This window comes from Humulus lupulus, chromosome 5, assembly GCF_963169125.1.
Source record: "Humulus lupulus chromosome 5, drHumLupu1.1, whole genome shotgun sequence".
NCBI classification, from domain to species: Eukaryota; Viridiplantae; Streptophyta; class Magnoliopsida; order Rosales; family Cannabaceae; genus Humulus; species Humulus lupulus.
The window spans coordinates 120,669,042-120,741,130 of record NC_084797.1 but is presented as its reverse complement, the minus strand read 5'-3'; the positions used below and the strand labels follow the sequence as shown (position 1 = coordinate 120,741,130).

Here is a 72,089-nt window from a genome sequence, read left to right as displayed (position 1 = left end):
GCCACTTGTTGCAAACTCCCACAACTTGGCTCATTACCCGAGCCCTAGGGTGGCTGGTTGTTTCCCTGAATTTGTGGGCTTAGCCCAAATTGTTAATTAGGATCTTAAAATTCTAATTAAATTTTGAATTTAGTGGCCCTAGTTCAAAATGGGTCTAAATGACCAATTGGTCTTTAATTAGCCAAGTTCAATGTTTTCAAAAGATTGTTTAAAAATTATTGAAGTCATTAATAATTCAAAATCTGGCTAGATGGCATAAAAATAATAGAAGGCCCGAATGATGGAGATGGAGATTCTACATGATGCCTTGGTTTTATTTTTATTTTAATTTGTAATTTATCCCAAGTGTTGTAATTTTTCTAGAAATACCCAAAACACCCGGCTCACATTTATTTATTTAATGTATTTATTCATATGTTTGAATGTATTAAATATGTTTAATAGTGTCGCGTCCCAAATTTGCTAATAAGGCTTAGGGCCTTGATTAGCGTGCCTGGAGGGCAATAAGTTATTGTGTGAATTATGTTATTGTGTGAATTTGAGGAGTATGTGATTAGAAATGCATGTTTAGGTGAATTAAATATGCATGTGGGCCCCGTTTGGTTATTAGGGGCATGTTTGTAACTTTAGCCCGTTTGGGGCATAAATGTAATAATTGTGAATATTGTAATATTTGTGATATATCTGTGTTGCACGATTCAGGACAGTCCTAGGGAGCTGTTTAGCAAGAAAATCACAACGGAGTCGACTACCCGACTCGAGGCAAGTCGAGGGGTATTTCGAGCATTAGACCTTTAATGGGGTTATCGAGTTATGAAAATAAATATTTGGAGACATATTTGAAGTTAGAGTGTTTAAGAGGGAATATCGGGGAAATTTACCATTTTTCCCTCGGGGACGTTTTTGGTACCCCGAGCTTTTGAGGTAACCTTAGAGACTTAAGTTAGGAAAAACAAACTAAGGAAGTATTCAGAAGCTAAGGGAAACCGACCCAAACATCTTCTCTCTCTCTCTGTCTCTCTCTTTCTCTAAGCCATACCAAGGGGAACTTTAAAGATCAAGCTAGGAATTGGAGCTCTAAACTTGGGGATTAGCTCAATTTCAATTTGTGGATTCAAGCAGAGCCTAAGGTAAGCTTTAAACTGTGATTTTAGCAAATTAATTCTGTGATTATTGGCTGGGTTTCTAGTTATCTTGAGGTTTTAAAGTTGGAGATTGGAATTGGGGTATGAAGAGTTTTAAAGATAGATTTTGTTAGGTTTTGTTGCTGAGACTGTTCTAGGACTTCTGTGATAAATGAATTTTATTGTGAGGTTGATTTCAGGTTAAATTGTCTTGGTTTTGGTGGTAAAAATGGAGGATTTTTCTGGGTTCGAAGGGTCGGGCCGCAGCATTGTTCCTGCTGAGCCGCGCCATAGGAACATGGGGCCACTGCGCTTAGTGTGTTTTTGGACTCCAATGAGGTTTTAGGCTCAGGAATCCAAAAGTTTAGGCTCAGGATGGATTTTATCACCCGGATTGATAGAATTCAAGGTCTCGGAGACTAGAATTATGACCTTAGGACTTGATGAATGGATGTTGTTGATGCGTTGTTACTAGGTTTTCAGTGAGGCTCGGACTAGGGGACAGTGCTCGGTATATCGGTGCTCGAAAAGCTCGGGACACAGGTAAGAAAATTGTTGTACCCATAGAGCAGGGCGAGGCCCTATAGTTTGTGTTGCAGGGCACAACCCTATATGATTGTGTTGCAGAGCGTAGCCCCCTGTTGATTATGTTTATACATGTTGAAGTATTTGTTTAATTATGCTATGTGTGCATATATGCGAATGAACGTCACGAGCCGGGAACAGCGATGGCCAAGAACGACAAGGTTGAGTACGGCATGGGGCCAAGAGCAGCATTAAGCACGCGAAGTGTGAGTTGCAAGGGTGTTTTTTGTCAAGAAGAAGGATGGATCTCTTAGGATGTGTATTGACTACAGGGAGATGAACAAGTTGACCATTAAGAATAAGTACTCACTGCCTAGGATTGACGAATTATTTGACCAGCTACAAGGAAAGACAGTTTTTTCCAAGATTGATCTCCGGTAAGGTTACCATCAGTTAAGGATCAAAGAAGAGGACATACCAAAGACCGCTTTCTGTACGAGGTATGGACACTATGAATTTCTAGTTATGTCCTTTGGATTAACCAATGCCCCAGCAGCTTTTATGGACATGATGAATAGGATTTTCAAGGACTATCTGGACAAGTTTGTGATTGTGTTTATCGATGACATTCTGGTGTACTCTCAGTCAGAGACAAAGCATGAGCAGCATCTACGTTTGGTGTTGCAGCGGTTGAGGGAGCATAGGTTTTATGCTAAGTTTAGCAAGTGCAAGTTTTGGCTACCGCAAGTCACATTTCTAGGCCATATCATTAGTAATGAGGGGATTCTGGTTGATCCAAGTAAGATTGAGGCAATGAGAGATTGGCCTAGACCGAGTAGCGTTCCTGAAGCCATGAGTTTCTTGGGGTTGGCAGGGTATTATCGGCGGTTTGTTGAGGGGTTCTCTAGAATAGCTACACTGTTGACTGAGTTGATGAGGAAGAAGACTAAGTATGTGTGGAAAGACAGGTGTGATAATAGTTTCAAGGAACTAAAGCGGCGACTGATCACCACACTAGTGTTGAGTTTGCCGACGGACAATGAGAAGTTTGTGGTTTACTGTGATGCTTCCAGACTGGGTTTAGGGTGTGTGCTGATGTAAGCTGGAAAGGTGATGGCCTATGCATTTTGATAGTTAAAGGAGTATGAGCAGAGATATCCCACGCATGATCTAAAGTTGGCAGCGGTGGTATTTGCACTTAAGGTTTGGAGACATTATCTGTATGGTGAGAAGTGCCAGATATAGACCGACCATAAGAGTTTGAAGTACTTCTTTACTCAGAAGGATCTGAATATGCGCCAGAGACAGTGGCTGGAACTGGTAAAGGATTATGATTGTGATATCCTATACCATCCTGCGATGGCTAATGTAGTGGCTGATGCATTGAGTCGGAAGGGCCCAAGACAGTTGTTCAATTTGAGACAAATATCTGATAAGCTAGCTGAGGAGATGACCAGAGCGGGTATAGAGTTGGTGGTTGGTCGATTAGCCAACATCACTCTTCAGTCTACACTCCTTGAGAGAATCAAGGAGGCACAGGGGGAAGATTCCCAGTAGAGAGGGCATAGAAAGAATGTCTTAGTTGGAACGACTAAGGACTTCTCTATCTCAGAGATGGAGTTACTAAAGTACAAGGGTCAGATCTGTGTTCCAATAGATTCTAATATCCGGGAAGAGATCTTGGATGAATCGCATACCACTCCCTATTCTTTACATCTAGGTACGACGAAGATGTACCAAGATTTGAGAGCCTTGTATTGGTGGTTGGGAATGAAGAGGGACGTGGTGGATTATGTGGCCAAGTGTTTAACTTGTCAGCAGGTAAAGGCTGAACATCAGAGGTCGGTGGGGTTATTGCAGCCTCTAGGGATTCTAGAGTGGAAGTGGGAAGATATCACCATGGACTTTGTGGTTTGTTTGCCGAGGATCGTGGGACAGCATGACTCGGTGTGGGTGATTGTGGATAGGTATACCAAATCCGCCCACTTTTTACCCGTCAGGATGACTTATACTGTGGAGCAGTATGCCGAGTTATATGTGAAGGAAATTGTGCGACTTCATGGGGCTCCGAGGTCGATAGTATCCGAAAAGGGCCCCACCTTCACCTCCAAGTTTTGGGAGAGTCTGCAGAAGGCTATGGGCACACAGTTGCGGTTTAGTACTGCTTATCATCCTCAGACAGATGGACCGTCTGAGTGGATGATTCAGATACTGGAAGATATGCTACGAGCCTGTGTACTAGATTTTAGGGGATCTTGGAGTAAGTATCTCCCTTTGATTGAGTTTTCGTACAACAACAGTTATCAAGCGACTATGGGAGTGGCTCCGTATGAGATGCTATATGGGAGGAAGTGTAGATCACTTATCCATTGGGATTAGATGGGTGAGAGGAGATACCTGGGTCCTGAGATGGTTCAGAGGACAAATGAAGCGATTGAAAAGATTAGGGCTCGAATGCTCGCCTCTAGGAGTCGCCGGAAGAGTTACTCAGACTTGAAACGCAGAAGCGTAGAGTTTCAAGTCGGTGACCATGTGTTCCTTAGGGTTTCACCTTTGAGAGGAGTGAAACGATTTGGTGTTCGGGGCAAGCTGAGCCCTAGGTTTTTTGGCCCCTTTGAGGTTCTGGAATAGGTTGGAGAGGTAGCTTATAGATTGGCTATGCCTCCAGCCTTATCAGGGGTTCGTAATGTTTTTCACGTGTTCATGCTTCGGAAGTATGTATCAGAGTCAACGCATGTTCTGAGTTATGAGAACTTGAAGCTAGACCAGGATTTATCTTATGAGGAAAATCCGGTTCAGATTCTCGACCAGAAGGATAAAGTCTTGCGCAACAAGACCATCGCCTTGGTGAAAGTGATGCGGAGGAACAACGAGGTTGAGGAGGCGATGTGGGAACTTTAATCAGATATGCGTGAGCAGTATCCCGAGTTGTTCAGGTAATTTCGAGGATGAAACTTCTGTAAGGAGGGGATAGTTGTAGCGTCCCAAATTTGCTAATAAGATTTAGGGCCTTGATTAGTGTGCCTGGAGGGCAATAAATGGTTTATTATGTTAATGTGTGAATTTGATGAGTATGTGATTAGAAATGCTTGTTTAGGTGAATTAAATATGCATGTGGGCCCTGTTTGGTTATTAGGGTCATGTTTGTAACTTTACCCCGTTGGGGGCATAAATGTAATAATTGTGAATATTGTGATATATCTGTGTTTCACGATCCGAGACAGTCCTAGGGAGTTGTTTAGCAAGAAAGTCACAACGGGGTTGAATACTCGACTAGGGGTGAGTCGAGGGGTATCTCGAGCATTAGACGTTTTATGGGGCTATCGAGTTATGAAAATAAATATTTGGAGATGTATTTGAAGTTAGAGTGTTTAGGAGGGAATATCGAAGAAATTTACCATTTTTCCCTCGGGGACGTTTTTGGTACCCCGAGCCTTTGAGGTAACCTTAGAGACTTAAGTTAGGAAAAACAAACTAAGGAAGTATTCAGAAGCTAAGGGAAACCGACCCAAACATCTTCTCTCTCTCTCTGTCTCTCTCTTTCTCTAAGCCATACCAAGGGGAACTTTAAAGATCAAGCTAGGAATTGGAGCTCTAAACTTGGGGATTAGCTCAATTTCAATTTGTGGATTCAAGCAGAGCCTAAGGTAAGCTTTAAACTGTGATTTTAGCAAATTAATTCTGTGATTATTGGCTGGGTTTCTAGTTATCTTGAGGTTTTAAAGTTGGAGATTGGAATTGGGGTATGAAGAGTTTTAAAGCTAGATTTTGTTAGGTTTTGTTGCTGAGACTGTTCTACGACTTCTGTGGTAAATGAATTGGATTGTTAGGTTGATTTTGGGGTAAATTGGCTTGGTTTTGGTGGTAAAAATGGAGGATTTTTCTGGGTTCGAAGGGTCAACTCGTGGCATTGTTCTTGCTGAGTCGCGACCCTCTAGAACATTAGGGAGGCCAGGAAGAAGGGCGGGCCGCAACACACCCTAGCTTGGGTCGCGGCGCGCATGGGGTGTTTTTGGGGGTTGGATTCTGGTTGAGGCAGATCGCGGCATAGGATCATGGGGTCGCGACACTTAGTGTGTTTTTGGACTCCAAGGAGGTTTTAGGCACGGGAATCCAAAAGTTAAGGCTTGGGATGGATTTTATCACCCAGATTGATAGAATTCATGGTCCCGGAGACTAGAATAATGACCCAAAGTTAGTTAATGGATTAGGACTTTATGGATGGATTTTGTTGATGCGTTGTGACTAGGTTTTCAGTGAGGCTCGAACTAGGGGACTGTGCTGGGGATATCGGTGCTCGGAAATCTCGAGACACAGTAAGAAAACGGTTGTACCCGTAGAGCAGGGCGAGGCCCTATAGTTTGTGTGGTAGAGCACGACCCTATATGATTGTGCTGCAGGGCGTGGCACCCCATTGATTATGTTTATACGTGTTTAAGTATTTGTTTAATTATGCTATGTGTACATATATGCGAACGAATGGCAAGAGTCGGGAATGGCGAAGGCCGAGAACAGCGAGGGCCAAGAACGGCGAAGGCCAAGTACGACATGGGGCCGGGAGCAGCGTTAAGCACGCAAAGTGTGAGTTGCCAGGGTGAGACCCTATAGGATATCTGGGATATCCTCACGGTGTAGACCGCGAACCCAGGGCCTAGTAAAGCGCCTGGGATGGCATCGTCGTATGTGTTTAGCTTGTTGGCTGTTTTGTTATGTGTTAATTGATGGTTATGCATATGTTATTTGCTTGTGTGGAGTTTTCTAGCTGGGCTTCGGTTCACAGGTTTTCTATGGTGCAGGTAATGGCAAGGGAAAAGTCGACCAACCATGAGTACGGAGAGCGTGAAGCAACATGTACATGTTTGGCCTGGCTGGCTGCCATGGCCAGGGGTATTTTTGGGAGATGTTTGTACTAAACTTGATTTGTCATTTAGTTGACTCTAATTACATTTTTGAGTTGTAAATATTTCTAAACAGTACTTTGGGATCCCAAATGTATATCGCTTTATAATTTTCAATGGATGAATATATTTTCAAATTGTATGACTTTTATTACGGTTTAGCTACACTTTTAACTTAAAATCTTGATTACTGAGTTAATTGCTCATTTTAAACTCACTTAGTAACGACTCTAAGGAAGTAGGGCATTACAATTAAAGCATATTACCCACACAATATTTAATTAAAGCATGCATCTCATACGAGTAGCAACATGTTTTGATTAGGAACGTCCTTTTTTATTATATGCTTTTATTTGATGAGTCATACAATTAATCTAGTTTAATATAAATACAAGGTAGAGAATTGATTTTAAGTGTTAACTTCAAACCAATGTGATAGTTAATTTTATTAGTTTGACAAACGATAGTCTTAATAATTATATAATTTATAGACTAGATAGTTTATGGACCTATTTAGTAGAATGATTAAATCTTGTTTATGTTTAAATAATTAATGAGATTAGTAATTATTATAATATCATTTGGAAAATTAAATGGATTAAATTATTTAATTAAAAAGTATAGGATGTTTAGAGAAAACACATATTCTAAAATAGTGAATGGGAGAAGGAGATGTAACAATAACTCCTATGGTCTCCATTGATAGTTAACACTAATGTTTCATGGAATGGTCCTTGAGGTGCCTTTGTTTGCATCCCCCTAAGGAAGGTTTCTGACTGTGTTATTATTGAAGGTTAACTTCTTTAGAGAATAGGATTGAATGATATATTTCAAGTTTGACTGACCCTAAGGCACACTCTTTAGTTAAGTTATTGATCTAAAATAATGGGTTACACTCACAAAGGTTGACTAGGCTTTCGAGCAAACTAGTCATTCTTGAGCAAATAAAATGTTGTTTGTAAGTCAAAAGAGAAAATAGTTTATTTTAAGATTTCACTTATGAATTTAAAAAGTGTCTCAAAATTAATTTGAAATTAGTCTGACCTATCCTAAGGCTGGTCCATTAATTGTCAAATTAATTTATTGTGAAATTAGTAATAATTTTTTTATGGGTTATTTAAATTTATTGCATTCATGCATCATATTTACTATTTCAAAATTATTGATATAAATTATATGTACTAAATTCATTTTTTTTATTTATTTATTTCAGCAATAATGTCTAACTCAAAGCCTATTCTTGTTTTACTTGCAAATGAGAAACTTACTAGTGATTCAAAATTGGTTTCAATTCATTTGAAATGTATATATTTATTAATTTGATAAGATTATTTATCAAGTTTAGATATTTTTGAATAAATGATTATTCAATAATAATGAAATAAAAATGGTTAAGACACACTCCTTGAAAAAAGGATGTGTTATTGGTGTGTAACAAGGTCCAAGACCAGGTATTGGATATTTATTTTATTTAATTAATTAATTAATAATTGGTTTATAATTTTAATTTTCAATTTTTTTTTTTTTTATAAATCTATCTGATAGAAAATTAGTTTCAAGGAGCCGAAACAAGATTCTTGAGAATTCAAAAGCTTTTCACAGTGAGAAAAATTAATCATATTATTTTTCACTTTCCCTAAAAAAATTCTCATACCGAAAATTCCAAGATCTCATTTGTCGATAATATCTTGTGAATCACAAAACTCCCATCATAACTCTATGTGCACAGACTCGTTCTGAGGTGTAGAGATACATCTTGGAAGATATTGGTCTTACTATTTTGGAGACTACTTTGGATTGTATGTTTGTAAGAGTCACAAAAAGATAAGAATGATTCTAGATAGTTCTACAACTCGTAATACATTATGTTGTTCTATCTCATTGATTAATATTTGCATATTAATGGATCAGGATATTTAAAGTTTGTTTAAATAAATTTTTTGGAAATCCATGGGCCCACCACGCTGTGCATTCCACTACGCACATAAAAGACCAGTTACCAACAATTGGTACTAGAGTAGTCATTAATCTCTTCATACATTAATTGATGTGTGGGTAAAAGATGCATTCTTATATTATTGTAATATTTGATTAATGCATGATATGATGTATGTTAGTTCTTAAGAGTAGTTAATTATATGGTGTGTTGGGTTTAGGAGTTGTTCTTATTTTTCTACATCTACAAAATTGTAAGCCATATGTGGCATATGATATTTTGTAATTTATTTTTCTGCAATTACAAAATTATTTTGTGAAGTTGTAATCATGAGCCCCAAACTCAAGAGACCTCAAGCCCCATAGGCGCAACATGCCATCCCCTCAGCAAGCTAGCCTGTGCCACCTGCGCCTCCAGGGTGTTCTGCCAAGCACTCTATAGTCGCGCACCCCAACTACCTTATCTCCCAACTGTGCGCCCAACTGTCCCAGCGCCCCAGCTACGCACCACCTAGTAGCCCAGTGCCCCTGGTGCACCCTTGCCAAGCCACTTATTGTAAACTCCCACCACCTGGCTCCTTACCTGAGCCATAGGGTGGCTGGTTTTTTCCTTGATTTTGTGGGCTTGGCTCAAATTCTTAATTAGGATTTTAAAATTCTAATTAAATTTTGAATTTAGTTGCCTTAGTTCAAAATGGCCTAAATGACCAAATGGCCTTTAATTAGCCAGGTTCAATATTTTTAAAAGATTATTTAAAAATTATTGAAGTCGTTAATAATTAATAATTGGGCTAGATTGCATAACAATAATAGAAGACCCAAATCATGGAGATGGAAATTCTACATGATGTCTTGCTTTTATTTTGTAATTTATTCCAATTGTTGTAATTTTTCTAGAAATACCCAAAACACCCAACTCACATTTATTTATTTATTAAAATGTTTGAATGTATTAAATTTATTTAATAGCATTATCATGCATTGTAACATGCCATACATATTACTCACACAATATTTAATTAAAGCATGCATCTAATACAAGTATCAACAAGTTTTTATTAATAACGTCCTTTTTTATTTTTTATTGTATGCTTTTATTTGATGAATCATATAATTAATCAAGTTTAATCTAAATATAAGGTGGGAAATTGATTTTAAGTGTTAATTTCTAACTTATTTGATCATTAATATTATTAGATAGACAAATTATAGTCTTAATAATTAGGGCATACATAGACTACATAGTTTAAATGCATATTTAATAGATTGATTAAATCTTGTTTGATGTTTAAATGCTTAATGAGATTAGTAATTATTTCAATATCATTTGGTAAATTAATTCGATAACAAAAACACATATTCAAAAATAGTTAGTGGGAGAAGAAGAAGTAACAATAACTCAAGTCGGCTCAATCCGCAGTCGTCTTTCTTCCGCTTTCCAGGCGTTCACCACCTACTATGTAACGCCCTGGATAGCCAAGACCGTTACACTGTGTACTTATAAAGGTGCAGGACTTGCTAATCAAGTCATTAATTTAAAAACGTGTCACTAAACATGTAGGATCTAAGGTTAAAAAGGTTTTGGTCATAAAAGACTCATTTCATATATTTACACTGTAGAAAACATGGGATCCCATACAAAACGAAGTTAGAATAAGTTTACAGATTCCCAAAAGTACAAGTGTATCCACTAGTCATACTAAGGCAAAACAGACAATCTCCAGGTTCCATGTCCTTGCCTAGACCTCAACCGTGGCGGCCGAGCACCTGGCTATGTACATTCTGCTCGCTGAGCTCTCCAGTCAGGGCTGATCTAACTTGCCCTTGCCTTTACCTGCACCACGTAGCACCCGTGAGCCAAGGCCCAGCAAGAAAACATCATAGATAACTCAAACAATAACAACAGACAAATAGCTCAGTAAGCATGTATACTCATCAGATAATCCACAACAGATATTCAGCATATACAATCCAATACAAGATACATTCTATCACATATAATATTCATATCACATAATATTCAGGGCCGATGACTTAGGCCGCACACGCTGTTTAACCCACTGACTCTGGCCCACTTAAACCAAGCTCAGTGCATAATAAGTTGTCCTCGGCTACCAGTGGCCGAGCCGCGCCCTGTGCGCTAGTGAGACCCTTGGCACCCTTAGGCCGTTGGTTCACTAAATGGCTTGCATGGCATAATACCATCTTTTCAAGCTTCTACAATAGGGAGCCCTTAGTCCCGTCACATATATTCAACCAGGTGCAGTTTTCTTACCTTTAGTCTGTACGGTTATCGAATTACGAGCAACGCCCCTCAAGCACGATCCATTCTCGAGCCTAAGCTTTTATCACGTAGCCACAACCAAAGTATAGGGTTTCATAAATACTCAAATATAGGTTTCTAGTTACAAAACTAACTCCCGAGACTCCAAATTCCACCAAGCATGGTGGTGAAACCAAACTCGAGCACACAAGACCACTCTCCCGTGCTTAAAACCCTCAAAAATTCATGTGTGCAACCAAGGGCTGCGGCCCCCAAAGCCTAGCCGCGGCCCTTCCCCAAAACAGAACCTACTCTCACACTGAACCACACACGCGCCGCGGCCCTTGCCTTGGGCGCCGCGGCGCGCCCCCTTGGCCGAGCCTCCTTGGCTTCTTTGCATGCTAGGGCCGCAACGCTCTAGAACAGAGCCGTGGCCCTTCCCTTCGAACCCAGATTTTACACCATTTCAAAGCTCAATACCTTAGCCCCAACCACTCTTAAGCTCCCTACTCCAACACCCAACAAATCCAACACCTTTAACATGATTAAAACAACATAATTCCCAAGAAAACACAGCCTATCACACTCTAATATCCTCCTCTCAATTTCTGAAACACAAGTGCTACAAACACTCAAACCAGCCACTCAAACTCAGTTTAAGACCTCTAAACTTGGAGTTGAAACTTACCTTTGCTGTGGAATCACTTCACCAAGCTATGGCCAAGCTAAGCTCCCAAGTTTTCCCTCTTAATTCTGCCTTAGAAAATCAAAACTATACTTGTTTCAGCACTTAACTAAAACCCAGCTCGAACTCAGAATTCAACCACAGAAAATAGAGTTAGATGCTTACCTTAATCCCTATTTTAGTGCTTGATAAATCCCTGAGCTAGACCTTCAAATCCTCACTACAAATCCAAGAGATTCCAACTAGTTTCCCTTTTAGTTTTTTATGTTCTTTTTCCTTTCCTTTGTTTTCCCTTAAGCGTGAGAGAGAGAGAGAGCTGAGTCTAAATTTAAGTCAGTTTGTGTTTTCTTCTAAAGGCTTCCTTAAGTCTATTTCACATATTAAGTTAATCCCCGAGGCTCGGGGTGCCAGAACCGTCCCCGAGGCCAAAATTGTAAAATCCCTCATTATCCCCGCCTAGACATTCTAACCTCAAATATATCTCCATATATTTATTTTCATGACCCGATAACCCATATTGCTACCCGCTATCTGAAAGTACCCCCGACTTCTCCAAAGTCATAACTTAAGCCCCGTTGTGACTTTCCCCACTATCTAATACTAGAATCGTCTTGAGTCGTGCTCAGCGAACCTGTCCACATAATAATGTGGTTCTCACATATATCACATATCATATTACCACATAATATAATCAATTATCATATAAACATTATTAAACATATAATTACTCATTAAATCACAATTATTCCATTAATTCCCTCCTGACACACTAATCAAGGCTCTTAAGCCTTATTAGCGAATTTGGGTCGTTACATACTATGTGATGAATAAACTCAACTATGGCCTGACACAGCTCATGAATGAGCTTTGGACTTTTGAGTCTATCATTTAGTGGACCTAGTGAGGGAGGAGAAAATAAGACTACTGATGTTGTTGCTACAGATCCAACTAAGGCTGAAGCTAACCTAGCTTCATCTTTCAAAAACTGGAAACAAGAAGAAAGGTGGACAAAACACCAACCCCAGGCCTGCAAAGGCTGCAAAGAGAAGGGGCATTGGAAATAGGATTGCCCCAAGTTTCTAGCAGCGAAAAACAAAAGTAATGATTATAGTTCATTCATCTTAGAAATATGTGTTTTAGAGAATGATAAATCTATTTGGATTATTGAATATAGATCTACTAAACATGTTTGTAACTCTTTACAACTTCTTGAATATTGGGAGAAAGTGGACAAAGGTGGCTTAAAGCTTAGAGTTGGGAATAGAGCATTCGTTGCTGTGACGACCCAAAAATGCTAATTGGGTTTAGAGCCTTGATTAGCGTGTCGGGATGGCATAATTGGGTATGTATGTGATTATGTGATTTAAATGCATTACTATGTGGTATGCATGATATATACGATGAGGTGAATATATTATATGCATGTTTATGAGTATTAGATATGCATATGGGCCCTTTATTGTTTATAAGGGAATATCTGTAATTTTGACCTGTTAGGGCATAAATGCAATTATATGTGATAAATGGTTGAGACAACATTATTATGTGGATATATTTGAAGTGCACGGCTCAAGGCAATCCTAGTGAGCGAATTAGCGAAATAGTCACAGTGGGGTTTAATGCCCGGCGCGGAGTCAGCTTAAGGGCATTTTGGGAAGTTTAATATATATTAGGGATTTATTTAGTAACGGATAAGTATTTGGTAATTATTTGGACGTGACAAGTTTAATGGGGAATTGGTGGGATGACTTGAGGAATTGGGGGGAATCGAGAAATGACTATGTTACCCCTAGAGGCAATTAGGGGGCTAGGAAAGCTTAAAGGCAATTTGGTCTTTTAAAGTTAAAGATAAACTTAGTGGATATCCTAGACAAAACCATAATACTCTCAAACATTTCCTCAGCTCTCACTCTCTCTCGTTATACACGTTCTTTCCTTCCTCTCTCAAGAACTAAGGGAAGGCTTGGAAGCATGAAGAAAAGCCAAGGAATTGAGCTAAGTTTGGGCTGGGAAAACTTGAGGAATTAAGGCTAGAAGTAGACAGAGTTAGCTGGGGAATTCAAGCCACTAACTGAGGTACGTTTCCAATTGTAATTGTTGAATTATGTTGAAATAATATTATAGTTTAGAGTTTGCATGAAATTGTAGGTGGTGATTGGTTATGGGTGTTTGATGGGTGTAAGGGAATTGTTATAAACTCAATATGATGTTTAAGTTATAAGGATAGGAATTTTGGGCTTAAATCTGAGTTTGGTTGATGATTGGGGTTGAATTTTAAGGTTTAGGCTCGATGAAAATGCAGGAAAAAGGCTAGTTTTCTAGGTTTGGGGGCTTGGGCTGCGACCCTGTTCTTCAGGCACCGCGGACCATATGCTCGAGGAGGCTGGAGGGCCTCTATTTTGTCTAGGTGCATTGTGGTGCAAGGTATAGCGCATCACGGCCTGTGTCTTTCAGCAGAAAGTCATTTAGCCTCTGACTTGAGTGCGCTGCGACCCTTAAGGGGTTGGGCCGCCACTCAAATGCAAATTACGGTTGTTTTAGTGTTTTAAGATCAAGGAGGGTTGGGGATTCAAACTAAGCACTTGGGATAAATTCTACTACATGGTTTAGTAGAATTCGAGGTCCCGAAGGCTAGTACTTGTTTCTTAAACATTTATTTGGATTAGAGAATTATAGTCACCCATTGTTATTGTAACTAGGATTATCGTTAAGGCTCGGGACTGAGGATCGTGCTCAGGACCGCTCTTTATTTATTGCTCAGGATTCGAGGTAAGAAAAATCCACCCATGTGGTTATGAACGGGGCTGAGTTTCCCAGTAATTGAACGTATTTATTCTGTAATTATATGGTTGTTATGCGTTATATGAAAGTACATCCTAAGCGAGCTGGGATCAGTTAGATAAACATAGGGCTCAGCATAAGGGCGTCGAAACCTAAATGTTTGTATTATTGATTGAGATGTACGCTTGAGAATACATGTTTACTATTGTTTAGCTTGATGCTTGTACTCTGCTGAATAATTGATTTAATTGGATTAAAGTGGATTGAATGCAACTGCTGCTTTATGTGTTTGCTGTTTCTGAATTTCTTGCTGGGCCTTGGCTCACGGGTGCTACGTGGTGATGGTAAAGGCAAATAGAAACTAGACCAACCATGAGTTGGAGAGCTCTAGGGGCGGAGTGTACATCGTCAGCTGCTCGACTGCCACGGCCGGGGGAAAGTTACAGGACTAGAGCTCTAAATTTGTATTTTACCTTTAGACTAGCTTTTGTTGTATCAGCTTTTGAGAGTTGTATTTACCACATATACCCTGTTTTTGGGATCCCATGTATCAAACATTTATTTTAATGAAAATTAACCGTTTATGATCAAAATCTTTTAACCCTAACATGTTAGTTGACTTTAGAATCACATTTATGTTCAAAACGACTTGATTAGCAAGTCTTTAACTATTTTAAAATACACAGTGTAACAGTCTTCGTTATCCAGGGCATTACAACTTGGTATTAGAGTCGTCTAGGTTTAAGGGTTCCTGAAGACTGGTTGGGCATGTACACTCGCCGCTAAAGACAAGCTCGACTCAAGGTTTGGTAACCATATATGTGATTGTATGCTTAAATGCTTAAATGTACTGTAAATGTTTTATATGTATGTTTAATAAGGAGCATGAGCTACACTGATAGGGCATGGCCCTTGACTGCTATGATATTTTGATGAGGAATACTTGTTAGCATTGCTAGTATATGTGAATAAATGTTTAAATGATTGTGTGCATCTTGATTGTATATTGTTAGTTGAGTTTCAATCTTGGACCGTGGAAAGAACATTAACCTATCATCATTGCCTGACTGCCAAGTCATTGATTGTAGATAAACTTTGATAGTTATGCGTCTAAGGCGATCAATATGACTAGCTGGCATAGGGATCGATGCTAGAGAAGATGAGCAAGGCCAGAACCCTCCGTTGACCCCTGAGAACTGGCAGCAGATACTTACTGATATGCAAGCTAGGCTACAGATTCAGGAAGAGCATATTCACCTTTTGAGACAGCAGGCTCCGTCAGGGAGTGCTGCACCTATTGTGCCACCTGCTGTGGCACCAGCTATAAAGCCACCTTAAGGTTGGGAATAGGTGGGAGCTGCTTTATGAACGATTCAGGAGACAATACCCTCCAACCTTTGAGGGAGGACTAGATCCATTGAAGGATGAACAATGGATGAGTATGATCACATCCATCCTGGACTTTATGAAGGTGGAAGGTAATGACAGGGTGGATTATGCCACCTATATGCTTAGAGAGGATGCCCGTATTTGGTGGGAGGTGACATCACAGACTCGGGATGTTTCTACTCTTAGTTGGGATGGGTTCAAAGATATGTTCAACCAGAAGTATTACAATGTTGCCATCTGGGTAGCAAAGGTGAATGAGTTTATGGGGTTGGTACAAGGCAGCATGACAGTTACTGAGTATGCTCTAAAGTTTGATAGGCTGACAAAGTTTGCACTAGACTTAGTGCCTACAGATGCGGCCAGACAGGAAAGATTTGTGTGAGGGCTTAATGCTATGATAGCCCAAGATGTGAGGATCACATCAGTACCTGGGTAGACAACTTATGCCCAAGTTGTTGAGAAGGCTCTTACTATTCAAGAGGCGGAGAATAAGATATGGAAGGAGAACACTACGAGACAGGATGTTCGGAGGGTACTGCCTCAATATATACAGGGTCTAGTAAGGGTGGAGGCTCCAGCGATCAGAAGAGGAAGACCCCTGACACCTCGACCACTGCTGGTCTTGATAGGAGGGTCGGGGTGTCCCGGGTGGCCGCCAGGGAGGCGGTGAGACATAGAGGAGTTATCCAGAGTGCACGAGATGCTGGAAGCGCCGTCTGGGAGAATGTCGGGCAAAGACTTGTTACTTGTTCAGGGTGGTTGGACACCTTAAGAAAGATTACCCGACATAGAAGAAGGAGGAACCAGGGAAGGTGGATAGCTTAACTCCAGCTCGAGTGTTCACTTTGACGCAGACAGAGGATGAGGTAAGTCTCTCGGTAGTGATAGGTCAGCTTTCTAGCGCTAGCTCTTCATATACTGCATTGATTTACTCTGGTGCTTTACATTCGTTTGTTTCTAGTAAGGTAATTGATAGATTGTGTAGACCTAGTGAGTATTATACTGCGGGGTTTGGGACTATACTGCCTATAGGGGAACTGGTAGTTTCTAGGAGATGGATTAGAGCACTACCAGTGATGGTGGATAGTAGGGAACTATCAGTAGATTTAATTGAGTTTGGTATGGATGATTTTGATATGATTTTGGGGATGGATTTGCTAGTCAGGTATGGGGCCACTATAGATTGCAAGAAGAAGATGGTGACTTTTGAGTCTGAGGGTGAGGACCCCTTTCTTTTTGTGGGTGCCATGCATGGACCCTGCACTCCCATGATATCAACATTGAGGGCTAGGGACCTGTTACAAGGAGATTGTATAGGTTTTCTGGCTAGTGTGGTGGATAACACTAGAATTATGCTAGTGGAGCCAGGAGAGACCAGATTGGTATGCGAGTTCTTGGATGTGCTTCCTAAGGATCTACCAAGACTACCACCGCACAGGGAGACTCATTTTGTCATCGAGTTGGCGCCGGGTATAGAACCAGTGTCGTGGGAGCCATATCGAATGGCCTCGACAGAGCTGAAGGAGTTGAAGATATTTACAAGAGCTTCAAGATTTGGGGTTTATTAGACCTATCTTCTTGCCATGGGTGCTCCAATTTTATTTGTGAAGAAGAAGAAGAAGGATGGGACTCTAAGAATGTGTATAGACTACAGGGAGTTGAACAAGTTGGCCATCAAGAACAAGTACCCCTTACCAAGGATCGATGACTTGTTCGATCAGCTGTAGGGAAAGACAGTATTCTCGAAGATTGTTCTTTGATCTGGTTATCACCAGTTGAGGATCAAGGACAAGGATATTCCAAAGACAACCTTCCGTATGAGGTATGGGCATTATGAGTTCCTTGTCATGTCGTTTGGTTTGACCAATGCCCCAACAACATTTTATGGATCTGATGAACAGGGTATTCAAGGACTTCTTGGATCAGTTTGTGATTGTCTTCATAGACGACATCTTAGTTTACTCCAGTTCAAAGGCAGAGCATGAACAGCATCTCCGATAGGTATTACAGAGATTGAGAGAGCATCAGTTGTATGCCAAGTTTAAGAAGTGCGAGTTTTGGCTACCAGAAATGACATTCCTTGGACATATTTTAGTGGAGATGGGATTAAGGTGGATCCAGACAAGGTATAGGTAGTTAGGGATGGGCCGAGGCCAAGGAATGCCTCAGAGGTTAGGAGCTTCCTTGGGTTTGCAGGATATTATAGACGTTTCTTGGAAGGGGTTTCGAAGATTGTCACACCAATGATAGAATTGACACGGAAGAATCAGAAGTTCACCTAGTCAGACAAGTGTGAGAATAACTTCTAGGAATTGAAGCGACGACTGATTACTGCTCCTGTGTTTAGTCTTCCATCGGAGGGAGGGAAGTTTGTAGTGTACTGTGACGCATTGAGGTTGCAGAATGAGAAGGTTATTGCCTATGCATCACGACAGTTGAAGGAATATGAGCAACGATATCCTACCCATGATTTGGAACTGGTAGCAGTGGTATTTGCACTAAAAGTTTGGCGACATTACTTGTATGGAGAGAAGTGCGAGATATACACCAATCATAAGAGTTTAAAATATTTATTCACCCAGAAGGACTTGAACATGAGACAGAGACGTTGGCTGGAATTGGTGAAGGACTATGACTGTGACATCCTTTACCACCTGGGGAAAGCCAATGTAGTGGCAAATGCGTTGAGCCGGAGAGGCCCAGGACAACTACTTAGCTCTAAACAGATATAGAAGGAGTTATAAGAAGAGATGGCTAGAGCGAGGATAGAGCTTGTTGTGGGCTGGTTGGCCAATATTACTTTACATTCTACCCTCCTAGAGAAGATAAAGAGGGCCAGTTGGATGATGCGCAATTGCAAGATGTTAGAGAGAATGTCCTAGCTGCAGTGGCTAAGGATTTTTCTCTTTCTGAGACAGGTTTACTACGGTATAAGGGTCGGATTTATGTTCTGATGGATATGGGTGTTAGGCGAGAAATACTTGACGAATCCCATACTACACCATACTCACTCCATCCAGGCACCACGAAGATGTATCAGGATCTACGGACTTTATATTGGTGGCCTGGGATGAAGAAGGACGTAGTTGAATACATGGCCAAGTGTTTAACCTGTCAGCAGGAGAAGGCTGAGCATCAGCGACCAGTGGGGTTGTTGCAGTGAGGACGACCTATACTGGGATCAGTACGTATAGTTGTATGTGAGGGAGATTGTATGTCTTCATGGGGTTCCTAAATCTATGGTATCAGACCGGGATCCCATATTAACCTCCAAGTTTTGGGGTGGTTTGCAAAAGGATATGGGGACTCAATTGAAGTTCAGTACAACCTTTCATCCTTAGACAAACAGACAATCTGACAATTCAGGTATTGGAAGACATGCTTAGAGCATGTGTGTTTGACTTCGAGGAGTCTTCGAGTAAGTACCTCCCTTTGATTGAGTTTTCGTACAACAATAGTTATCAATCAACGATTGGAGTAGCTCCATACGAGATGTTGTGTGGAAGGAGATGTAGATCACCCATTCATTGGGATGTGATGGGTGAGATAAATTATTTGGGACCGGAGATGGTTCAGAAGACTAACGAAGCTATTGAGAAGATCCGAGCTCGAATGCTTGCTTCGCAGAGCAAAAAAAAAAGCTACGCTAATCCTAAGCGTAGGGACGCGCAGTTCAAGGTAGGAGACCACGTGTTTCTGCGAGTTTAACCATTATGAGGGGTAAGGAGGTTTGGGAAAAAGGGAAAATTGAGCCCTAGATTCATAGGACCTTTTGAGATCTTGGAGAGGATCGGGCAGGTAGCCTATAGATTGGCTCTACCACAATCGTTATCAGGAGTTCATGACATAATCCACATCTCTATGCTTCAGAAGTACGTCTCTGATATAACTCATGTGTTGAGATATGAGGATCTGGAGTTACAGGAAAATTTATCATATGAGGAGAGACCAGTATAGGTCCTAGATAGAAAAGACAAGGTTCTACGAAACAAGACGATTCCTATAATCAAAGTATTATGGAAGAATAGCAAGTTCGAGGAAGTAACATGGGAGCTTGATTCAGCTATGTGGGATCAGTATCCCGATTTATTCATGTAAATTTCGAGGACAAAATTCTCAGTAGGAGGGGATAGTTGTATAGTCCCAAAAATGCTAATTGGGTTTAGAGCCTTGATTAGAGTGCTGGGAGGGCATAATTTGATATGTATGTGATTATGTGATTTAAATGCATGAGTAGGTGGCATGCGTGATATATATGATGATGTTAATATATTATATGCATGTTTAGCATTAGATATGCATATGGGCCCTTTATTGTTGATAAGGGCATATCTATAATTTTGCTCTGTTAGGGCATAAGTGCAATTATATGTGATAAATGGTTGAGACCACAGTGCACGGCTCGAGGCGATCCTAGTGAGCAGATTAGCGAAATAGTCACAGCGGGGTTTAATACTCAACTCACGGTCAGCTTAGGGGTTTAAGGTATATTTGGGGTTTATTGAGTAACGGATAAGTATTTGGTAATTAGTTGGACGTGACAGGATTAATAGGGAAATTGTAGGATGACTTGAGGAATTGGCGAGAATCGAGAAATGACTATGTTACCCATAGAGGCAATTATGGGGCTAGGAAAGCTTAAGGGCAATTTGGTCTTTTAAAGTTAAAGATAAACTTAGTGGATATCCTAGACTAGACCAGAATACTCTCAAACATTTCTTCAGCTCTCACTTTCTCTCATCATACTCATTCTTTCCTTCCTCTCTCTAGAACTAAGGGAAAACATGGAAGCTTGAAGAAAAGCCAAGGAATTGAGCTGAGTTCAGGCTGGGAAAACCTGTGGAATTGAGGCTAGAAGTAGACAGAGTTAGATGGGAAATTCAAGCCACAAACTGAGGTAAGTTTCCAATTGTAATTGTTGAATTCTATTGAAATAAAGTTAGAGTTTAGAGTTTGCATGAATACTAGGTGGTGATTGGTTATGGGTGTTTGATGGGTGTAAGGGAATTGTTATAAACTTGATATGATGTTTAGGTTATAAGGATAGGAATTATGGGCTTAAATTTGAGAATGGTTGATGATTGGGGTTGAATTTTGAGGTTTAGGCTCGAGGAAAACGCACGAAAAAGGCCAAGTATTTTGGGTTTGGAGGCTCGGGCCACAACTAGTATGCTCGAGGAGGCTGGAGCGTCTCTATTCTGTCTAGGGGCGCCGCGGCGCAAGCTATAGCGTGTCGCGGCCCATGTCCTTCAGCCTCTGACTTGAGCACGTCACAGCATTTAGCCTCTGACTTGAGCGTGTCACGGCCCTTAAGGGGTTGGACCACGGCTCAAATGCAAATTAGGGCTGTTTAAGGGTTTTAAGCTCAGGGAGGCTTGGGGATTCAAACCTAAGCACTCTGGACAATTTCTACTACACAGTTTAGTAGAATTCGAGGTCCCGGAGGCTAGTACTTGTTTCCTAAACATTTATTTGGATTAGAGATTGATAGTTTCCCATTGTTATGGTGACTAGGATTATCGTTAAGGCTCATGACTGAGGATCGTGCTTGAGACCCCTCTTTATTTATTGCTCGGGATTCGAGGTAAGAAAACTGCACCCATGTGGTTGTGAATGAGACTGAGTATCCCAGTAATTTAGTGTATATATTCTGTAATTATATGGTTGTTATGAGTTATATGAAAGTACGACCTAAGGATGACGGGTTGATGATAAGCGTACTGAACGCAACTCGGCCTAAGCGAGTCAGGATCAGTTAGATAAACAGAGGGCGTGGCCTAAGGGAGTCGACACCTGAACATTTGTATTACTGGTTGAGATGTATAATTGAGAATACATGTTTATTATTGTATAGCTTAGTGCTTGTACTCTGCCGAATAATTGAATTAATTAGATTAAAGTGGATTGAATGCTACTGTTGCTTTATGTGTTTGTTGTTTATGGTTTTCTTGTTGGGCCTTGGCTCACAAGTGCTACCTTGTGCAGGTAAAGGCAAAGAGAAACTAGAGCAACCATGAGTTGGAGAGCTCTGGGGGCGGAGTGTACATCGTCAGTTGCTTGACCGCCACGGCCGAGGGAAAGTTACAGGAACAGAGCTCTAAATTTTGTATTTTGCCGTTAGACTGCCTTTTGTTGTATAAGTTTTTTGGAGTTGTATTTACCACATAAACCTTGTTTTCGGGATCCCATGTATCAAACATTTGTTTTAATGAAAATTAACCGTTTATGATCAAAATCGTTTAACCCTAACTTGTTAGTTGACTTTTGAATCACATTTATGTTCAAACGACTTGATTAGCAAGTCTTGCACTATTTTAAAATACACAGTGTAACGGTCTTGGTTATCCAAGGCATTAGAGTTGCAGTCTAAGCTAGAGGAAGAGCTCGCCTAAAGTTCGGAAATAAATATTTAATTTTGAAAGATGTATTTTTTATTCCAAATTTTAGTAGAAATTTAATTTCAGTTTCCATGTTGCAATTAGAACGATTTGTTATGAACTTTACAAGTTTTAAAAGATCTATTTATTTAAATGGATCACAATTGTGTATTGCATGTTTGGAAAACGGGCTTTATATTCTGCGACCTAACGAACCCCATGCGCTTAATAATGATTTATTTAAAGTAGCTAAACCTAGGACCAATAAACCTCAAAAGACCAATAACGATAACAAGACGTATTTATGGCATTTGAGACTAGGTTACACTGGCTATGATAGGATAGAAAGACTTACAAAGAATGGGCCTTTGAGGGAACTCACCTTAGGTGAATTAGCTGTCTGTGAATCTTGTCTAAAAGGCAAACTGACCAAGCATCCATTCTCTACAAAGGGTCATAGCGCCAAAGTACCACTTGGACTTGTTCATTCACATGTTTGTGGAACTTTGAATGTACAAGCCAGGGGTGGTTTTGAGTATTTTGTCACTTTAATTGACGATTACTCTAGATACTCATGTCTTTACCTAATGCATAAGAAACCATAAACATTTTCAAAGTTTAAGAAATTCCTAGCTATGGCTCAGAACTAACTAGGTAAAATGTTAAAGAACTTGCGATCAAATAGGGATCGAGAATAATTGGATATGCAGTTCCAAGATCATTTAACTTAACTTGGAATTTTATCACAACTTATTGCCCCGGATACTGCGCAAAAAAATGGTGTAGCGGAACACCGGAACAGAACTTTATTGGAAATGGTTAGATGCATGCATAGTTACTCAATGTTATCCAGATTTCCGGATAGCGTTTAGATTGATGACCTCGGGGAAGCAGAATTATCGATGTCTTTCACGGTAGGTGACCAGAGCTCGCGGATGAACAGAAAGGCTTCGCCTCTCCCGTTTAGTGTCCGGATTACTCTTCCAAGCAAACACAATACGGAAACTCGTCAACTCTCCCGGACTCCCGAAGGGGTATCCTTCGGGGAAGCTCCTTCCAGGAGAAGCTCTTCAAGTGGTCTCCGCGGAAGCAGTTCCGTGCCTTGCACGGAACAAAGCCAAACGGGCGAGTCCTGGAGGAGGCATATTTGGAATGATATCCGCCTGACACAGGATCCCGCCTGACACGCCCGTCAGGTCAAAGCCGCACACATCCCAGCACGCCTAAGGGTACCTTTTCGCCTACTGTTCCGCTGACAACTTGGAAAAGACGGCTGACTTTGTGTGTTCCCCATACTTTCACGTAAATATACCCACATAGAGTCTTGTAGCCATGCTACTACAGTAATTGTATCCCTATTTATGGCTGGTGTAATTAAGACTCATGGACGTAGAGAAAAACCCTAATCCAAAACCCTAGCTATAAAGACCCCTTCATTTTACAAGGAGAGGGACGAAAAAATCAGATAGCAAAAACTCTACTAAAATCTCTCTAGCTTGATCTTCTTCAAGAGAACCCGAGAGAAACACTGTGAGTGTGTGAAGTTCTTGTGCACCAGCCATCTTACTGTAACCTTTCCCAAGTATAATAACATCGACTCGTGGACTAGGGCTTGTTAACGCCTGAACCACGTAAAAACACTATTTGTTTAGTTACATTTCAGCATTTCTACAGTTCTTATCTTTTTATTATTCTGTTAGTTATTCGTTTCCGAAAAACTCGGTAAACATTTTGGTGCTTTCGTTGAGAGCTGTAGGAAGTTGTTAGTCAGCTCTTTTTCTGTGTACGTTTTTTGTATTCACTTCGTGCTAAAGAGATGGTGACTACGAGAAAATCCGCTGTTGACAAAAATGCTACGGTCAACCCCGATACCGTGATGGAAAATGTGGTGCAAAGCGAACCCTTAGACTACCAAGGTGAAGACCCGACATCCCGCCAGGATCGGGTCAGTACCGAAGATACAACATACTTAGAAGACGAAGAAGAGTATGTCCAAGACGGTTATTACAAGGACGGCTGCTACTCTGAGAAGGACCCAGAACTGGTCCAAGTAGCCGAAGAACTGGTGGCCACTAAGGCCAAGCTTGCTGAGCAGGAGCGCGTCTCCGAAAGAATGCAACGCATGATGGAACGCCTCCAAAGTAAGTTCAGAGATCTAGGCGACTCGGATGAGGATGCCTCTGTTCTAGGTGGTGCTGATGCCCCCATGCCGGATCCAGCCGCTGCTGGACCATCCAAAGCCGCCCCTAACAAAGGCAAAGGAAAAGTTGGAGAGCCTGTGTGCGCTGACGCCCCTGCACCTCCTAAAGGCGTGAATCACCAGGCCGACTGCCCCCCCCCCCCGCGCGCAGAAGGTCTCTGGCGCTCCTAAGCCCAGACGTCCTTCAGCCCCAAGGGGGCACTCTGTGCCTAAAGGGCCCGGTGCTAAGGCACCCAGGCCTAGGGGAAGGAACAACCGCCCCAGTGATTCCGTCAATCAGGACGGTCGGGCTGCGAACTCGCACTCCGAAGATAGCTGGTCCACGGTGGACCTAAGAAGAAGGTTGGAGGCCAAGTATGAAAAGGCCAAAGGAGAAAAGGCCTGGCCTCGCGGAGATGACCTCCGAAATCATATTAATGACAAGCTCCGGGGACGTGACCTCCCGGAAAGTGATACGAAGAGGCTCGAGGAACAGATTGCTGCCTTGACCAAGCTGGTCCGGAAGCAAAGTGGGGCCCTGTCAGACTCTGAGGAGGAAGACCCGGAACCATGTATTTGGAGGATCGCGGAAACGTCCCTCCCGGATAACTTCAAAATGCCTCACATAGAATTATATGATGGGAGGACAGACCCGCGTACCCACCTAGCTAAATACAATAAAATGATGCAAGTGGCGCGTGTCAGTGAGGACGCCAAATGCATGTGCTTCTCACTCACCCTTACCAAGTCCGTGGAGGACTGGTGGAAAAGATTAGCTCCCGGATCAATCCACAGTTGGAAGGAGCTACAGTCCGCGTTTAGGAGGCAGTTTATTGCTGCCCGCGACCACGACATGGAGGTTGGTTCCTTAACCAACATCAAGCAGCAACCCACTGAGAACCTCAAAGCTTTCATTCAGAGAATGATGGAAGCTGCTGCAAAAACCAAGGTCAGCGATGACATGAAGCTGATCGCCCTTCAATCGGGCCTTACTGTCGGCTCCCTGCTATGGGGGGAAATGCAAAGGAGACGGGCAGAAACGCTGTCCGAATTCATGTCAAAAGCTCAGGGAATCATCAACCTTGAGGATGCCTACCAGCAGGCCTTTGGAGTTCCCCCAGCTCCAACGCCTTCCGTGACTGCGCCGAGCTTTGCTTCGCAAGCTCCCGCACCAGCCCTCACGCTTCCAGGAGCCCGATTCACTCCAAGTGTGTATGGGCCTTCCGCGTCTGCTCAGACGCCGAGTCAAACCCATTTCTCTGGGTACGGAGCAGTACAAACCAGATGTAGTATCGCTCCTGGCATGCCGCAGCCGCAAGCGGAAGCCCCAGAACGAAATTTGAGCCAATCACGGAGCAAACGAAGCGGAAGAAACTCCAACCGTGGAGACCATTCAAAGAAACCCCGGAAGGACTATGAGCCCAAGTTCACGGAATATACCAGTTTGATAGACTCGCGAGAGAATGTCTATCGGGCGACCTGTAATATGGTCAACTACAGGAAGCCCCCGAAAGTGTCTCACGGAGGAAGGCATCCGCGAGACTCCAATAAGAGGTGTGAGTTCCACGGAGACGTGGGGCACACCACGAACGAGTGCCTTCAGCTGAAGGATGAGATCGAGTCCCTGGCAAGAGCGGGACACCTCGGTCAGTGGGTGAGGATACCCATTATCTATCCCGGACAGGGGATAGTTCACGGAGCTGCATATTCCCCGGGACAGAGGGGGGCCGCTAGCGCTCCTGGAGCCGGTCACCCCCAAACTCCCGGGTCTCAGTTCCCCGCACTTCCTGCTCCACCCGCTCCGGCACCCATTGCCTTGTTGGCTCCAGGACCAGGCAACCCATATGCGCCCGGCCTTGCTCCGCCACCCGTTGACGGACACGTCGCCACCATTTCCGGAGGACCACACCTTGCCGGAAGCACCCGCAACTCCCAGAAGAGGTACTTGAGGGAGTTAGAGCACGCCGAGGAGATGTGCGCCTTGGTTCAATCACCTGCTCAACGTCCCCGAATGATGGATCTTCCCATCACCTTCACGGAGGACAATGCTCGACATGTGCACTTCCCCCACAACGATCCCCTCGTGGTGGAAGCCCAGATTGCCAATAAGAAGGTCTCACGGATCTTGGTCGATAACGGAAGCTCCGTGAACATCCTTTTCAAAGCGGCCTTCCACGCGATCGGATAGACCGAGACAGACCTGGCCCCATGCCCCATCCAGCTTCAAGGTTTTAATGGGGACGCACTCATGCCATTAGGAAAAATTCAACTGCCAGTCACCCTCAGAGGAGAAAGCGACGCTTGTGCCTTCAAGCATAGCACATTCGTGGTGGTTGACTGCCCCACGGCGTATAATGCCATCTTAGGCCAACCGGTCCTGATCGATTGTGGGGCCATAACCTCGATACGCCACTTATGTTTGAAGTTTCCATGCGACGATGGGCGTATTGGCACCCTCCGAGGAGACCAAAGAAGTGCACGGAGCTGTTATAACGTCTCCGTCCGATCCGTCTACACGGTCCAAGAGACGTTTGCTGCCATTCCTTTGGCGGAAGAATTGCTAGAAACTGGGGGTGCTCAGGAGCCATACTTTGACGAACTCGACCCCAGAGTGGGAATCGAGAAAGCAATAGAGCCGATGGAGGAAGTCGAAGAGGTGATCCTCAACCCGGGAGAACCCACCAAGGTCATTCAGGTGGGGAAAAACCTGCCGTCGGCCGTTCGAGATAAGATCGTAGCCACTGTGAAGGATATCTTGGCATGGTGCCACGCTGATATGACGGGGATTAATCCCAATGTTGCGTGCCACGCACTCAACATAGACCCATCTGCAACTCCAATTCGCCAAAAGAGGAGGCCGCTGGACCCAGTGAGATCCGAAGCCGTCAAAGCTGAAGTGGAAAAATTGATGTCCATAGGCTTTCTCCAGGAGTCACACTATCCCGTGTGGTTGGCCAACCCAGTTCTGGTCCCGAAACCCGATGGGTCCTGGAGAATGTGCATTGACTTCACGGACCTAAACAAGGCCTGCCCGAAAGATTATTTCCCTCTCCCGCGAATCGATCAGATGGTAGACGCTACTTCCGGGTACGAACTCTTATCCTTCATGGATGCGTACTCCGGATACAACCAGATCAAGATGCATGTCGCGGACCAGGAACACACCAGCTTCCTCACGGACAAGGGTGTCTACTGTTACGTGGTCATGCCTTTCGGTTTGAAGAATGCTGGGGCGACGTACCAGCGTCTGGTAAACAGAATGTTCAAGGACCAACTGGGGAGGAACATGGAGGTGTACGTGGACGACATGTTGGTAAAGTCCAAGACCTCCGGGGACCACAGTGACGACCTTGAGGAAGCTTTCGCCGTGATCCGAAAGTACGGGATGAAACTAAATCCAAAGAAATGTACTTTCGGGGTCTCGTCTGGGAAGTTCCTCGGTTTCATTGTCAGCTCCCGCGGAGTGGAAGCCAACCCTGAGAAAATAAAGGCGTTCATAGATATGCCTTCCCCCCGGAAACATAAGGATGTCCAGAGCGTTACCGGAAGGATAGCTGCTCTCAGCCGCTTCGTATCCAAGGCCACTGACAAGTGTATCCCCTTCTTCAATGTGTTGCGAGGAAACAAGAAGTTCGAGTGGACCCCCGAATGCGAAGCAGCCTTCCAACACCTCAAAGAACATTTAACCCGAGCTCCCATTCTGTCCAAACCTGTCGTAGGAGAGGCGTTGTTCTTATACTTAGCTGTGACTGAGCACGCAGTAAGCGCCGCTCTCGTCCGGGAAGATGGCCGTATCCAGCTCCCTGTGTATTACGTAAGCAAGAGGTTATTGGACGCCGAGTCCAGATATTCGATGATCGAGAAACTCTCCCTCTGCTTGCTGATCGCTTCACGGAAGCTGGGGCCATATTTCCAGGCACACACCATCAAAGTACTCACCAACCACCCTCTCCGACAAGTCCTGCAGAAGCCCGAGTCTTCTGGCAGATTGCTTAAGTGGGCCATGGAACTGAGCCAGTTCGACGTCCACTACCAACCACGTGTTTCCATAAAAGGACAAGCTCTCGCGGACTTTATTGTGGAATGCTCAGGAATGAATGACCTCCCGGAAGATCTTGTCCCGGAACTTCCCACCTGGAAGGTCTATGTAGACGGAGCCTCAAATGAAAAAGGAGCTGGAGCGAGGGTCATCCTAATATCTCCCCAAGGGCATCAGCTCCAGAGCGCCATCCGTTTCGCGTTCCCAGCATCCAACAACGAGGCAGAACACGAAGCCATGTTAGCTGGGTTACGACTGGCCAGAGAAGTCGGAGCCCAAAAAATCGAAGTATACAGCGACTCCCTACTTGTGGTAAACCAAATATCCGGGGAATACCAGACGAAAGGCGAAAGAATGGCTGCCTACGTGTCTCTCTCCCGCGATCTACTGCAGCATTTCAAAGGCTACCAAATCCGCCAGGTCCCCCGGGACCAGAACTCACTCGCGGACACGCTGGCCAAGCTTGCGACGGACCCGGAGATTGAACAGTATGGCTTAGTCCCCATCGGGCACTTAGAAGCCCCCAGTACTGAGACACGAAGGATAAACGCCATCATCGACCATTCCCACTCCTGGATAGGACCCATCCTTAGATTTCTCACCACCGGAGAGCTCCCCACTGATAAAGCTGACGCAAGGAAGCTCCAATATCAAGCTCCCCGATACGTGGTTATGGATGGAAAGCTTTACCGCAGGGGGTTGTCCATACCCTTCCTTAGGTGTGTTGCCGGAACCGAAGTCAGCACCATCATCCATGAGATTCACGGAGGCTTCTGTGGCGATCATACCTCCGGGCTGAGCCTCTCCAAAAAGATCCTTCGACAAGGATACTTCTGGCCCACCATGAAGAAGGATTGTGTGGATTATGTCAGGAAGTGTGAGCAATGCCAGAGGTACGCCAAGGTTCCGCGAGCGCTGCCTACAGAAATTACCCTAATGACCAGCCCCTGGCTGTTCGCCGTTTGGGGCATTGACCTAGTAGGTTCCCTCCTAACTGGAAAGGGTGGAGTGAAGTACGCCATAGTCGCGGTAGACTACTTCACCAAATGGGCTGAAGCTGAACCTATGAACATGGTCACATCTAAAAAAGCACTGGATTTTGTCATCAGGAATATAGTGTGCCGTTTTGGGCTTCCACGGAAAATTGTGTCCGACAACGGAAAGCAGTTTGACAGTGAACACTTCACGAACTTCTGTGCTTCGCATGGAATTATCAAAAGCTTTTCCGCAGTCGCCAGACCCCAGGCTAATGGGCAAGTGGAAGCTGTAAACAAAATATTAAAGACCACGTTGAAGAAAAAACTCCAAGCCTGCAAGGCTCACTGGCCGGAAGAACTTCCGCGAGTACTTTGGGCCTATCGCACAACAGAGAGAACTTCGACGGGGCACACGCCTTATTCCATGACCTTCGGTTGCGAGGCCGTCATCCCAGTAGAAGCTATGATCCCCTCTCACAGGCAAGACACCTACGATCCTACCCGGAACCATGCCCTCCTCCAGGAGTCCTTGGACATGATCGAAGAGCTCCGGGAGCAGTCGCAGGTCCAACTAAAAATGTACCAAGGCAAGATAGCCCGACACTTTAACATGAGAGTCCAGAGCCGTACATTCGAAGTTGGGGATCTTGTCCTACGGAGAGTATTTCCTGCTACGCAGGATCCAGGAGTAGGAGTCCTCGGACCTAACTGGGAAGGCCCCTACGAAGTCCAAGAAAAAGTGGGCCATGGGACGTATCACTTAAAGAGACTCGACGGATCTAAAGTCCCGCGCGCCTGGAACGCGGAGCACCTCCGCCGTTACTACCAGTAGGCCCCGGACCATCAAGTCAGAAGTCCTTGGTGAAAATAGCAAAAGTGAAAAATGTGGAAATAATCCTCCCTGTTGTAAAACTCACGCCTAGCAGGCTAATTTAATGAAACACGGAGAGATTCACTCCGCTTTTACTGCACTTTTTATCCCTGTGTTCAAAGCTGCGTTTTAACAAGTGACCACGCGGTCCGGAGACGTCCGGACCCTACGCTCACTTGAGGGGTATACATGGCTAAGGCAAAGCCATACGCCCCTTGAACAAAACGTACACAGAACACCACTTATGTGCTAGCATTGTGTTTGAAATTTTTAAATTGTTTGAAATTTTTAAATTGTTTGAAATGTTTAAATTGTTAAGCTTAGGTTTATTTGTTGCCATGAACATGCTTGCATTACGTGTCATATGTGCATTATGTGCTTATGTGAAAATTGCCATGGAAATGCCTGCCATTATGTATCATGAGAATTATCTCCTGTGTAGCCCAGCGATGGACGGGAATGGGGGTTGAGGCACGTTCATAGAGCTACGCCACAACACCCCCAACTCCCTGACAAGTCCTTTGCAGAATTCTCCGCGATCGCTGTAGATCTTTGCTTCGCAAACTCCAGCTCCGGGTCTCGGAAGGCAAAAGATGGCAAGATCCGCGAGCGCTGTAGAGCTTTGCTTCGCAAGCTCCAGCTCCGGGTCCCGCAAGGCGAAAGATGGCAAGATCCGCGAGCGCTGTAGAGATTTGCTTTGCAAGCTCCAGCTCCGGATCTCGCAAGGCGAAAGATGGCAAGATCCGCGAGCGCTGTAGAGCTCTGCATCGCAAGCTCCAGCTCCGGGTCCAGCGAGGCGAAAGATGGCAAGATCCGCGACCGTTGTAAGCCTTGCTTCGCAGGCTCCAACTCCGGATCTCACAAAATAATGCATGGCAAGCTCCATGGACATTGCAAGTTTCAGCTCCAGAAGCAGACATGCTCGATCCCCCCACTCACAGCCGGCTTTGCTTCGCAAAGCCCCTGCTCCAGGATCACACCTGGTGGGCGTGGCGATTTCCCCGACAGCAATAAGCCTTGCCTCGCAGGGCTCCATGCCAGGTCCCTGAAGTCAGCCACCATGAGGTTCGCAACAACAATTAGTTTTGCTTCGCAAAGATCTAACCTTAAGACTAGCGACGCTCACCAAAAGAACTCCCGTTCCAAACAATGGAACGACTCACCTTAGCAATCCCAGCGAACAGTATAACTACGAGTCCCGGGATTGGCTATTTGCCTCAGGAAAGCTAAAGTACGGTGAAAGGAGCCTGGCCGTTGGAACCAGGAAACCTTCGTAACCTAGAAACTACAGGGGAAAAGACATCATCCGTTAAAGCTTCAAGTGGGAAGTGCATAGGTTTTGGCCGTTGGAACCAAAACCCCATACGCCCCTACAACAGTTTCTACCGTACAAATGTCTACCCTAAGCGCAAAGATAAATAAAGAACTCGGCAGAAAAGAAAGAAGAATGCTATGATTATGGTAAAAATGTCCGCAATGAAAAACTCAAAATGAAAAACAATTAAAGATACAACCCCTTTAAGCATTGGGGGTAACTACAGCTTCCACGACCGCAGCTTCGGGGGCATCGGTTTCAACTGAGGCTGGCGGAGTCGGCTCATTGGAAGGAGGAACTTGGTCATGAGAAGGTTCAGAGGTCCCCGCCTCTCTGGGATCTCCCGCCTCAGGATCTTCAGCACGTTCGTCAATGTTGTAAGTTTGGACGTACGCCTCTGGGCCCTGATCCCACACGAGTAGCTTCTCCCTCATGGCTTCGGCATCATCTCCCAGATAGCCTAATACCTCCGGGTACACTTTCCAGAGTTGATGCATGAGGACCACATGCGATATATTAATCGTCCTGTTCAGTATCACCTCAGCATCCTCCTTCTCCTTCAAGCGCTCCGCCTCGGAGGTTGCCAGCTGTGCTTCCGCGACAGTTAGTTGGGCCCTCAATTTTTCCATTTCGGCCTTGGAGGCGTCCCGCTCCCCCTTAAGAGAATCAATCTCCTTGCGCTACTCCCTATTTTGGTTCAGCACGGATTGCTTCTCGGTCACATGCCCCCTGGCAGTGAATTGCAAGGCCCCGATCTCTTTATCCTTCTCGGCGAGCCCCAACTGCAGCATAGACACGAGATCCCTGCTCCTCTTATGGAGTTGCTCCTCCTCGTGCAGCTTACTCTGAAGAGTGGAATATTCCTCTTGCCGCTTAAGGAGGAGATCGTTTTTTGATTGCAAGCGGGCTTCCAGGGTATCCTTCTCCACCTTGGCTTGGGATAGCTCTTCCCGGAGCTTGGAGTTTTCGGCCTTCATCCCATCCGACCGCTGTCTAAACTCATTCTCTGCCTTGGCCCAGTACTCTTGATATTTGGCAAGATATTTCTTCTCCGCCTCTTCTTCAGCCGTGCGCCGGGCCTGATCAATCTTCTCCGAAGCCCCCAAGGCCTGTTGGGTCAGTTTCTGTTTCTCCGCCTCCAAGGCCTGGCGAGCCAGTTGGCTCTCCTCCAGCTGAACCAGAGCTGCACCAACCTCCCGGAATGAGCGTTCCGCGATCATAGAGGCCTGCAAGGAAAGACAACAGAATGAGCTAAAGCCGGACCAAAAGACAGGTGATCCCAAAAAAAAATAATAATAATAACAACTGACGGCTTACCCCGGACAGTTGCTGCTTCACAGCGTGTGTCAGCAACAGCGGATCCTTGCTGCTACTGATGGCCCATTTCTCAGAATTGAGCTCGCATAAGCTCAGGGCCATGTCCTCCATCATCTCAGCTCCGAACGGCGCCAATGCACGTCCGAGCCTAGGCACCAGCCTCTTCTCCAAGGCTGGACCATCCAGAACCGCCCCAGCCGGGTGAAGAGATCTCACCCCCTCGGCCAGCTCAGCTCTCTTCACGGCAAACAAGTTATCTGCCCTTCCCTGAGTAACAGCCTTCTCCGCCTCTAACCGCCTCTTCAAAAAACTATCGGCCCGTCTTACACCCTCCAGGAGGGCAGCGGGGAAACTGGTTGGCTTCCGTGGGAAGTGGAACTTCAGGCCAGGCAGAGGAAGGTTGATTGTCTGAGAAGAAGGAGACCCCGGAAGGGTGGACCCCCTTTGAGCTGGGGGAGGAGGCAGACAGGGTATTAAGGCCCCGGTCTGTTGCTTTTGCTGCTGCGGCATCAGAAGTAATTGCCCTTGTTGCTGCTGCTGGTTTGGATGTTGTGGTTGCTGCAGCTGTGACGTTGGCGATTGTCTCTGTTGTTCTTGTTGTTGCTGTTGTTGTAGTTGTGCTTGCTGTCGTTGCTGTTGTTGTTGCCTTTGACCAGGAGAAGAGTGTCTAAGGCGTTTCTTCTTAGCACCCTCAGCATCTTCTCCCGGACGCTTGCTTACCCCAGTTGTCTTCACGGGGAACACAAGCCCTTCCCCGTCGCTGCTGCTACTCGAGACCATCATGGTCTCGGAAGGCCCGTCAGCAGGAGACTTCTCTACCCTCGGAGACACTTGCGCCTCGCCACTCGTCTTCTTGGGGGAGGCAGTTTTACCTCCCCTACTAGCCTTGGTCTTCCGTCCTTTCCCCGTGGACGGGTCTTGGCTAGTGGCAGCCTTCTTAATGAGCAAAGTCACTCTCCCCAACATCTTGGCTTCCGGGTACTCTGCAAGAAACGTACAAAGCAAGGTTAACGAACCAACGAGCAATGAGAAAGAAAATAAGTAAGAAGCGGCAATCAACAAAAAAGCACAAGCAAGCGCGCCAGCAGGGAACAAGAAACGAGAAAAAGAAAAGTTTGAAAGGGACGACCATGCACGAGAAACGTGGATGGCCTTCCCCGAGCAAAACAAAACATCGCTTCCTGCTCCAGGAAACTCCCGTACTCCTTGAAGTCCGGGAATGACATGCTGAGAGAAGAAGGGTCAACCATGATGACACCTTCTGGCAGACTATCGTCACTCAGACACCAAAGGAGCTCATCTACCCTATCGCAATACCTGTCGAAAGGTATCCTACGCGGATCTAGCCTAAGGAAACGGGGATCAAACCCCATCTGAGAGGTCCGGGAAACCTCAGACAGGCTGGGGGTGTGAATCAACCGAAAACTAGTCTTACCTCTCCCGGAGGTACTAGCCCCCGGAGCCCCTATGTTAGGGTAAGCCGCGGCGTGGCGAGCCTCGATCTCCTCTTCCTCCGGCTGGGGGTCGGGGAACCTCTCCGCCCAACTAGGAGATAAAGTATTTTCGTCCCGGGCTGCTTGGGTGATCACCTTAGACAGCTCCAGGGCAATCTGCTCCCGGATGTCAACCGACACCTGAGTCTGCCCCCTGCCACTCACTGGCTCGATATTTTGGAAGGAGGCGAGTAACCCATACTCCCTCAACGATTCGAAGGTCACAAGTCCCTCCACTTTCAACTCTTCCTCAGAAAGCCCTTCGTAGAACTTGGACCTCCTTATCATCTCCGCGCAGCGAGGTGTTCGCGGAACGACTTCTGCAAAAATCAAATACAAGCGTTAGAGATCCTCCCAAAAGGCAAATCAAACGCAAAGAAACAAAGTTGAAAAGGAGAGGAAGGAGCGCTTACCAGGGATTTTGAAGTCCAAAGATAGGGCTGGCACCCTCTTCAGCGGGAAGCCAGTCGTCAGGAACCAGTATTCCCGGAGGTCTGGAACCCTCGCGGTATGACAAGTGGGGCACATCACGTCTGGGTGCCTTTCTAGCCTGTAAAACCCCACCTTGTCTGAATGACCCCTCATAGGCTGAGACTTCAACCCGTAAAAGTACAGCACCTCCTCCGGGGTAGGAGCTTCCAGTCTCCGGGACTTGCAAAAGATGAACCACCCTGCTAAGAGCTTGTAGCTGGGAGGAATTAACTGGAAGGGGGCAATCCCCGCCTTCACACAGAAATTGGCGAAGTAACTCCTTAGGGGCAAGTGCACCCCACACACTATGTGTGCCCAGCTCCAGGCACCGAAGCCCTCATGACTCTGGCTAGCTGACTCGCCCAGCACCGACAGACGGTGCCACATCAGACCTGGGATGTTCTTCAGGCCTGCCTCAGAGGAATACAGCTCCAGCATGCCATAATTCCTGAAAAGGTTCGGCTTTTGGTCCATCTCCCAGATGGAACTATTGGAGGTTGGTGGGCTAGCCGCGACCACTTTCGCCTTTCCTTTCCCCTTTCCACCAGCGACAGGAGAGCCCTTCTCTTGGGCAGAATCAGCCTCTCCCACAGCAAGGAGTTGCTCCTTTGAGATGTTCGTCACTGGACAAAAGAAAAGAAAGAAGAAAACACTCTAAGCAGTCAGCACCCTTGTCATACCCTAGTGGTATCAAAGGCGTCGGGGAGACCCTCCCCGAAAACTGCTTGGAGAGGCTCCCACCGAGCTTACCGAGGGATTGGCACCCTGCCACCCGAAGGGCAGCAAGGAACCAGACTCAGACCCCGAGCCTAAGCCCACCAAAAGAAGTGTTTTTCCAGAGAAAGACACCCTAAAGGCGTTCATGCTTATGCCCTAAAACAGCAAAACAAGGAACGACTTTCCAAACACAAATCGCCAAAGCATGCAGAAAAGGCTACTTATCGACTCACAATCGATCACATGCCTACCAAAGCCCTATTCACGCATGCACATAAGCAATAATGGCAGAAATCTCTACTCTAACAACTACCAACAACCTAAGGTCTAGGAGGAAAGAGCAAAGTAGAAATACTTACTGATATTCGGGTAGTTGGAGGTTGAAGGAATAACTGGATCACTGCACAGCACGATCGCGAGAAGTAAAAGCTGCAAAGACGAACGGCGATTCAAACCAGAAACTTCAGGGAATAAACCCACTGCCAAATCAAAAAGAAAAGTTTCCAGATACTTACCAAAAGAAATGGCAAGTTCGGGGGAACGTAAGCAGGGAAGCCTGAGAGGTCGAAGGTTTGGAAATCTGAAAATCCTAAAGATGGAGAATCTGAAAGCGTAAAGAGGAAGAAAGGTCCTTTCCCTCGTTTTTATAGCAGGAAAGAAGCCGTTTCGAATTCCTCAAGTGGACGGTCCCGATCTTCCCATTCCGCGTGCATCAGATCCAACGGCTGGAGAGGAAGCGACGATCCTATTTATGACTCCTCGGATGGGAATAAAGTATTTATTTCCCATCATTACACCACCTCGGGCCCTGAGTACCATTAAAAACCAAATCATTAGTCAGATGACTGACGCACGCATCCTCAACCAGTCGCCTCACGCACACGTCTTGGTCACAGAACCATTCCCAGAATGACACGTGGTCCTTGCCGCACTTGAGTACTTGATCTCAAACAGAAGAAATTCCCTTTCTTTTTCATACTAACACTCAGGCGGGAAAAAGGAACGCTTCCGGGAACACAGAAGGTGCCCCTTCGCTTAGTCTAAGAAACCGATTGTACAAGCTCCTGGATCTCTCAAAGCTCCGTGACCTTGGGGGGTAAATGTTATCCAGATTTCCGGATAGCGTTTAGATTGATGACCTCGGGGAAGCAGAATTATCGATGTCTTTCACGGTAGGTGACCAGAGCTCGCGGATGAACAGAAAGGCTTCGCCTCTCCCGTTTAGTGTCCGGATTACTCTTCCAAGCAAACACAATACGGAAACTCGTCAACTCTCCCGGACTCCCGAAGGGGTATCCTTCGGGGAAGCTCCTTCCAGGAGAAGCTCTTCAAGTGGTCTCCGCGGAAGCAGTTCCGTGCCTTGCACGGAACAAAGCCAAACGGGCGAGTCCTGGAGGAGGCATATTTGGAATGATATCCGCCTGACACAGGATCCCGCCTGACACGCCCGTCAGGTCAAAGCCGCACACATCCCAGCACGCCTAAGGGTACCTTTTCGCCTACTGTTCCGCTGACAACTTGGAAAAGACGGCTGACTTTGTGTGTTCCCCATACTTTCACGTAAATATACCCACATAGAGTCTTGTAGCCATGCTACTACAATAATTGTATCCCTATTTATGGCTGGTGTAATTAAGACTCATGGACGTAGAGAAAAACCCTAATCCAAAACCCTAGCTATAAAGACCCCTTCATTTTACAAGGAGAGGGACGAAAAAATCAGATAGCAAAAACTCTACTAAAATCTCTCTAGCTTGATCTTCTTCAAGAGAACCCGAGAGAAACACTGTGAGTGTGTGAAGTTCTTGTGCACCAGCCATCTTACTGTAACCTTTCCCAAGTATAATAACATCGACTCGTGGACTAGGGCTTGTTAACGCCTGAACCACGTAAAAACACTATTTGTTTAGTTACATTTCAGCATTTCTACAGTTCTTATCTTTTTATTATTCTGTTAGTTATTCGTTTCCGAAAAACTCGGTAAACACTCAACTCTGCCAACTTCATTCTAGGGACATGCAATTGAAATATCTAACAACATTCTAAATGTCGTACAATCCAAATCAATCCCCAAAACACCTTTAGAACGCTAGAATGGTCATGAACCCAGTTTACATCAATATAGAATCTCGGGGTGTCCTGCCCACGTCTTGAGGAAAAAGGAAGGAAAGCTAGAACTGCAAACCAAATTTTGCATGTTTTTTGGCTATATTAAAGGCACTGGGGGTGGGCTTTTTTATAGTCATTCTGAAAAGAAAGTGTTTACTTCAACGAATCCTACTTTTCTGAAAAATGACTTTGTCAAAAATTTCAAATCGTGCAGCAAAGTAGTTTCAGAGGAGATGGTAGAAGAATTGACTCCAACCAAATTTTCATCATCATCAATGAAAGTTGATGATGAAATTCCCACTCTTCATGTCCAACCAACGCAAGTCGATTTAAATGAAGAAAGTACCACTGTTCCTGAGCAAACAATCATGGAGCCTTGTCATAGTGGGAGGGTTCTAGGAACCCAGTTCACTATGGTTTGGATGGCAAAACCAATATGGTTGTTGATAACGATGATTCATTGTCTTTCAAACAGGAAATGGCTTGCCCTGAAAAGGAACTATGGCTCAAAGCCATGAAACAGGAAATGGATTCCTTTTATTAAAATTTCATCTGGGACGATGATTCATTGTCTTTCAAATAGGAAATGACTTGTGGAAGCACCTAGTGACATTAGGGCCATTGGGTGCAAGTGGATCTATAAGAAGAAACGAGGTGTTGATGGAAAGATTGAAACTTATAAAGCATAATTTGTGGCAAAAGGTTATACCTAAAGAGAAGGCGTGGACTATGAGGAAACTTTTTGTTTGGTAGCCACACTAAAGTCCATTCGCATCCTCCTATCCATAGCAAACGCTCTCGGCTATGAGATCTGGAAAACGGACATCAAGACATCTTTTCTTCATGGGAAGCTTGACGAAGTCATTTATATGGATCAGCCATAAAGATTTAAAGTAGCTGGACAAGAAGGAAAAATTTGCAAGTTGAATAGGTCCATTTATGGACTTAAGCAAGTTTCTCATTCCTAGAACATTAAGTTTGATGAGATAATCAAAATCTTTCGCTTTGAACAAAATATTGATGAGCCTTGTGTTTACCAGCTGAAGGCAAATCAAATAGTGGTATTCCTGGTTCTTTATGCAGATAATACTTTACTCATTGGAAACAATGTTAAGAAATTATCAGATGTGAAGAATTGGCTGAGAACTCAATTCCAGATGAAGGATTTTGGTGAAGGGTATCCAGGTCATTAGGGATAGAAAGAACAAAATCTTTGTTGTATCTTAAGCAGCTTAAATTGATAAAGTGCTTGAACGTTTCTCAATGACAAAGTCCAAGAAAGGATGTCTACCGTCCCGCCATGGAATTCATATTTCAAAGACGCAGTCTCCCCAGACTCCTGAAGAGGAATATCCAATGAGAAAAGTTCCTTACGCATCTGCAGTTGAAAGTGTGATGTATGATATGTTGTGTACTAGACCAGATATCTGTTATGCAGTGGGAGTAGTGATCAGATATAAGTCAAACCCAAGACTGGAACATTGGATAGCAGTTATAAGGGTGATGTTCTGAACCCTGTAGGCTACACCGATTCAGACTTTCAGACTAATGTCGATGACAGGAAGTCTACTTCTTGAATGGTGTTTACTCTTGGGGGTGGAGCTATGATATGGAGAAGCGTAAAGCAGTCTGTGATCTCAGATTCCACCATGGAGGTTGAATACATAGTTGCATCTGAAGCAGCTAAGGAAATAGTCTGGCTAAAGAAGTTCTATTCAAATTTTGGTGTTATTCCCGAAATGGATAAACAACTTGTGTTGCTTTGTGACAACACAGAAGCGATAGCCAACTCGAAAGAACCTCGAAGTCACAAGAGGAGTAACATATAGAAAGGAAGTATCACATAATTCGAGAATATGTGGCCAGGAGAGATGTGAAGGTTATGAAGATTGCATCTGAAGACAATCTTACGGATTTGTTTACAAAGACATTACCAGAAGCTACATTTCATAAGAATATCAAGGAATTGAGATTAGTAGAATTAAGGCATTAGTTTCAATTATGGCCTAATTAAAACCCAATTTATTTGTAATCTCATTTTATTATCAATAAAAGAATAGAAATCATTTTTGACTTGGTCAATCACTTTGCTCACATGTTTTATTTCATGATTATTTGTGTAATATAAACTTCTATTAAATCTCGAGCATATAGCTAATCATATTTATAGTGACATAATCACAGTGGAATATAAATATGATTATATGTTCAAAAATATGTTAGTCCTAAGATTAGTCAGTGCACAGGATTTACACTGAGTTGCAAATCTACGATATGATGTACTTATACATTGAAGTGTTATGTTCTTTCCGGAACATTAGCAAAGTAGATAAGAACGGATGTATTTGTTACATCAAACTAGACTGATATTAACAGTAGATAAGATAAGAAGACATATCATTATTATCTATTCTAGTCATATCATATAGTTAACCATAAGTCAATTCAATCTCAATTTTGAGTGGTTAGTATTCTAACTGATTGTATTATTTGAGTTCTTTGGATTGTTCGTTACCAGCTTACCCTACGTACTAGCCCATACTTACATCTTGGGAACTCGATAGTATAACTGAGTGGGAGTGTTAATCATTGATATGAACATCTATGGCTTCTAATGAAGAATTAAAACGATGGTTTCCTTTTGGTTTGGTTCAAGGTGCTAACTGATAGATATCTCATTTCAATAATTAATATTAGTTTACTGAAATATCATTTACAAGGAACTAAGTGTTTTAAGGATAAAATACAATGAGAGGTAAAATTGTATTTTAGTCCCATCTCATTGTAGACCGTCTATAGAGGATTGAGTAATAGTTATGGTTGTAACAATGGATAACTAATAACGTATTTTAATTGCTTATAGAGCATTCAATGAATTCAAGAGTACAATTCCAAGTCTTTAGTGGAGTCACGAGGAATTAATAAGTTGGTAAATTTATTTGTTAAATTTATGATAACTTATTGGAGCTTAATTTCATAGTCTCATGGTCCTCACAGTACCTTGGATAAAATCATCTTGATAGTCTCAATTATTTGATTTAATTATCAATTTGAATTATCAAAGTTGACCAGGTCAATTTTGGATAATTTCACAGTGTTATGCAATTTAGAGAAGAAAAGATATTTTAGGGAAGATTTATTAATTAAGAAAAATTGATGTCTAAATTAATAAATAAGTTTAAATCAAGGGTCAAATTGTAAATAATTAATTTGATAAAGGATTTAAATAATGATTTAATTAATTAACCAATAGAAAATAATACGGGTCTTGAATTTAAGTCCAACGAGCTTATAATTAAATGGGAAATTTCATGGGCCTATCCACAAATTTAAACTCTATGTACTGAATAATAAGGAATTTTGTACCTTTTTCCTCGAATTTGTACTTATAATACAAGGTATTTCATATCTCTTTGGCAGACTTGGTGTTGGGATAGAGGTCGAATAGATGAACTGAGAGGGCTTTGAGGATGTGACCTTGATAAATGAGCTCATCTTCTTTACGTTTCTTCCTTTTATTGATGACCTCTTGAATATCATTCTCCTTTGGGGGATCTATTGTCTGTAGGTCATTGTCTAAGGTGTTGTACACCTTTAAGGACGTGAGAAGAAACCTAATTTTATCTAGCCAATGCACCACATTAGTCCTATAAAATCTATCAAGTCTAACAAAATCTTGAGTCATGAATTTCAAAGTCGAAATTGAAGAAGACTCATCCATGGTGATGTAAGAATCATGAAACTAAGAAATATAGAGAATTTGATTGTTTATTTTTTTCTATTCTTCTTTATTATTTCTGTTACACTTGAAGTTTGTCATTTTTTCCCCAACAAGTGGTATTAGAGTCAAGGTTCAGATCTTCTCTAAATATGTCGAAGATGATGTTCTCCACAAAATTCGAGAATGAGATTTTTTATAGAAAGAACAATTTTAGTGCATGGCAAAGCATAGTGAAAGATTTTTTGGTACCACAAGGGCTCATGAAAGCACTGTAGGGACGAAGCCTGAGAGTATGAATGATGAAGATTGGGAAGAGCTGCAGGAAAAATCGGCAAGCAGTATTCGCTTAAGTTTGACTCTTGAATTAAAGTATATTGTATTGAATGAAACGCGTCTTTCTGAGTTATGGAAAAAGATAGAGAAATTTTATATGTCTAAATCCCTAACAAATAGGTTATATTTGAAGAAGCAATTTTATGAGTTAAAGATGATTGAAGGGGAAGATGTTAGGGATCATATAAATAGATTTAATAAATTCATAACTCAATTGTTAAATGTAGAGGTCCAAATTGATGAAGAAGATAAAGCTCCTCTAATAAAATCATGAGACAATGGTAAGTACACTTTTAGTTGGAAAGACCACTTTAATTATGGATGAGGTGTTAACTGCTCTTTTGGAGACAGAGAGTATCAAGAAACTAAGCAGTTTGTCTCATAGTGATCAAGCTCTTGTGACAATTAGGTCAGAATCAAATCGTGGAAGGAGTAGTCAAGAGGAATGTATAATGACAGAAGAGATAATTGCAGCCAGGTCACATTATTGGAGAGAAGTGAAATTATTATTGTCACAAAAAGGGACATATTAGGAGCAGTTGCAATGAATTGACTAAGCATCTTGAAGCAATGAGAAATTAAGAATGCAAAGAGACTTCAGGTTCTATTAATGTGAAAGTCTGGGTATTGAATATTATGATTTGATTAATTTTTTAATTTATTTTGTATCTTGGGCATTGGCTATATGACGTCGGCTAATGAAAGATGACATAAGTTGTAGTTTCGGGGTCACTTTAAGACTAATGCCAAAAACTTATGATGACGTTTTTTTTACTTGTCATAAAAGTAATTCTTTTCCAAGTAGTTTTAACAAGGCATAACAATAATTTTACATAAATATTTTATTTTATCTTAAACTCAGACATAGTTTATAAGTTTTAAAAATTTAATAATAATTAGGCGCTTTTCTTAATATAAGATTTTAAAATATATATAAATATATTAAAGATATTATACGTATATTAAGAGAGAGAGAGAGAGAAGTACCCTTAGATTGCATGCATTCATTATATGTCAAGATATATATAGGACCATTTGAATGATGGTGTTAGTTACACTTTGTACTACACGTGTTAGAAAAGAACAATATAGTTATTCAAAGTACTAATTACCAAATTATTTACGTAAATAATAAACAATATATGCTATAACAAATTGGTAAGATTGAAAAAATATTAAAAATTACAACTGAATCATAACTTGAAGTACGTGCAAATTTAAATTGTACAAGAATTATTTTATGGACCATCACATCCAAATCCATCGTGAACTCTTGATCTCCTAATATTTTGTTTTTCGACCAAAACTACACATGTAAAATATATAATTTTCACCAAATCTAATAAATTAATTTCAATTACAATACATATTCATAATTAACCCAGAACCTAAACATAAAATAGTATGGTTTTCACCAAATCTTTAATTGTCCAAATATAATACACATGAATAGGTATTTGATTGATTTTGGCCTTTGGCCCTCTTATATAGATGTTAACGATATTCTCATCATATGATTATATTAGTTCTTAGAACTTGAAGTCGGAGGTTGATGAAGCTGTTGGTACATTGCAGCCATCCTACTATAAGCCTCTGGTGCCATAGGCTGTAATAAATGTATACGTATATGAGACATGATTTTCAATAATTAGGAATTTAATAATAGAATCATGCACTCATTTAATCCAACTACTTAGATTAGTGAAAGGTGAAAATTCTTAATAAGTACGTACCTGGGATTGACATGCAAAGAATGAGGCTAAGGGATCGGGAATAACTGTTGGCAATTGAGGTTGTAATCGGCCTTCAGTGGCAGTAGCGGCAGAGCCATCCCAGGAGGTCATTGGCATGAATGGATTTGCATGAAGTGCTGGAGAGATTCCAGCAAGGTTGGGGCGGCCCATTGTCTCCATGGCCATGCCCATTCCCATCCCCATGCTATTCATCATGGACATTTGAAGTTGTTGTTGCATAGCAGCCATTGGCAACATCATAGCTGGCATGTTCATTCTGTTCATCATTTGAACTTGTGCTTGCAATTGTTTCAGATAATCGATCACTTCGTCCAGCATTGAAGCTTTATCAGTCTGTAATTATAATAATGAAAATATATAATTAACAATGTTATACATGTTTCCTATACATATAAAACTATATTAAATAACTCATCAATCAATATAATATAGACATTCATACTAACTAGAGGATCATAAGGCTAATTTTCTACAAATTTTTTTTATCTTAGAATGTTATGATGATACTAAAAAAAATTTCTATAGATTCGTTATTATTTTAGATAGATAGATAGATAGATATATTTTTACACCAAATTAAAGCCTTATTACAACTTTAATTTTTATTTTTTTACATAAAAATACCTATAACACAAAAGCCTTACCCAAACCCAAATACAGGCACTGACTCTTGGAAAGTAGTTGTTAAAAACTAGCTATGTTGTTTTACTCCTATTACATATACACAAAAGTACCATCTATTCGTAGGCATTTAATTTTAACAATGTTACAGTACATATAAGTGCCAAACACAATATTAAATTTTTTATGCAAGATTCACACACATATTAATTATGGTGGGCGCAATATGCATTTTAGTATTACTCTCCATTCTTACTTTTGAAAGTTGGACTTACACATGTACTTCCTTGTCCTGTATATTTTTAGAGGTGAAAGTACCAAATTAATTAATTGTTTATATATATATATATATATATAAGAAAGGGAATGCACACATTATTGTACAGTAATAAAATTATTAAAGGGTAAATTGGACAGATGAGAAGCAAGAAAGAACCCTTTTTCTTTAAGTATTCCCTTATTATCCCATCTTTTGAAGCATATATCAAATAAAGTCCAGCATTTTTACAAGTGAAATAGGTAGGATGGTAGAGTAGAGAAGTGTGTTATTGCAACAGTTTAGACACTCTTGATAATGAGGCCCCCATAGGCCCCACCACTTGTTAGGGATTTAATATTTATATGTGGAGCTGCAGGTAGCTGTCTCCACACCTAACACTAGCAGCCTCCTCATGTCAACTTGTAACTCAGCAAATAAGGGTTTGTGTGGACTAGGATCATTGGGTCTCTGTGTCATTGCCGAAAGACCCTTAACAATTTGAATTCATTTAAAGGCTTTGGACCACCCCCTCTTATAAGTTATATATCTATATTTATATGTATGTCAATCATTGTCTCTTAAGTTTATGGCCTTTTGTACATGTTCCTAGCTCTCATGAACATATGGAATCTTACATGATCTATGTGTCAAACTCAGCCTTTGGATATGCGAGTTTATTTAACTAGTTATACCCACTTGTTTCTCTTGGTCACCATTATAAACTTAAATTATTGAACCCAAGTAGTGTAGTCATTGAACCCAAGTAGTGTAGTCAGACTTCTATTTATATATTTATGTATCCACATTTATTTTTCATATTACATTGTAAATTTATAGTTGTTGTAACTTATTATTAGTTCTCGAGTGGCGGTAACCACATTATATCTATTTGTACGGACGAAAAGATTTAAAGGTTCAAATAGAAAGAAAATAATAATAATAATAATATATACATCTATAATTAAATTAAGCCCACAAAATAGGAATAGAATATCTATCGTACTCATACCTTGCTGGAATTTGGGACCAGTTTCTGCAGTGTCTTCATCCTTTGGTTGATCTTATCTCTCCTTTTCTGATGCAACCAAACAGAAACAAATTACATTTATAATGACAAATCTGTCAACATAATATGCAAATCATATATTTAAATCTAAAAGTCCTCATTTATCATCTCGTACAATAGCTACCATAGCCACACCAAAATAAATTCATAAAAAATAATTAAAAGAAAAAAAAAACTTTAAAAATACTTTTGTTCTGATGTAATAGAACAGAGAAGAAAAAATTGTTTTTATAATCGACAAAACTTTTGTAAGGAGCTAAATAGCCCAATTGAATATTGTTTAAGTTTTCTTAAATATATATATATATATTAAGTTCAACATATATCTTTGGCTGAAATTAATTAATAACTATAACTGAAAACTGTCCACAAGTTTTTTTTTCCTTCCAAAGAATGCAATTTTGTTCTCTCTTCTAATAATTGTTCCAATAAATAAATCGTATAAACTGAGAAAAAGATTAAGACATACTCGTTCAGATTGATTATGAATAGCAGCAGCTCTACTCCTTTTAGTTGAAACAGATGATTTTCCGGTTACCTTCCTTTTGTCCTCTTCATCACCTGACTCCCTCTATTATATCCAACAAACATGTGCATATATATTATTTAATCAATAAAACAATATTTAAAACTAAAATATCTTACATATTTTGATATACAAAAAAATTTTAAACTGCACACATATATGTATAACAAAAATTAGTGATGAGGAAATAATACTATATAGTACTTGCCTGTGATCTACTGTGACAAAAGGAGTTGTGATCATCAGTGGCGGTTCTCTTTTTAGAACGCTTGTCGGGGCTGGCATGCTCCGGCGACCCCATCGAAGTAGAACCGTAACCCAAAGCCGTCTCTCTATCACACGAGTGTAATCTAACTGGCTGGCTCCCAGTCCCAAACGTGGCGCTGGTTCCACTCATACTTGGGTCGGCTGGGCTGCTCCACTCACGCGCCGCCGCCTCCACCACTGTCCTGCTCCCTCGTTTCTCAGGAACTACAAAGCCTCCGGCGATATTATTATTGTTGTTATTATTATTATTATTATTATTCTCCTCTTGTGTAACGGCGCCACTGCACGATGCTACCTGCGTGTACGATCCAATAACCCGGCCACGGCAAGCTCCGATTCCTGGCACCATCACGCTATCTCGAGCCGACGCACGTTCGCTAGCCCGATCATTATTATCGTGAGATTTAGCCCGGTTAGAGCAAGGGACTTGAGCGTCCATGGTCATGGTATTGCACAGGGCTGCAGCTGGCAAGACGTGGTGGCCCTTGATCCAGGGGACCAACTCGTCTCCGGCGGCAGAAGCAGTGGCGAGAACTGCAGGGTGCTTGCGAGGTAGTGATAGCGTTGAGGGTCGGGTGGCTTGATTGACTATGGACTCGAGGGTGCCACCGACGCGTGGCTTCTCAGGCCAACTGCTACTTATGTTCTTGTTCGGCACTCGCGGTGGCCCCAAACCGTGCATGGCTATTTGGCCGTTTTCCCATGTCAGCTCGGCCACCTCATAGTCTAACCTGCATCAAATTCCCATTATCATTAACACCAATATTATATATATGTACATATACACAAACAAAAAAAAGTACTTTAAATACTCATGTAATATATACTTATGTGTGTATAAATATATATATATATATATATATTTATAAAGAGAGAGTGAGAGAGAGAGGAGTACAAGGGGACATCAGTAGCGGTGGAATTGGAGCGGGAGCGAAGGGGCAGTCTGGCAGGGGCACTAGTACTGTCGTCGAGATCCCAACTGGGAACACACTGGCTCATTTTTGTTGTATTGCTTAATTATATACTAGATAGCTAGTACTTATTTTGTGGGTTTGACGAGGAGTAAGAATACTAGGAGGAGTGGGAGGTGAAGGGGATGGAGGACGAAGAAAATGAAGATGTTTTGTCTGAGGAAAAGAGAAGGTCGATAGTACTATTAATATATCTGGTGTTTTTTCTCAGATAAACTTTTTATCACTAGTATCTATTACTCGAAAGTTTTTCCCTAGTCTCAGAGTGAAATAAGTGAACAGAAGAATAGGATGAAAATGGTTCAATTTTTTTTTTTAAAAAAAATCGATCATAATACTTTGGTCTCTGTATGTCCCTACTTGGGGGTAAAATAATACTAGTATCATGAGCTGTACCATTATATATCTAGTATGAAAGGAAATATAGAATTATATTATATACGGCCTCCTTTTAACATTATATATAATATTTAAGGATACATGTATGTCACACTTGTGACTCACATGTACGTATAGCAGAAAGAAAAAAAAAAAAATCATGTATGCCACATACCCTTTGTTTATTTAAATGATATTTGGGATTCTACATTTTACAAAACTTATCAAAATACTATCCTTGCATTTTTTATTTCAAAACAAATTTTCAATTTAACAAAAATACAATCAAGTTTTATACGTTATATTAATTCATTTAATAAATTAAAAATTAATAAAAATTGAAATAAATTAAAAAATTCTTATTTTAATAAACTAATACTTATAAAACTTGAAGCTGAGAAGCTTCACGCAGCTCCTCCACGAGATCCATAGATTCTCATAGTAAAGCATGGTTCGTTGTAATGACCTAAATTTCCTAATAAGGCTTAGGGCCTTAATTTGGAGGCCGGGAATGTCATAATTGATTTATTATGTTATTAAATGATTATATGCATGATTATGTGAATTATATTATTATATGATGATAAATGCATGCATATGAGTCCACTTTTCATTATAAGGGGATTTTGGTAATTTGGCCTCTTGAGGGCATATTTGTATATATTTTCATGCATGTTGGTGAATTATGAGTAAGACCACATCATAATGTGGATTTGTTTGAGTCATTCAGCATGAGACGATCTTTGAATGCAAGTTATCGGTTTGCTCATAACGGGGTTAATTTCAGGGCTCCGAGTGAGTCTCGGGGTAATTTGAGGATTAGTACACTACCGGGAATTAAAGGGTAATGGGATATGATTTATTAGCATTTGAGAATATTGGGAATAACAAGAATTGGAGGACGTTAATTATGATTAACGGGATTAGAGGAGAAATGACGGTTTTTTCCTTGGTGGCTGTTAAGGGTTTTACTTAAGCCTAGGGGTATTTTAGACTTTTCACCTAAGGATAGATATAAACCATTGAAGGTTGTAGAAACTTGCACAAAAAGAGCATAGTTTCCTTCTTCTCCCGATCATCTTCTTATCTTCTTTTCTCTTTGAATTTTGAAGCTCCATTTGAGGAACCAAGCTAGGGAGTTGAACCTTGATGGTCAAGGGTTATGTTCTACCATTGAAGTGGTGTGATTCTGAGTATGAGTTAAGTTTCTATCCATTGAAACTCTGGTTTTCTACTCTGTTTTCATTTGGTTTTCATATGGGATTTTGAGTTGGATAGTTGAGAATTGATAGGAGTTTTTGGCAAAGGTTGACTAGGTTTGGATGCCTAGGACTTGTAGAGTGGATATTTGGGTTCATTTGGGAGTTTGAATGAAGTTTGGGATCAGTTTGTGAAGTTTGGAATTGGAAAACTCGAAGGAGGAAGAACCAGGGTTGTTTCAGCCTGGTCCTAGCACTATAACGCCCAAGGGAGGGCACTACTGTAACACCCCAAGTTGCTAATAAGGTTTAGGACCTTGATTAGCGTGCCTGGAGGGCAATAAGTGAATTAACATGATATTATATGAATTTGAATGAATATGTGATTAGAATGCATGTTTAGGTGGTATAAATATGCATGTGGGCCCCGTTTGTATGTTAGGGGTAAATTGGTAATCTTAGCCCGCTGAGGGCATAAATGTAATAATTGAATTGTATGATTAATACCACGTGTGAGTGGTGATTTTATTGTGATGCACGCGTTGAGACGGTCCTAGGGAGCTGTTAGTTTAAAAGTCACAACGGGATTTTATACCCGGCTCGGGAGGAGCCTAGGGGTACTTTGGGAATTTTGTAAGTTGGATTGGGAATTAGTGGTTAATGGTTATTGGTGATTGGGTAACCTGAGTAACCATTGGTAACTGTCAAGAGTAACAATTTTAGATGGGAAAATGGCAGAATTGTAAGAAAGGTGAAATGACAAAAATGCCCTTGAGGTTTAGCTAGGAAAGAATTTCTATGAGGGGTAGAGTGGTCATTTGGCAAGGGTTAAATAAACTTCAGCTGAAGGAAAGGGTGAATTACGTATCACACTTGGTCATAGATGGTTTATGCTGGAATTTGGAAGTGAAAGCTAGAAGAAAAGAGAAGAAAAAGAAGAAAGCTAAATTTGAAACCTAGGAGGAGAATCAAGGGGTTTGAGGCAACCAAAAATCAAGTTTAAGCCAGGATTATTCAGAGGTAAGAGTTATGCTCTGTTTTTGTTTAAATTTAAGTTTGATTTTCAGAGATTAAGTGTGAGAACTTAAAGGAAATAGGGCTGGTTTGGTTTGGAAAATTCAGTTTGGATAATCAAGGGGGAAGTGGCTTGAAGCTGGGATTGAGGAGAATTCAAGCTAAATTCTTGATTGAGGTAAGCGTTTTTATCATGTTTGAATTTCGTATCTGGTATGGTTTAAGATTTTAGAGGCATGGTTTATATTTTTCAAGCTTTGGTTCAAGCCTTATAAGCCATGGTTTAGGTTTCTGAAATCTGGAAATCAAGGGTGGATTTTGGGTGTGATTGCGTAATTGAGCTTGTTTTTTATGTTTATAGGTTGTTAAATGGTTCATTTGGGGTTTTAAATTGATTTTGGGCTTTAGGTGTTTGTTTGGGTTGAATTCGTGTAGGGGCGCCGCGGCCCTGTTCTTTGGTGCTGCAGTGCAGGCATGCATCAAGATCAGGAGAGGGTTCTGGGCGCCGCGGCCCTAGGAAATTTCTGAGAGTGTAATTTTTCATTTTAAGGGCTTTTGCCTGGGGGCTCGGGGGATGTCTCTGTTACATTGTTTTAGGAAATTAGAGGTCCCAAGAGTGCGAGATTGGTCCCGGGAAGTGGTTTTGGATTGGTTAGTATTAAAGAGTGTTTTATATGTGTTGTGACTAGGTTTTCGGAGAGGCTCGGGATAGAGGACCGTGCTTGTGACTTTGGTGCATCGGAAAGCTCGGGATACAGGTAAGAAAACTATAGCACCCGTAGAGCAGGGCATGGGCCCATAGTGTTGTTGTAGGGCACGGCCCTAGATTGTATTATTGTTAGGGTGTAGCCTTGATTGAATTATTATATGTTTGAATGTTGTTTGAGAATGCTATATGTGGTTATGGTAGAATGAACGGCAAAGGAGCCGGGAACGGCAAGGAGCCGAGAACGGCGAAGGGCCGAGAACGGCAGCGGGGACGGGAATAACACTTAGCACATGGAGTGCTTACGGTTAGGGTAAGACCCCAATGGATACATGGGATATCCTTACGGTGAGAACCGAGATCCCAGGCTTTGGTAACGCTTCTGGGACGGCATGGCCGTACTTGTTAGGTCTGATGGACTATCTGTATTGTCTGTGGATTGTCTAATATGTTGATTAAATAATATGTGTATGCTATGTGCTGTGTGAGTTTTCTTGCTGGGCTTCGGCTCACGGGTGCTTTGTGTTGCAGGTAAGGGCAAGGAGAAAGTCAACCAGCCATGAGTACGGAGAGCATGGAGCGACGCGTACATGTGTTGGCCTGCCCGACTGCATTGGTTGGGGGCATTTTGAGAAATGGTTGTATTAAACTATGTTTTTTTTATAATTAGTCATCTGTAAACCTATTTTGAATTGTGAATATTTTACAAACCTTATTTTTGGATCCCAAATGTTAAACTCTTGGAACTTTTAATGAGATAGAGTACTTTTAAAGATTACAGCCTTGACTTTCTTTTTAATAACACTTTTGTTCTAAAACCCTCGTTTAGCGAGTCAATTGCACATTTTAAACGCACTTAGCAACAGCTCTAAGGTAGTAGGGCGTTACAGCTACAGTGCTGTCCAGGGCCAGACAACTCTGTTTGTAGCGCTAGGGCACTAGGGGGGCAGTGCTGTAGCGCTACCCTACTTTTCCTGATTCATATTTGTGATATTCAGAATCCCGTGATCCGTAAGGGGAAAGACCGGATAAAGCTGTGCAATCCCACACCGCCTGGGGAAGGTCAAGTGTGATGATTCTAAGACTGTGTCGGTATGGGACTACATAGTTGAAGATGGCTTAAATGGATTGATGGGTACTACCTATGCCAACAAGATGCATCTTCTTTTCGGTAGCCCATCACTTGAGAACTCCAAAGTTAAGCGTGCTTGACCTGGAGTAATCTCAAGATAGGTGACTTTCTGAGAATTTTTCCCAGGAAGCGTGCGAGTGAGGACAAAGGACGCTGGAAAGACTCGTGTTGGTTTGTAGGGCCAGTCATCATTCTGGGAAGCAGCCATAGTGACGTGGAGCGTTACAATATTTTGGGCACTTTTGAGGGTTTTTGGCTCGGGGTTTCAATTCCTAAGGTTCGGGATCGAATCTACTAACCGTTTGAGTACGATTCGAGGTCCCGGGAGTGAGGTTTAGGTCAAGAACCTTTTATTGCTCATTTTCATTGATGGAAGTTATATTTAGTTATGACTAGGTGACCGCTAAGGGATCAAAGGATTGATTGTTCTCAAGGGTCGTTCATTTGTTATTTCTCGCTCGAACTAGAGGTAAGAAAACTGCACCCAGTATGTGATGTATGTGATGCATGAGAAACATGTGATTAGGGCATGACATGAATATTGAATATGAGATTGATCAGAGCTTGAGTCTCTTTAAGTGTGCATGATCATAATTATGCTATTGATTGTTAAGTAAGCATGTTGAATGCCCTTATTTGGATATTTGACATATGATATATGCCTGGTTGCTTACTTGTGTATGGCACTGACCCATGAGTCAGAAATCGACACGAGTCTTATGGTATTTGCTTAACAGTCAAGAACGGCACTGATGTGTTCAACACAAGCCAAAAAGATTAGATCTAATCGACATAAGCATTGAATGGCTCATCATGAGCATTAATGTCTGACTGACCTCACGTTCGATGAAAACTAAAAGCGCTTGTCTAGCCTAATGGTTAGTTACTTAGAGTCAGGGCCAGAAGGCCTAGGTGACTGCATCGTCACATGGCTAAGGGTGCGGAGCCCAAGTTTGTGACTCACTCATCTTGTTTAAGTTAGTGACTCACTCATCAGTCACTCATCTGGTTCAAGTTTGTGACTCACTCATCAGTCACTCATCTGATTCAAGTTTGTGACTCCATGGTCACTCATCTGGTTTACGTTAGTGACTCACTCATCAGTCACTCATCTGATTAGGCTATATACCCAGCTTGGTTATCAGAATCTCGAGCGTTAATCACTCATCTGATTAGAGCTACAAGCCCCATCATGATTATCAGAATCTGAAAGTGTTAATCACTCATCTGATTAGGATTGACTTGATAGTCATCCACACTGGAGGGCAGGATCCACCATCATTATTTGGATTTATTTGCATGCATGAATAGGGCTATTATTGCTAGGCATGCTTATTATGATTTAGTAACATGTTATTACTTGTTCATGAGCATATTAAGTTTTGTTGCCGAGCTTCGGCTCACGGGTGCTATGTGGTGCTGGTAAAGACAAAAGAAAGCTAGACCATCCTTGAGTTGGAGAGCTTAGGTGACGATGTGTACATATGTGGCTGCTCGACCACCACGACCGAGGGTTGAAAGAGGAACTAGGATTAAACCTTATTTTGCAGCTTAGGTCAGCTGGTTGTAAATATTTTGTTGTAATTAACCTTTACATTATATTTTTTTGGGATCCCAATGTATACAGTAAACGTTTTAGTGAAACGTTGTATCTTAACAAACAAAAAATTAACCCTAAATCACTAATCATACTTAGTTCCACAATTATGGCCAAATGACTCGATTAGTGGGTTTAGCACTGTTTAAAGTGCACACCGTAACGGTCCCTGGGTAGTAGGGCGTTACAACTTGGTATCAAAGCAATCCAAGGTTAAGGGTTCCTGAAAACAAGTTGGGCATGTACACTCGTCAATAAAGATAGCTTCACTCAGGGTATGGTAACTATTTCTGTAGTTATGTGCTTAACTGCTTAAATAGAATGTAAATGTTTTACATGCACATTGTATTAGGGAGCATGAGATTATGATAGAGCCTAGCTCTTGATTATTGAATGTGATTATATGATTACCTGCTCCATGATTATATGTGAATATGATTATTTTCATGCTGGAGTTGGAGGCATGGTGTTGATGTTGGAAGAGCAGGGATTATGAATTGATGAACAAATGCTATGGGCATGTTTTTACCACTGCAATAGTTTGTGAATGTAGTGTGGTAAGATTGTTCCCGTGGGGAAGGTTTTTGAATATGTTCATCATGTTTAATGGGTCAAGTTATTGACTACAGATTCAATCAGCAGGTATGTATCCAAGGCAGATAATGAGACCTGGTGGTGGTTGTACAGAGACTGGAAATTACAGCCAGGGTTTGAGTTCTTCATCTACCCCTCAAAATTTCAAGCAAATGTTTATAGATTTGCAATTAAGATTGCAGAGGCAAGAGGAAGTGATTAGGTGTTTGAAGCAACAGCGAAACCTGTTGGGGAACACCTCTTCCTTTGTTACGCCAGGAGTGGAACCAGTTTTGGCTCAGCCTAGGATTGAGAATAGGTGGGAATTCCTTTGTGGAAGATTCCAGGAGTATTACCCTCTAGTCTTTGAGGGAGGCCTAGATCTATTTAGAGCTGAGCAATGGATGGGCATGATCAGTTCCATCCTCGATAGTATGGGGTTTGTTACTCACGATAGGGTGATCTATGCTACATATGTATTGCGGGATGATGCCCAGACATGGTGGGAAGTGGTATCCCAGACACGAGATACAGCTGTGATGGACAGGAAAGAATTTAAGCAGCTGTTCAATGAGAGATATTACTGTGATGCAGCCAAGACTACTAAGATAAATGAGTTTATGAACCTCGTTCAAGGAAATGCAACAGTAACTGGGTATGCTAATAGATTCAATGGGTTGGCCAAGTTTGCTTTTGATGTGATACCCACAGATGTAGCTTGGAAGGAAAGGTTTATCCAGGGATTGAATCCCAGAATAACTCTGGGCATTAGAGTTGCCCCAATGCATGAAACCTCTATCAACGCTCAGGTTGTAGGGAAGGCTCTTGTTGTTGAGGGCACATGAAATCAAACTAGAAAGGAGAGTGTTGGAGAGCACAGAGCTCAGATAGTGATACCTCCATTTATTTGATCAAGCAAGAACAAGGAGTGGAAAGTCTACCCAGAATACACTCGGTGTAAGAGGCATCATCTGGGAGAATGTCGAGCAAAGGAATGTTTCTTATGTGAAATGGTTGGGCATTTCAAGAAAGATTGACCAAGGCGAAGGAAGGATAAGAAAAAGGGGGTGGACAACTCGACTCTGGCTTGAGTGTTCGCTCCAATGGAGTCAGAATCGGAGACTAAGACTGAGACTAAGGTTGGTTCCTCAGGGGTAACAGGTCAGCTTTTTAGTTTTAATTTTTGTATTGTGCTGACTAGTTTTTGTGCCATGATGTTCTTTGTTTGTTGCAATTAGAGAAACATAGACTTATTATGCGGATTGCATGATTATGTCGTGATGAATTAGATTATGGTGAAGAGAATACTCATCAGTTGATATGATAAGGTTGGTTTTGACTGACTTCGGGATAATCCTGAATATGGATTGGTTAGCCAAGTGTGAGGCAATGATAGATTGCAAGGAAAGGATAGTAACTCTTGGGTTTGAGAGTGGGAAACCCTTGTGGTAGTTGGCACTGTGCATGGATTTTGTATGCTTATGACATCTATATTTAGAGCTAGAGATCTATTGCAGGAGGATGCAAGAGCTCTTAGCTAGTGTGGTGGATACGATTTAGATTGTGCCAGTGGGATCAGGACAGACTGGATAATTCTTTGAGTTTCTGGATGGATTTCCAGGGGATTTGTCAGGATTATGTTCACATAAAAGGATAGAATGGTGATTGGATTGGTGCCAGGGATGGAATTAGGTCTAGGACACTGTATTGAACGGGTTCAGCAAAGTTGTAAGACCTAAAGGCTCAGTTATTGGATAAGGTGGTATTCTCCAAGGTGGATCTTTGATCTGGTTAGTACCAACTGAAGATCGGGGAAAAGGATATGCAGAGGACTGCTTTTATATTAGATAAGAGCACTAGGAGTACTGGGTGATGTTTTGAGGATTTGGTTAATGCCAAGTTGTTTTGATGGATTGGCCTTATCTTTGGTACTGTCAACTGTATACAGGGTATTTTATATTTCCATGTTGAGAACATGGGTTAGAAGAGAATCATGTGTTGAGTTATGAGAATCTGGAGACTGAGGCTAAGTTATCCTCTGAGAAGTAGCCAGTTCAGATTTTAACAGAAAGAACAAGGTTCTGAGAATCAAAGTTATACCTTTAGTTAAGGTATGATACAAAAACAGTGAGGTCGAGGGAGTTACCTGGGAACTGGAATCAGATATGTTGAATTTATATTCCGGGCAGTTCAGATAAATCCTGAGGACAAATTTTTGTAAGGAGGGGATAGTTGTAATGACTCAAATTTCCTAATAAGGCTTAGGGCCTTGATTAGGAGGCCGGTAGGGCCATAATTGATTTATTATGTTATTAAATGCATGCATATGGGTCCACTTTTCATTGTAAGGGAAATTTGTTAATTTGGCTCGTTGAGGGCATATTTGTATATTTTCATGCATGTTGGTGAATTATGAGTAAGACCACATCATAATGTGGATTTGTTCGAGCCATTCGGCATGAGACGATCTTTGACTGCAAGTTATCGGTTTGGTCATAACGCGGTTAATTTCGGGGCTCCGGATGAGTCTCGGGGTAATTTGAGGATTAGTACATTATCGGGAATTAAAGGGTAAAGGGATATGATTTATTAGCATTTGAGAATATTGGGAATAACGAGAACTGGATGGCGTTAATTATGATTAACGGGATTAGAGGAGGAAGGACGGTTTTGCCCTTGGTGGCTGTTAAGGGTTTTACTTAAGCCTAGGGGTATTTTAGTCTTTTCACCAAAGGATAGATATAAACCATTGAAGGCTATAGAAATTTGCAAAAGTAAAGCATAGTTTCCTTCTTCTCCCGATCATCTTCTTAAGCTCTAGTTCCACGCGGAGCTCAACGATTAAGGCTTCGTACTCCGCTTCATTGTTAGAGGTGCTAAATCCAAAGCGGAGGGCATTATGCACTCTATGCCCCTCGCGGGAACCAAAATAAGTCCAACACGACACCTTTTTCATTCAAAGACCCGTCAACGAACAACTTCCAGGCTGGTTCGACCACTGTCGTACCATCAGTCTTCTCTTGATTCCCTGTGCACTCAGTGATGAAATCAGCAAGTGTTTGACCTTTTATAGCAGTCCTCGAGTGGTAAGTGATGTCGAACTAACTTAACTCCACCAACCACTTGAAGAGTCCTCCCGACGACTCAGGTTTTTGAAGGACTTGTCTAAAGGGATGGTTTTGGAGGACCTTAATCAGATGCGACTAGAAGTAGGGTCTTAGCTTTCGAGAGACCAGCATTAAGAAAAAGGTAACTTCTCCATCAGTGGGTACCTAGACTCTGCCCCGAGGAGTCTTTTGCTAACATAATAGACGGGGTGTTGAACACAGCTTTCTTCCCGCACCAATGAAGCACTGATAGCATTCTCTGAGACAGCCATATAAAGCAAGAGAGGTTGTCCATCTATTGGCTGGGATAGAATCGGAGGATTTTCCATGTGTTCCTTGAGCTATTGGAATGCTTGTTCGTTCTCTTCTAACCACTCAAATCGTTGACTTTCTTGAAGGACATTAAAGAAAGGGATGCACTTGTCCATTTCCTTGGAGACAAAATGACTCAAAGCTATAATCCTCCCTGTCAGGCTCTGAACGTCCTTATGCTTTCGCGAAGATGGCACCTCGATTATGGCCTTGATCTTTTTGAGGTTCGCCTCAATTCCCCAAGCACTGTAATGAAGCCTAGGAACTTACTGGAGGTAACCCCAAATGTGCACTTTTGGGGGTTTAATTTTATTTTGAACCTGTGGGGCACTGTTAAAACCTCAGTCAAGTCTCTCACATGGTCAAGGGCAGTCCTAGACTTGAACAAAATGTCGTCCACATAAACCTCCATGTTTCTCCCCAACTGGTTCTTGAACATCTTGTTAACCAGCCTCTGGTAGGTGGCATCGACATTTTTCAGTCCGAAAGGCACGTAGACACCATTATCGGTTCGAAAGCTGATATGCTCCTAGTCCGCGACGTGCATGTGTATCTGGTTATATCTCGAGGATGCATCCATGAATGACAGCAACTCATAGCCAAAGGTGGCGTCGACCATCTAGTCTATCTTGGGGAGCAGAAAGCAGTCCTTTGGATAAGGCTTATTAAGGTCTGAGAAATCAATGCATGTCCTCCAGGTGTCGTTTGTCTTGGGCACGAGAACAGGATTGGACTACCACCTGAGGTATTGGGTTTCTCTGATAAATCCGTTGGAGAGGAGCTTGTCCATTTTAACCTTGAGAGCCTTTTTCCAAGTTTGATCAAACATCTGTTGCTTCTATTGGATGGGAACAATGTTAGAATCGATATTCAAGGCATGGCATATGATGTTCCGATCAATACCAGACATTTCGGAATGCGACTATGCAAACACGTCTTGGTTTTCTCGGAGGAAGCCCACCGATGCCTCTCTGACTTCTGTTATCAAACTTCCCCAAAATTTTATTTTTCTATCGGGGGTTTAGGTATCAAAAACTACCTCCTCCACCTCCTCTATCGGTTTAATGGAGCTCTCTTCTTGAACCCTCGGGTCCAACTCGTCGGACCAGATCTCCTGGAGAGCTTGTACCTCTGACGCCTCAGGTTTCTCGGGACCTTCTTCCTCCACCACTATCAGGGGAGTTTTGAGGGAGACATGTAACACTATCTCACCTCTTTCTAGTCTATGCAAACCATACCAAATCGTGCCTATGGGGAACTTTATGAACAGATGGCAGATGGAGGTGACAGCTCCGAACTCCATCAGTGCAAGTCGTCCCAAGATTGTGTTGTATGCCGAGGAACATTCTACCACCACAAAGGTGCAGTATTTGAAGGCCAAGTGAGGCACCTGTCCAAGCATTAGAGGGGGCTTTATCTATCCCATTGGGATGAGGGCCTCTCTCGAGAATCCGTAGAGAGTCGAGGCGCATGGGGACAAGTATGTCGTGGTCAGCCCTATATTCTAGAAGGCTGACTTAAATAGAATGTTCACCAAACTCTCATTGTATACCTGAATCCGCACCACCATTTTGTTGGAGATTCGACTCTCAATTACCAATGGTTCATGGTGCGAGAAATGCAGTCTCTGAGCATCGCCTTTAGAGAATGTTATGACTTGGTCAGTCATTCAGGGCATTTGGGCAGGCAACTGAGCCAAAGCCATCACCTCATCATCATGGTTCAAAGCTTGCGCATACCTGTTCTGCGAGCTTCAGGAGGCACCACCCAAGTAGGGTCCTCCCAAGATGGTTCTCACTCGCCCGTTCACCAGAGGAGGTCCTTGGGACACTATATATTGTGGGACCACAGGAGAAACTACTAGAAACTGTGGAGCAATTAGTTTCATGAGCAATCCTGTCGCAGGGGGTTGTGCTTGACGCGCTCCACCTTTAGCATATTGGTCGAGATGTCTCAGCTTGATGAGATTCTCGATCTCATCCTTGTGCTGGGGACACTCATTTGTGTGATGCCCTATGTTGTTGTGGAAATGACAAAATTTGCGAAGGTTCCGCCTTTCCCTGTCTCTCCGGATGGGTTGTAGCTTCCTGTAGTGAAGGTGTTGCGCCATGGCCACGAAGGTATTTTCTCAGAAGTCTACCAAGTCGGTGTACTCAGAATACTGTTAGAGAATATATATTATTGCTCAATGGAATTATGGAAAAACCAAATACAACTCTATGCAAAAATACAATGGACAAGATAATATTGATTAAATAAATATTACAACTCAATTGCTCAAAATACAAGTAAATAGAAAGATGTAGAAGAAGAAGATTACAAACTCAATGCTATAATAATACAAGTAAATAAGAAGAACAAAAGAATGAAAACACAAACAAACTCTCACACTCAACCAAAGTGTAGAGTAGTGGGGATCACCAACTTGAACAAGGTTCAAGACCTTTGTCCAAAAGCTTATTTCCCCCTATTCTCTAAGCACTAAGGGATCTCTCAAGGAAATAGCTCTCTGGAATTATCAAGCCTTTTGGTGTATTTTTCAGCCAAGTGCTTTGTGGATGAAAAATGGTGTTGTCTTACAAGTGAGCATTAGGCTCCTATTTATAGAGTTTGAGATACCCCTTTGAATTTCAAATTCCACCAACCCTCATGGCTGTTACCAATGTTTAATTGGATGTTTATGGAATTAAAATGGAGATTTGGGAGTTATTTGGGATGTTAGAACCGTTCAATTTGGAAAAAACTGAAAATTCACATAGGCTGTCAGCCTCACTGGCCGCGGCCACGACTTTTCAGTGGCCGCGGCCACTAGCTTCTGTCCCCCGGGCCGCGGCCACTGAAAGTCAGTGGCCGCGGCCACAGGCCATTTTCAGCACAAAAAAATCATTTTTCCAAAACGTCCCAAATCCTTTCCCACATGATTTTGTAACCTCCAAACACCTATTGGGAGTTAAAAACATGTCTCCAACAGTCATATATCATCATGACTTTGTGAAATCCAATCTCAAATGTGTAACATATAATATACACATTATTGGGTAATATTTGGGAGTTACAAATTTGTAACTGATTTTGTAACTCCAAAATATGTCACATTTGGGCACACACATGTGTCTAATTTTTGTGACTCTCAATAATATGTTACAAGGTGTGAAAAATCACATTTTGTCACATTATTTAATCTAATATTATATTATATGAAATAATATAACAAATACTGCGAGAGATACTTCTTGCTAGAGGTAGCTCCCTGCTCATCCTGTGCAGTTCCACTTCCCTTAGGCCTTCAGCCCTTGCCTTTTCCCTCGCGTCTACTATTGCCAAGAGCTCAACTAGATTTAGCAGGCTAGGAGGGAGCAACAACTCCAGCACTGAATGCATGCTGAAAAGTGTTGTATCCATTGGGCATTGCCTGTACCCTGCTAGAGCCATACTGAATCTAGAAGTGGGCATGGTGCTATAACTGGAAGGCGGAACACTTTGGCTGGGCTGGACTCCCACCAAGCCCGGTTGGATGGGAGAAAAAGGGGAATATTGGATCCCCAAAGCCACAGGGCCAGGTGTGGTCGAAGTAGGGAAAGGGGCGGGTACTCTGAACACCCCATTCTGGGCATCCTCCCAGTTGATATATTCTTGTGCTCGATGGATGAAGTTGTCAATTCGTCGGCATCCCCAACGCTGGAGGTCATCCCAAAATGGGGACCCCGCGCGGATGCCAGGTTGTAATGTCATCAACTGCTGGCCATCATTAACTCTTTTGCTACTCGAAACTTCCTCCTTTAAGTGTTTGATGTATGCCTTGAGAGCCTCGAAGGGCCCTTCTTTTATGTTGGCCAAGGCTTTGACCTCGAAGCTTACCTTCCGAACTCTTATGAATTAGCTTTAGAAGCAAACGATAATTGATGCCATGATTGAATGGATCCTGGTCGAAGCTTTTTGAACCATTCATCTGCTGTTCCCGTCAAGGTGATCGGGAACACATGACACTTAGCGTCATCGGAGACGTGATGCCCCGATATTAACTTGTTCAATTTAGACAAGTGGCCTGTGGGGTCCCAACCACCATCATAGTGTGGCATGGTCAGCATCTTGAAGTCTTGTGGTAGAGGGGCCTCAACAATGTGAGGAGCACATGGCTCTACTTCTTCGTCTTCCGAGTCAGATTCATGGCCTTGCCGCCTGGAAATTCTGAGCATGATCTGCTTTAGACTTTCTAACTCCCTGCAGAGCGGGCCACGATCTCGGTTGATGCTCTAAGCTGAGTTATCTCTTCTCCAGGCATAGAGATTGTCCTGGAGGTCTAATAGACCCCTCCCGGCAGGATCATGCCCTCTTACCTTATAAAATCTTCAGGCATTGAGGTTGTCTCGCAGGTCAACCTCACCTCAAAACACACAATTACCCTCGAGACGAGCCACTTTGGTTTCTCCGTCAGACTCGATATTTTCATTTACCGAGATATTGATATCATGTTCTCGCTTATTAGGGGGATTCATTGGGCGGATCCCTGGACCATTATTCTGACGGGGCTGGTTAGGTCCCGATGGGACACCAGCTTTAGGCCTCGCACAGTCCGTGTGGGCGCGTCAGAGTAGAACGCCCTGGGCTCCACAGGCACTCACAGCCTGGCAGTGTCCTCGGACCCCTGGGCCATTACCCTTACCAGCCTGCTGAAGAACCTGGTGGCCCTCAAGATCTTGATGAGGACTCTTCTGATTTGGAGCAGGATTATCATCAACCTTTCCTTTACCATGATCTTATGGTGGCATGGGGGTTCCAACTTCTGCTGGGGGCTCGGAGGGCACCCCAGCTAGCGGATCTTGTGCCTCTATAGCTGGGTGCTCGGGATGTGCTCTGGCTATATTTACAAGTGGCACTCCAACAGGTTGTGTAGGTGGCTTGCCAGATGGGTGCCCAGCTAGTGCATTGCCATTGGGGTCCACTTGCAGCCCCTGGGCTGCAAGAGTGGCCTTCATGGCAAGCACCATCTCCTGTAGGGTGGCAATGTTACCCTCTTGAGCGTCGATCTTTTATTGCTAGGTGGCCACCTTCTCACGGAGAATCACAACTTCTAGCATCTCCTCCGCATCCATAGGTTGAGGGTATTCTTCCTCATAGTACTACTGGTCGACACCATCATCTTCGCCATCGTACTCGACATCTTTGTCGTAATCCTCTACCATCTCAGGCATGTCCTGAGGTGGCTGTCGACTGGGTTCCCCTCCTTCGACTCCAGTAGGAGGGAGTACATCATTTGTAATGTTTCTTCAAGTAATTACCATGGTTGTGAGTGTTCCAAAATGCTTTCTTCAAACTCTCAATTAAAGCACCAAAATGTTGACTATCTTTTACGCTATAAACTTTAAAACGAGAGATTATAGAAATAAGTAACATGAACACAAGGATTTTTACCTGGTTCAAGTTATAAAAGAACCCTAGTCCGCGAGTCTCTGGTATTAAGAGGATTGGAAGCTTGTTATGGCAAGTTCCAATGGTGTATTCTTAGGCAGGGTTTAGATTGCTCTGAGTACAAGGTGTTTTCTCTCTAAAAAACTAAACCCTTTACAAGACTCCAAGCCCTATTTATAGAGGCGGGGGTCATTGATACTAATCATCAGTAATTAATACACATTCTTCCCATTATTGGGGGATTAATACCAATTCAATGCATTGGGCTGCATTGAATAGAGACCACGGCCCAAGCGAGATCCGTGGGGCCCACTGCAGAAAGGTGCCTACTTTATGCAGAACATGCCCCAGGTACTGTCAGGGCATACTGTAAGTACCTCCATGTCAGACGACGTAGTGGGAGTGCGAATTGTCGAGTCATACACTCGACAACACTGTGGATGGATCACCTAAAAAGGTTGTTAGACAATCCTCCAGTGCTACAAACCCGCATTGGCTGACACCTGGCACCTATCTTATGTCCGAGAACCAGAATCTCGGACCTGGGGGATGTCTGAGAGAGGAGAACTACTACTGCAGTTGCCTCACCTGAAGAAACTTTAAATCTGAGGGCAAACATCGAAGGGTAATCTACCTCTAAGGCACCCTTGGTTTACTGTCAGACATGACCTCACCTAGGAGGATTCACGCCCCAAATAGAGGCCTCGGGGGGGTAACATACCCCGAAGATGTCTACGAGCATCCGAGCAAGTCACTGTGAGTTGCCACGTGACGAAGGTGAAAATATGGACAACAATATTAACCTTAAGTAACCCAAGGCTTGGGGTCCCAAAATTGCCCCCGAGGGTAAAATTGTCAAAATTCCCAAAATTTCCTCCTTATCTCACTAACTCCCAATATATCCTCAAATATTTATTCCCATTACCCAATATCTTTGTAATGTAATAAATACTCAAAATACCCCTTCAGTCACCCTTAGTTAAGTATTAATCCTGTTGTGACTTCTCCGCTAACTTGCTTTCAAGGATCGTCTCATGCAGAGTAACCCAAATATATCTACATAATAATGTGGTCTTACACATATATGCCAAATATACCCATAACGGGAAAAATTACAGAAATTACCCTTCTAATAAGAAACGAGCCCACATGCATATTTAGTACACCTAAACATACATATCAAGTCATATTATAATATAACTCACAAAATCATGCAATGATACTCATAAATACCACATAATTTTCCATACTTTTCCATCTTGGCCCCCTAATCAAGGCCCTAATCCTTATTAGGTAATTTGGGACGTTAGAACTATCCCCTCCTTAGAGAAATTTCGCCGTCGAATTTTTACCTGAACAACTCGGGATACTAACTCTGCATATCTGACACAAGCTCCCAAGACGCTTCCTCGACCTTGCTGTTCCTCCATAATACCTTAACCAAAGGTATGGTTTTGTTTCTCAGGACCTTGTCCTTCTAGTCAAGTATCTGGACTGGTTGTTCCTCATAGGAGAGATCTGCATCAAGCTCCAGATCCTCGTAACTCAACATATGAGTCACGTATAACACATATTTCCGAAGGACCAAGATATGAAATACATTGTCTATGGCCGACTGTGCCAGAGGTGAGGTCAATCTATAAGCCAGCTAACCAATCCTCTCCAGGATCTCAAACGATCCTACAAATCTAGGGCTCAGCTTGCCTTTCTTCCCAAATCTCCTCAACCCTTTCCATGGTGAGACTCTAAGGAAGACACACTTGGAACTCCACATTCCTACGTTTGGGATCAGCATAAATTTTATGCCTGCTTTGAGAAGTGAGAATGCGAGCTCTGATCTTCTCAATAGCCTCATTGGTCCTCTGTACTGCCTCAGGACCCAAGTATTTCCTTTCTCCTGTCTCATCCCAATGAATAGGAGATCTACATTTCCTACCATACAACATCTCATAAAGAGCTACCCCAATGGTCGACTGGTAGTACTATCAAAGGAAAATACTTACTCCAGGACCCATCAAAGTCCAGCACACATGCTCGCAGCATGTATTCTAATATCTAAATCATCCTCTCAGATTGTCCATCTGTCTGAGGATGATAAGCAGTACTAAACTTCGGTTGCGTACCCATAGCCTTCTGCAAACTTCTCCAAAACATGGAAGTAAATGTGGGGTCTCAATCTGACACGATCGACCTCGTAGCCCCAAAACATACTAGTCAACTGTATACTTTGTCCTCACTGGTAAGAAGTGAGTTGATTTGGTGTATAGATCCATGATAACCCACACTGAATCATGTTGACCCACGGTCCTGGGTAAGTCAACATCGAAATCCATCATGATATCCTCCCATTTCCACTCTGGGATGTCTAGAGGCTACAATAGCCATCTGGTCTCTGATGCTCGGCCTTGACCTATTGACATGTCAAGCACTTCGCCACATATTCTATCACATCCCTCTTCATCCGAGGACTACCAATACAATGATCTCACATCCTGATACATCTTCATGGTGCCTGGATGCAAAGAGTAAGGAGTAGTATGAGATTCACCCAGAATCTCCCGTCTGATAACCGTGTCCATCGGAACACAGATCTGACCCTTGTATCTCAACAAGCCCATATCTGACACTGTGTAACTCCTAGACACTCCAGCTAGGACATCCTTTCTGATCTCTGTCAGTTGTGGATCACCCAACAGACCTTCCTTTATCCTTTCTAACAGCGTAGACTGTAGCATGATATTGGCCAATTAGCCCACCAGCAACTCTATACCAGCTCTGGTCATATCCTCTACCAACTGTCTGGATATCAGTCTCACACTGAATATATGTCCCAAACCCTTTCGTCTTCAGGCATCTGCCACCACGTTGGCCTTCCCTGGGTGCTACAGGATTTCACAATCATAATCCTTCACGAACTCTAGCCAACGCCTCTATCTCATGTTCAGGTCTTTCTATGTAAAAAATTACTTCAAGCTCTTGTGGTTAGTGTATGTCTCACACTTCTCCCCATAAAGGTAATACATAATTACTTAATGCAAAGACCACTGCTACCAACTCTAGATCACGAGTGGGGTATCACAGTTCATACTTTTTCAACTGACGTGATGCATAGGCAATCACATTCCTTGACTGCATAAGAACACAACCCAAACCTTGATCTGAGGCATCACAATATATCACAACCTTCTCCTGATCTGTCAAAAGACTTAGAACTGGAGCTGTGATCAATCATTGCTTCAATTCTTGGAAGTTGTTCTCACACTTATGTGACCACGCAAATTTCTGATTCTTACGTGCCAGTTCAGTCAATGAAGTAGCAATCCTTGAGAACACTTCCATAAAATGTCTGTAGTAACCTGCCAATCCAAGGAAGCTTCTAATCTTTGAGGCATTCCTTGGCCTTGGCCAGTCTCTGACTGCCTCAATCTTAGCTGGGTCTACCTTAATCCCATCCCTACTGACAATATGACCAAGGAAAGTTACCTGAGGTAACCAGAACTCATATTTCTTAAACTTTGCAAACAGTTTATGTTCCCTTAGCCTCTATAGAACAAACTTGAGATGTTGCTCTTGTTCTGATTCTGAATGAGAATAAACCAAAATATCATCGACGAATACGATCACAAACCAGTGTAGGTAATCTTTGAACACCCTGTTCATCAGATCCATAAAAGAAACTGGGGCATTAGTCAATCCAAAGGACATGACTAAGAACTCATAATTTCCATACCTGGTACGAAAGGCAGTCTTCAGTATGTCTCCCTCCTTGATCCTCAGTTGGTGATAACCAGATCAAAGATCCATCTTTGAGAATACCATCTTACCCTGCAATTGATCAAACAGATCAATTATCTTTGGTAGAGGATTCTTGTTCTTAATTGTTAACTTGTTTAGTTCCTTGTAATCAATACACATGGTTAGAGAACCATATTTCTTCTTTACAAATAGGACTAGTGCACCCTGTGATGAGAAACTGGGTCTAATAAAACCCAAGTATAACAGCTCCTGCAACTGTACCTTTAATTCCTTTAACTCTGCTGAGGCCATTCTGTAAGGTGCCCTGGACACTGGCTCTGTTCCTGGCCAGCTGTTGACTATATCTTCCTTGGAAACATACTTCCAAGCTTATACCTTGCTGCAACAATCAATTTGGCCATTTAGGTAGTGATAACTAAACCTCCTGCCGCCTCACAGTTGAAGATCAAGAAAATAATCATTCACATTCAACAGTCATGCTAATAAGCATGTCGATTCATATTCATATGCAGGTCTAGTGCTAATAAGCACTTCCTGATATTCATAACAATTCATAATGCGAATAGGCACTTTCTGGCATAAATGTATCTATGGCAGCACTAATGAGTGTGTCCTGAACTACATGTCCATATAACAGCGCTAATAATCAATTCTTTTGCATTCACAAGCAATATCAGTGCTAATAAGCATATCCTTTTAAATCATGCAGTAGTCAAGGGCCAAACCCTATCAGTATATATCTCCTGCTACCTAATAAGGCATGTAGATAAGGCATTTATATCCTATTTAAGAAGTTAAGCAAATAACCACATAAATAGTTACCAAACCCTGAGTCGAGCTTGTCTTTAGTTGCGAGTGTACATGCCCAGCCTGTCTTTAGGAACCCTTAACCTTGGCACGCTCTGATACCAAGTTGTAATGCCCTGGTTTGCCAAGACCGTTACACTGTGTATTTTAAATAGTGCTTAACTCGCTAAACGAGTCACGAGACCATAAACGTGCATCTAAATGTAATTAATGGTCCAGGGTTAAAAATTTCATTCAAAAGGAATGGATAATTCATTAAAACATTAAATTGTACATGAGTTCCCATAATAACGTTTACAAAGTTGGTTATAGTTCCAAAAATGTCATTACAACTCAAAAGTTACAACCCACCGACCTAAGCAGCAAAAATAGGGTTTAACCTTAGTTCCCCTGAAAAAACCTTTCCCATGGTGGTCAAGCGGCCGCATATGTACACATCGCCACCTATGCTCTCCAACTCATGGCTGGTCCAACTTTTCTTTTCCTTTACGTACACTACATAGCACCCATGAGCCAAGGCACAACAAGAAAACTTAAACATACTCATAAGCAGTGATTAACACATTTCCAAATCATAATAAACATGTCCAGCAGTAATAACCCTACTCATGCATGCATACCATTCATATAAATTACTATAGTGTCATATGGGACCAAATTCTCTAAATAAATGATTAACTGAATCATATCGGGACCCGTTGCCCAAGTTACATGATTAATAAATCATATTGGGGCTCAGTGCCCTAGGATCTGCGACTAATAAGTCACCCTAGGGGCCCATTGCTCTATCCTTTGTATAACCAGTCTTGGAGCTGGTCCAGCGTACCTGACGCTTTAGTTTTCTACGACCATTGGGTTGGACAAGCGTATGATGCGCTCCTGATTAGATCAAATCATATCGACCAGCGCCCTGCGTGCTATTGGCACACTTGACTCATAAGTCAATGCTTTTCGACCAGCAATCAACTCTATTCCCGTCCTTGACTAATAAGTCAATGCTTTTCTCAAGTGGATAATGCTAATTAGGAATTTATCATATAGCAAGTATCCATGTACAGAGCATTCAACCATCTTAATCAATAATCATAATCATTCACATTTACAGAGTGAACGCGCAATCAAAACTATATTCAACATTGGGGACAAGCCCTAATCATGTACATCACGTAATTGGTGCAGTTTTCTTACCTCGGGTCCAAGTGTGATATAAAATAAGAATGACCCTTAAGTATGATCCTAATCCTGAGCCCCTAACAATAACCTAGTCACAATCAAGTATAGAATCCTGTAAAAAAATGAGTAAACAGAGGCTTCCAGACCAAGTCCTAGCCTCCAGGATGTCAAATCCTACTAAACTGGGTAATAGGATTGACCCTAAGCTCTTACATTTGAGTTCCCGCACTCAAAACCTCCCTCACGCCAAAATCCCCTTAAGCATCGCGACCCCAAGCCTTTGAGCCGTGGCCTGACCTGGAACCCAGCCATTTCCTCCGTTTTTCTCATTTCAAAACCCTCCATAAACCTATCCTAACATTCCAAATCCCAAAAACAAAGTTCCCAATCAACTCCATCACCCAAAACCATCAAAACCCAAGTCTTAAATAACTCAAAAACTCATCAAAACATAGAACCCAATCAAACCTAAAAACTTGAAAGCTTAAAACTTGAAGCTTGGTTTACCTCTGATTGAGTTGTTTTCTAGTTAAATCCTTCGGCTATAAAGCTTCTAATCTTCCCTAGAATCGTTACAACTCTAACCATGCTTGAATCTGAGTCCTAAAACTCAAGTTTCCTTCGAAAATGCAATAAACGATAAAAAGGAGAACGGGAGAGAGAGAGAGAGAGAGAGAGAGAGAGAAAGTGTTTTGAACGTATATCTGTTTTTGTCAGGTTACTTTGAGCTCAAGTAACCTTAAGTAAAACCCAAGGCTTGGGGTCCCAAAAACACCCCTGAGGGTAAAATAGTCAAAATTCCTAGAATTTCCTCCTGGTCTCACTAACTCCCAATATATTCTCAAATATTCATTCTCATTACCCAATATCCCTGTAATGTACTAAATACCCAAAATACCCCATGACTCACCCTCAAGTCAAGTATTAATCTCGTTGCGACTTTCCCGCTAACTTGCTCTCAAGGATCGCCTCGTGGCGAGTAACCCAAATATATTCACATAATAATGTGGCCTCGCACTTATATCACATATATGCCAAATATACCTATAACGCGCAAAATTACGAAAATTGGCCTTCTAATAAGAAGCGAGCTCACATGCATATTTAATACATCTAAACATGCATATCAAGTCATAATATAATATAATTCACATAATCATGTAATGATACTCATAAATATCGCATAAACACATAATTTTCCATAGTTTGCAATCATGCCCCCCTAATCAAGGCCTTAAGTCTTATTAGATAATTTTGGACATTACAGAAAAGCTTGACTTATAAGTCAAGGCTCTATCTATGTATCAGACTAAATCTCGGCTTATAAGTCGAGGATTCATATACTCAGCTTATTTGTCAAGGATATATCTAGTTAAAAGACTCGGTTTATAAGTCAACAAACACAAATTAATAATTACCTAAAATAAAACTATATAAATAAAAAAAACTATAATAATATTTTATTCAATACTCAACAAACCTATATGTGTCATTAATGTAATATATATGTGAAAAGTTAATTATAAGTGATATTTTGTGCATGATGAATGTATGGACCATATATAATGCGGCTGCATGTCTTGAATTTTGTCTCTTTAATTAAATAAAAGGATAAAGTTCGTAATACACCCTTAAGTGATTAAAATGAATTCAATTGTAGATTTTATGGGTTTATACTTTTCAAGAAATTTGCTGCAATTTAAAATAAAATTTGTCTGATGAGGGTATAATATCCGGATACATACATGTATATATTATATTTATTATTTATAATATGTGGTGGAGAATGAAAGAAATATTGGCAGTGAATTGAATTTTAATATATATATATATATATAAGAACTAGAATTGTGGTTTGCTGATAGACTACACAACACTGAGGAGCCAAAACAATTAAAATAAAATGAGATAGAGTTCATCGTTATTTGGTATCGACTGATCAGAAAAAACGACTGCGCGTCGGCATTTGAAGCCATGGACGTACAGCACTGATTACCTCTTTTCCGTTCTGAGTAATATAATATCTACACGTGTGACACTCCTACAAACTCAACCGCCTGCGGTCTCACCACGCGCCTCATCGCGGACCGCTTACTTAATTACCAAGCAATCTTTTACTGTTCCGACTTTTGTCTGGAAGATAAAAATATCTTATTTATGTCAGCACAATATATAGAGGGGAGCTTAGGAGTGTTTTTTAATGTCAGTACTTTGAAAAATTATAAGTTAATTTTTTCATGACAGCTTACATAATATTTCTAATAAGCATTATCTCATTTTTTTAAAAATTCTAAATAATTTATAGTCAAAATTCAAATAATTTATTTTACACGTGTATAAAAAATTTAAACATGAGTGCAACAGACTGTTTGAACTTTGATTTTGGTACCATAAATTATTAGAAAATTTTCAAAAATTGGCATGATATTTACTATAACTATAATGTATGACATGATACAAAAAAATGCATTATAATTTCTCAAAGTCTCAAAAATAGAAAACACCCCTGCAGTAAAGGCAAAAATGATGTCGCTATCTAAGAAAATTTATATATATATATATATATAGGGGACCACTACAGTGGGGGCATGTCTTTTGCCCCCACTAGTAGGGACGTCTTTGTTTTTGGCAAGTGAAAAAAAATTATAATCCATTTTTTTATATGACGATCACATCCCTCCATCCCAGGCCACCAATACAGCGATATCACATCCTGATACATCTTCGTGGTGCCTGGATGTAAAGAATAAGGAGTAGTATGAGATTCATCCAGAATCTCTCGCCTCATAGCAGTGTCTAACGAAACACATATCCGACATTTGTATCTCAACAAGCCCACTGTATAATCTCTGGATACTCTAGCCAAAACATCCTCTTTGATCTTGGTCAGTTATGGATCACTCAACTGACCCTCCTTTATTCTTTCCAACAGTGTAGACTGTAGCGTAATGTTCGCCAACTGGCCCACCAGCAACTCTAGACCAGCTCTAGTCATATCCTTTACTAATTCTCTGGTTATCGGCCTCACACTATAAATATGTCCCGGACCCCTCCGACTTAAACCATAAGCTACCACGTTGGCCTTTCCTGGATGATACAAGATCTCACAGTCATAATCTTTTACTAACTCCAGCCAACACTTTTGTCTCATATTCGGGTCTTTCTGCGTGAAGAAGCACTTCAGGCTCTTGTGGTCAGTGTAGATCTCACACTTATCCCCATAAAGGTAATGCCTCCATACCTTCAAAGCAAAGACCACAGCCGGCAACTCTAAATCATGAGTGGGGTATCTCTGTTCATACTCTTTCAGCTGACGTGAGGCATAAGCAATCACCTTCCCTAACTGCATCAAAACACAACCCAAACCTTGATGTGAGGCATCACAGTAAATCACAAACTTCTCCTGATCTCATGGAAGACTCAGAACTGGAGCTGTAATCAACCTCTATTTCAGTTCCTGGAAGTTGTTCTCACACCTATCTGACCACACAAACTTCTGATTCTTGTGTGTCAGCTCAGTCAATGAAGTAGCAATCTTTGAGAACCGTTCCACGAAACGTCTGTAATAACCTGCCAACCCAAGGAAAGTTCTAACCTCTGAAGCATTCTTTGGCCTTGGCCAATCTCTGACTGCCTCAATCTTGGTTGGATCTACCTTAATCCCCTCCTTACGAAAAATGTGCCCAAGGAAAGATACCTGAGATAATAGAACTCACATTTCTTGAATTTTGCAAACAGTCTGTGTTCCCTCAGTCTCTGTAGAACCAACCTCAGATGTTGTTCATGTTCTAACTTTGACTGAGAATAAACTAGAATATCATCGATGAAGACGATCACAAACTGGTCCAAATAATCCTTGAACACTCTGTTCATTAAATCCATAAAAGCAGCTGGGGCATTAGTCAATCCAAAATGCATGACTAAGAACTCATAATGCCCATAT

General features: G+C 42.1%; 1 protein-coding gene across 1 annotated transcript; it reads right to left on the bottom strand.

Moving 5' to 3' along the window:
• Positions 1-42,662: 42,662 nt before the first annotated feature.
• LOC133777617 (transcription factor UNE10) lies at positions 42,663-47,279 on the bottom strand. The gene is made up of 6 exons (XM_062217307.1): positions 46,908-47,279; positions 45,954-46,743; positions 45,689-45,790; positions 45,163-45,228; positions 43,253-43,606; positions 42,663-43,125 (listed from the first exon to the last, which is right to left on the bottom strand). Exons 1-6 carry the CDS (start codon positions 47,009-47,011, stop codon positions 43,042-43,044), a joined length of 1,500 nt encoding a protein of 499 aa, XP_062073291.1. The 5' UTR covers positions 47,012-47,279; the 3' UTR covers positions 42,663-43,041.
• Positions 47,280-72,089: the final 24,810 nt, after the last annotated feature.

Bases quoted from the DNA above. Each gene is read 5' to 3' on its own strand.
- LOC133777617 (XM_062217307.1), bottom strand. From the start codon at position 47,011: ATGAGCCAGTGTGTTCCCAGTTGGGATCTCGACGACAGTACTAGTGCC. The intron at 45,229-45,688 runs GTATGTCTTAAT...TGGTTGCATCAG, and splicing joins TTCATAATCAATCTGAACGA to AAAAGGAGAGATAAGATCAA. The intron at 43,126-43,252 runs GTACGTACTTAT...CATTTATTACAG, and splicing joins TCTTTGCATGTCAATCCCAG to CCTATGGCACCAGAGGCTTA.